At 39.6% G+C, this 67326-nt stretch overlaps 2 protein-coding genes across 2 annotated transcripts in view; both read right to left on the reverse strand.

The window, feature by feature from the left end:
* Positions 1–20650: 20650 nt before the first annotated feature.
* Positions 20651–55883, reverse strand: JTB (jumping translocation breakpoint). The gene is made up of 5 exons (XM_053704431.1): positions 55748–55883; positions 50577–50614; positions 47802–47890; positions 47616–47695; positions 20651–21151 (listed from the first exon to the last, which is right to left on the reverse strand). The coding sequence occupies exons 1-5, from the start codon at positions 55870–55872 to the stop codon at positions 20995–20997; spliced, it is 489 nt and encodes a 162-aa protein (XP_053560406.1). The 5' UTR covers positions 55873–55883; the 3' UTR covers positions 20651–20994.
* A 9666-nt stretch (positions 55884–65549) lies between these two features.
* The window catches only part of RAB13 (RAB13, member RAS oncogene family), a 59365-nt gene continuing 57588 nt past the window's right edge, over positions 65550–67326 (reverse strand). The window contains exon 8 of the mRNA XM_053704432.1: positions 65550–67136. Coding sequence (XP_053560407.1) covers positions 67062–67136 — 75 coding nt within the window. The 3' untranslated portion in view covers positions 65550–67061. The remainder of the gene's footprint in view (positions 67137–67326) is intronic.

Consider the following 67326-nt stretch of genomic DNA (forward strand, 5'->3'; position numbering starts at 1 on the left):
ACAACTAGTCATTGGTGGCCTTTAGCTCAATAAAGGGGACAGTTATTTGATATAGCTGATTTTGCTTGCGTAAACTGCCCCCTTTACAGCAGTATTTGCTATAGAAAACTTATGGAATCAATAGGAAGTGGCAGTGGGGGTAGAAGAAAGCGCCCAAGCTCATTTTAAAAAGTGTCCCTGCAGTTAGTTTGAATACAAAAACAATTATCAGCTGATTGCGTTATCCCTTTAAATTGTATTTTTTTAGAAAAAAAAATAACTGTTCTATGTGTACAACATATAGTATTCCTTTAAATTAATGTTTTAAGTATATTACCCCACCTGACGGATATCCGAAAGCAAAAATCTTTGAAAGCCCTCAAAATCTCTTAAAGGGACAGTCAACACCAGAATTTTTGTTGTTTAAAAAGATAGATAACCCCTTTAATCCCCAGTTTTGCATAACCAACACAGTTATAATAATACACGTTTTACCTCTGTAATTACCTTGTATCTAAGCCTCTACAAACTGCCCCCTTATTTCAGTTCTTTTGACAGACTTGCATTTTAGCCAATCAGTACTGACTCCTAGGTAACTTCCCGTGTGTAAGCTCAATGTTATCTATATGACACAAACTAACGCCCTCTAGTGGTGAAAAAACGGTCAAAATGCATTTAGAGTAGAGGTCTAAGAAATTAGCATATGAGCCTACCTAGGTTTAGCTTTCAACGAAGAATACCAAGAGAACAAAGCAAAATTGGTGATAAAAGTAAATTGGAAAGTTGTTTAAAATTACATGCCCTATTTGAATCAAGACATTTTATTTTGGACTTGACTGTCCCCTTAAGCTACCTTTGTGGCTCACATTTTTATGTATGCAGCACCACAACCTTCCCACTTCAAATTCAGAAATACTACTTAACTCCTTAACCTAAAATTACATATATACAGTGGGTATTGAAAATTATCATCCCCCTTGAAAATAATCACATTTTGTTGCTTTGCAGTCTGAAATAAAGACAGACACAGTTTTTGTTTATCCAGTTGTAATTACTCAGTGCAACTTATAACATCCAAGTGAAACATATAACACCAACATGTCAGGCAAAAATAAAGACAATTCAAAAACAGAATCAATGAGTTGGAAAAAGGATCACTCCCTCCTAAAATTACTTGTAAACTCAATCAGGTGTAGCCATACACCTTTTCAACGGCACACACAAAGCCATTTGACCTTCAACTGTGATCAGCTGTGGACATATTGATTAGCTAAGCATGAAAAGAGCTTTCCTGGAGCATCTCAGTCCCCGGTAGTGCAACTGAAGCAAACAATCAACTATGGGTGGCAAGGCACTGTCAAAAGATCTCCAGGATAATGTTGTGGACAGGCACTAGTCAGGAGATACAAGAACATATCAAAGGCTTTATCAATGCCTAGAAGCACAGTGAAGTATATTATGAAGAAGTGGAAGGTATTTGATACAGCACAGACGCTCTCTGGGTCAGGACGTTGCTCCAAACTGGTTGAAAGAGCCAGGAGGGAACTGGTCAGAGAGGTTACCAAGAGGCCCACAGCAACTCTGTAGCAGTTGCAGGAATTTATGACAAAGAGTGGTCATTGTGTGCATGTGACAACAATATCACAAATTCTCCACAAATGTGGCTTGTATGGGAGGGTTGCAAGAAAAAAGCCACTTCTCAAGAAAGGCCACAGGCAGTCACGACTGAGCTTTGCTATAACAAACCTAGGAGATTCTGAGGCCACATGGAAACAGGTGTTATGGTCAGATGAGCCTAAAATTGAATTATTTGGCCTCAACACCAAACGATATGTCTGGAGGAAATCCAATACAGCTCACCATCCAAATAACACCATGCCTACAGTAAAGCATGGAGGTGGTAATGTCCTGTTATGGGGGTGTTTCTCTGAAGCAGGGACTGGAGCACTTGTCAGGATAGAAGGAATAATGGATGGGGCAAAATACCGTCAGATTCTTGAGGAAAATCTGCTGCCCTCTGCCAGGAATATGTCAATGGGAAGAAGGTTTACCTTTCAACATGACAATAACCCAAAGCACACAGCAAAAATGACCACACAGTGGTTGAAGGAGAAAACGGTTAATGCCCTTGCATGGCCTAGTCAGAGCCCAGACTTAAACCCCATTGAATATCTGTAGCATGAGTTGAAGACTGCAGTCCACAAATGGTCACCATCAAATGTAACAGAACTGGAGCAGTTCTGCAAAGAAGAGTGGGCAAATATTGCACAGTCTAAATGTGCAAAATTAGTAGAGACATATCCCAACAGACTAAAGGCTATAATAAAAGCAAAAGGTTGTTCAACAAAATACTGACACAAGGGGATGATCCTTTTTGCAACTCAGTGATTCTGTTTTTGAATCGTCTTTAATTTTGTCTGACATGTTAGTGTTATATCTTTCACTTGGATATTATAAGTTGCACTGAGTAATTACAACTGGATAAACAAAAACTGTGTGTCTGTATTTCAGGCTGCAAAGCAACAAAATGTTATTATTTTTAAGGGGCGTGATTCTTTTCAATAACCACTGTATATGTCATGCAGTACTAAGTCCACCACACTGCATAATATATATATATATATATATATATATATAGCAGCGTCAGTAACAAAGAACTGCTTGTGCTGGCAGAGGGTGTGTATGGTAAGGCGGGAGGCGGCGCAGAGGGGCAGGATACCATATGCTACAGAAAAAGTTTGGAAGGGGACACTGCACTACAGAAAAATGGGGAATCAGGGTGGGGGGGCCTACATGGATCGCAGAGAGGTGGGGGGGACTGCTACACTACTAAAGAAAAAATACAAAAAAAATACAAATACCACTGCAAACTGCATAATAGCAGACAGCTGCCAGTACCTAAGATGGCGGACACCATTGGGAGGTGGGAGGGTTATAGAGCCATTAAAGAGGGATCAGGAAGGTGGGAAGGTAAGGGGGGATCATACACTGCATAAAATACATAAAGGAAATGTATTAAAAAACATAAATTATGCTTACCTGATCATTTTCTTTTCTTCTGACGGGAAGAGTCCACAGCTGCATTCATTACTTTTGGGAATTCAGAACCTGGCCACTAGGAGGAGGCAAAGACACCCCATCCAAAGGCTTCAAATACCTCCCACACTTCCCTCATCCACCAGTCATTCTGCTAAGGGAACAAGGAACAATTGGAGAAATATCAGGTTGAAAAAGGTGCCAGAAGAACAAATAATTTACTGCCGCCTCATAGATAAAACGTGGGCGGGAAGAAAAGAAAATTATCAGGTAAGCATAATTTATGTTTTTCTTCTTAAACGGGAAGAGTCCACAGCTATATTAATTACTTTTGGGAAAACAATACCCAAGCTAGAGGACACTGAATGCAAACAATGGGCGGGTACAAAAAGGCAGCCCCTTCGAAAGGCACCACAGCCTGAAATTATCCGACACCCTACAAAAACTCTAAACGACAAGGGAAAAACAGAAAGCCCAGGTAACTGCTCATCAGTTACATAACCTGCAAAGCTGTGCTAGAGACCACTCAGACCCAGAGTCTGCTGAGCACAAAGGTCTCCGAGGAGCCAGCCTATCGGCTCTCGACTCCCACGAAAAGTACCCTTAAAAGTAAAAAAAACCCATCTACCCCCGAGGGGAAGAATAGAGGACCCCATAAGAGATCCAAAGGACCATCCAACATGGGCTCAAATCAAACTTAGAGCAACCCAAGGTTGCCGCAGGACCACTGCCCAGGGAGACGAACTCCCTAGGACAAATACCAGAAAATAAGTCCATACTCAGGAACAAACGTCACTAGGATGACCAGAAGGCCACCCCCATATCCCTGACACAGCACCATACCACATATGGGGGCCCATTTATCAAATGTCTGTCGGACCTGATCCGACAATGCGGATCAGGTCCGACAGACATCATTGAATGCGGAGAGCAATACGCTCTCCGTATTCAGCATTGCACCAGCAGCTCACAAGAGCTGCTGGTGCAACGCCGCCCCCTGCAGACTTGCGGCCAATCAGCCGCCAGCAAGGGGGTGTCAATCAACCCGATCGTACTCGATCGTGTTGATTTCCGGTGATTCCTGTCCGCCTCATCAGAGTAGACGGACAGGGTTATGGAGCAGCGGTCTTTAGACCGCTGCTCCATAACTTGTGTTTCTGGCGAGTCATTTTACACCAATACTTTGGTGTAAAATGAGCCTAGCAGAATCATTCATGATGGATTGCAGTGGGGGCAGACAGTAGCTTGGGAGAACAGATAACACAGAATTGCAATAGTCAAGGCAGGAAATAAGTTAGTGGATAAGAATCTTAGTTGTGTCTTGAGTGAGGAAGTGACAAATTTTATAGTTATTTTTAAGGTGGAAGTGGCAGGAGTTAGCTAAGGACTTAATTTTGGGAGCAAAAGAAAGTTCAAGCGTTACCCCAAAGCACATGCATGGGGGTAGAAGTGATGACAGAGTTGTCGACAGTGAGATGGGGGGGGGGATTGGTAGAGGGAGAAAATATACTGTAAGTAGTTCAGTTTTAGGTAGTGAGAAGCCATCCTGGATGACATATTAGCTGGTGACACAAGCAGGAAAGAGGAAATGTCTAGTGCAGAAAGGTAGATTTGGGTGTCATCAGCATAAAGAGGATACTGTAACCTACAGGACTTTATTAATGAGCCTGGAAATGATGTGTAGACTGAGAAAAGAATGGGACCCAGAACTGAGCCTTGTGGCATCCCAACAGAAAGGGGTACAGGGGAGGAGGAAGAACCAGAGAAGAATACACTGTAGGTACGGTTAGAAAGGTAGGAAGAGAGTCACAGTAGAGCTGTGTCACAAATACTCAAGGATTGAAGGGTCTGTAATAGCATTGGATGGTCAACAATGTCAAAGGCTGCAGAGAGGACTGCAGAGAGGTCTAAAAGGATGAGTATGGAGTATGACCTTTAGACTTGGCAGTAAGAAGGTATTTTGTCACCTTGGTGATGGTAGTTTCGGTAGTGTTGGGGGCAAAAGCCATATTGCAAAGGATCGAGAACATGTGTGATAAGTGTTTATAAACAATCCGCCCAAGAAGTTTAGAGGCGAGGGGATGAAGTGAGACTCTCAATTTTTTCTTTGTTCTCTTGGTGTCTTTATTTGAAAAAGCAGGAATGAAAGCTTTGGACCTGGCCCATTTTTGGTTCAGAACGCTGGACAGCGCTTGCTGATTGGTGAATACATTTAGTCATCCAATCAGCAAGCCAGGTGCTGAACCTAAAGTGGGCCGGCTCCTATAGCTTTTATTCTGGCTTTTTCCAATAAAGATACCAAGAGAACAAAGAAAAAATGATAATAGGAGTAAATTAGAAAGTTGCTTACAATTGCATGCTATATCCGAATCATGAAAGAAAAAAATGTGGTTTAAGTATCCCTTTAAGGGATGATGGAAATGTACCAGAATTAAGGGAGAGGTTGAAGATATGTGTGAGGATGCGTGTAAGAATAGGGGAAAGGGAAGGTAGAAGTTGTGAGAGAATAGGATCAAGGGGACAGGTAGTAAGATGGGAAGATTATGGAGAGCAGGAACCTCATCGTCTGTAACAGGAGTGAATGTGCTGAGTTTTAAGGTAGACTGAGTTTGAAAGTTTGCCATGATTTGTGAGGTGTGGATGTTGTGGTAGGAGGTTATTTCATGTCGGATGGAGTCAATTTTGGTTTTGAAATGTATTGAAAAATCATGTGCCATGAGAGTAATGGTAATGGGAGGAGAGGGTGGGCACAGGAGGTTATTAAAAGTGGAGAAAAGACATTTAGGATTGCAGGACATAGATAGAAATTATATTTGCAAAGAAATTTTGTTTGGAGAGGTTGAGGACCGATGAGTAGGAGCGCAGAATAAATTTGTAATGCAAGAAATCAGCAGAGGAGCGAGATTTTCTTCAGAACCATTCTGCAGTGCGGATGCAGATGTGTGTGCCAAGGTTGGGGGTGCTCCAGTTGGGTGCAAGCTATGGAAGAAGGGCAGAGGTCAAAATGGATTTATACAGAGAGATAGATTACTCAGAACACCAAAAGAACAAAGCAAATTTGATAATATAAATAAACTGGATAGTTGTTTAAAAATGACATGCTGTATCTGATTCATAAAAAAAAAAATAGGTTTGATGTAGTTCCCCTTATCTATCATTCCTACTGAGGGAAGTTAGGTACAGATATAAAACAGGGGATAAAGGAGACTTTCCAAACAAGGCTGCGTGGAACATAGGATTATCTAAAAGGGTTTCCACACAGCCTTGTTTGCACAAAGATAAATAAAAAACTAGTTCAAACATGGCTGTGCCCATTACTTTAGAGAATCTAAACCTTTACACTTATATTTGTAATATAATTGTAAAACATACATCTACAAATTCTAAGGCTGTGTTTATTTTCTTTCAATACATTATTATGTCTAGCATATATTTCCTGTTTCACATCCCTTTAAGTCTGACAGAGGGGAAATTATAAATACCATATATTACTTCATGTATAATACACATTCAATACAGCCTTGGTACCACTAATAATTAAAGGGACATGAAACCTATTTTTTTTTCTTTCATGATTTAGAAAGAGCATACTATTCTAAACAACTTTCTAATTTGGTTCTATTATCCCCTTTGCTTCATTCTCGATATCTTTTTGCTGAAAAGCATATCTAGATAGTCTCAGTAGCTGCTGATTGGTGGTTCCACATAGATTCCTCATGTGATTGGCTCATCTATGTGCATTGCTATTTCTTCAACAAAAAATATCTAAAGAATGAAGCAAATTAGATAATAGAAGTAAATAGGAATGTTGTTTAAAATTGTATTCTCTAGAGGGGGAACTTCCGTGCAGCGGCCATGACAGGTCGCAATGCTGAGAGCTGGCACAGTGTTTCAAGCTAATCTACTGAATAACTTCTGTTTATGGAGGCATCCACAGCTTACTATAAGTGAAACTGCTCCATCTAACTATGTGCATTTGGAATTGCTAACTATTTTCTACCCAGCCCCAGCATTCCGGGCTCTAAAGCGAGAAGGCCTCACATAAATCCCCCTTGGTGGCTACATCCCTGGAACCGTCAAGTGCGCAGTGCTCTCTTGTCTGTCACTGCAAATATCCTCTACCCTCTATCATAATGAAAGACATTGGTACATTTATTCTTAAGACACTAACCGCTAGATTTGGAGTTTTGTCGGTAATGACCCGAAAAACTAACGCCGGCTTTTTTCTGGCCGCACCATAAAAATAACTCTGGTATTGAGAGTCCACATAAAGGCTGCGTTAGGCTCCAAAAAAGGAGCGTAGAGCATTTTTAACGCAGCTTCAACTCTCAATACCAGAGTTGCTTACGGACGCGGCCAGCCTCAAAAACGTGCTCGTGCACGATTCCCCCATAGGAAACAATGGGGCTGTTTGAGCTGAAAAAAAACCTAACACCTGCAAAAAAGCCGCGTTCAGCTCTTAACGCAGCCCCATTGTTTGCTATGGGGAAACACTTCCTACGTCTGCACCTAACACTCTAACATGTACCCCGAGTCTAAACACCCCTAACCTTACACTTATTAACCCCTAATCTGCCGCCCCCGCTATCGCTGACACCTGCATTTTATTTTTAACCCCTAATCTGCCGACCGCAAAGCGCCACCACCTACGTTATCCTTATGTACCCCTAATCTGCTGCCCCTAACACCGCCGACCCCTGTATTATATTTATTAACCCCTAATCTGCCCCCCACAACGTCGCCTCCACCTGCCTACACTTATTAACCCCTAATCTGCCGACCGGAGCTCACCGCTATTCTAATAAATGTATTAACCCCTAAAGCTAAGTCTAACCCTAACACTAACACCCCCCTAAATTAAATATAATTTACATCTAACGAAATTAATTAACTCTTATTAAATAAATTATTCCTATTTAAAGATAAATACTTACCTGTAAAATAAATCCTAATATAGCTACAATATAAATTATAATTATATTATAGCTATTTTAGGATTAATATTTATTTTACAGGTAACTTTGTATTTATTTTAACCAGGTACAATAGCTATTAAATAGTTAAGAACTATTTAATAGCTAAAATAGTTAAAATAATTACAAAATTACCTGTAAAATAAATCCTAACCTAAGTTACAATTAAACCTAACACTACACTATCAATAAATTAATTAAACTACCTACAATTACCTACAATTAACCTAACATTACACTATCAATAAATTAATTAAATACAATTCCTACAAATAAATACAATTAAATAAACTAGCTAAAGTACAAAAAATAAAAAAGAACTAAGTTACAAAAAATAAAAAAATATTTACAAACATAAGAAAAATATTACAACAATTTTAAACTAATTACACCTACTCTAAGCCCCCTAATAAAACAACAAAGCCCCCCAAAATAAAAAATGCCCTGCCCTATTCTAAATTACTAAAGTTAAAAGCTCTTTTACCTTACCAGCCCTGAACAGGGCCCTTATCGGAACAGCCAATAGAATGCGTGCTCAATCTGATTGGCTGATTGGATCAGCCAATCGGATTGAACTTGATTCTGATTGGCTGATTCCATCAGCCAATCAGAATATGCCTACCTTAATTCCGATTGGCTGATAGAATCCTATCAGCCAATCGGAATTCGAGGGACGCCATCTTGGATGACGTCCCTTAAAGGAACCGTCATTCTTCAGTTGGACGTCGCCGGAAGAAGATGGGTCCGCAGTGGAGGTCTTCAGGATGGAGCCGGTCGTCATCGGATGAAGATAGAAGATGCCGCTTGGATCAAGATGGTTGCCGGTCCGGATCGCCTCTTCTTCCCGGATAGGATGAAGACTTTGGACCCTCTTCTGGACTTCTTCAGTGGATGTCTAGCCCCCGCTTGGGTTGGATGAAGATATCGGAGCCAGGACGGATCGGTGATACCCGGTGAGGTGAAGACAAGGTAGGATGATCTTCAGGGGCTTAGTGTTAGGTTTATTTAACGGGGGTTTGGGTTAGATTAGGGGTATGTGGGTGGTGGGTTGTAATGTTGGCGAGGGGTATTGTATGTTTTTTTTTACAGGCAAAAGAGCTGAACTTCTTGGGGCATGCCCCGCAAAGGTAAAAGAGCTTTTAACTTTAATAATTTAGAATAGGGTAGGGCATTTTTTATTTTGGGGGGCTTTGTTGTTTTATTAGGAGGCTTAGAGTAGGTGTAATTAGTTTAAAATTGTTGTAATATTTTTCTTATGTTTGTAAATATTTTTTTATTTTTTGTAACTTAGTTCTTTTTTATTTTTTGTACTTTAGCTAGTTTATTTAATTGTATTTATTTGTAGGAATTGTATTTAATTAATTTATTGATAGTGTAGTGTTAGGTTAATTGTAGGTAATTGTAGGTAGTTTATTTAATTAATTTATTGATAGTGTAGTGTTAGGTTTAATTGTAACTTAGGTTAGTATTTATTTTACAGGTAATTTTGTAATTATTTTAACTATTTTAGCTATTAAATAGCTATTGTACCTGGTTAAAATAAATACAAAGTTACCTGTAAAATAAATATTAATCCTAAAATAGCTATAATATAATTATAATTTATATTGTAGCTATATTAGGATTTATTTTACAGGTAAGTATTTATCTTTAAATAGGAATAATTTATTTAATAAGAGTTAATTAATTTCGTTAGATGTAAATTATATTTAACTTAGGGGGGTGTTAGTGTTAGGGTTAGACTTAGCTTTAGGGGTTAATACATTTATTAGAGTAGCGGTGAGCTCCAGTCGGCAGATTAGGGGTTAATAATTGAAGTTAGGTGTCGGCGATGTTAGGGAGGGCAGATTAGGGGTTAATACTATTTATTATAGGGTTAGTGATGAGGATTAGGGGTTAATAACTTTATAATAGTAGCGCTCAGGTCCGCTCGGCAGATTAGGGGTTAATAAGTGTAGGCAGGTGGAGGCGACGTTGTGGGGGGCAGATTAGGGGTTAATAAATATAATATAGGGGTCGGCGGTGTTAGGGGCAGCAGATTAGGGGTACATAAGGATAACGTAGGTGGCGGCGCTTTGCGGTCGGCAGATTAGGGGTTAATAAGTGTAGGCAGATGGAGGCGACGTTGAGGGGGGCAGATTAGGGGTTAATAAATATAATACAGGGGTCGGCAGTGTTAGGGGGAGCAGATTAGGGGTACATAAGGATAACGTAGGTGGCGGTCGGCAGATTAGGGGTTAAAAAAAATTATTCGAGTGTCGGCGATGTGGGGGGACCTCGGTTTAGGGGTACATAGGTAGTTTATGGGTGTTAGTGTACTTTAGAGTACAGTAGTTAAGAGCTTTATAAACCGGCGTTAGCCCAGAAAGCTCTTAACTACTGACTTTTTTCCTGCGGCTGGAGTTTTGTCGTTAGATGTCTAACGCTCACTTCAGAAACGACTCTAAATACCCCATTGAAAAGATACGCAATTGACGTAAGGGGATCTGCGGTATGGAAAAGTCGCGGCTGAAAAGTGAGCGTTAGACCCTATTTTGAGTGACTCCAAATACCGGCGGTAGCCTAAAACCAGCGTTAGGAGCCTCTAACGCTGGTTTTCACGGCTAACGCCAAACTCCAAATCTAGGCCTATGAGACCTTCTGCCTACATACCTAGACAGGTACGATGGCATTGATCATTTTCCTGTCTGAGCCAAAAATAAGAATGCTCCTAATAGCGATGTGGGAAACTCACACCTACCAAACCAAAGTGGTAATTATCGTGAAGCGTCACCCCCTGGAGATCTAGAACAAGTGGAGAAACTTCATATGGAGGAGAATCTTGCTGACGGAACATCTGGCAGCATGGCCCACTGCTGATCTAACGGCAGAGGTTTTTCCTTGCCCTGTCCCGGCTGCTGAGCAGTCCGTAGGCGAAGCGATACACACATTACTTCTTCCTGCTGATCCGGTTGTTACTATGCCTTCAGCTATCTAACCCCCAGGTGCTTGGGAACAGGGTTCTTCGCTCAGGTGTTGCTCTATTTACAAGCTACTACAGAACAGTGGGGAACAGAAACTCAACTTTCCGGATCGACCATCCTCACAACTGGCACCCCTGGTGACATCACTAATGGCGGGTACAACTGCCCTTTCCATGTGGACTGTTTCTCAGAGGATAGGAGTATAGGAGTAGGCTGAAAACTTAACAATAATTTCCGTAAGGAACCTTATTATGCAGTTAGTTCTAACAGTTGCTCCCTGGTTTAACATAAGCTGTTTATGCCCTATATAGATTTACCCAAAACAAACGTTTTTAACACTTTTCTCACCATACCTTTAAGCTATCGTACAAGTGGGAACTTTATATGAGGACTATTGTTGTTTGTATGTCTGTATCACCCACTGTAATGGCTGCTCAGGACTATATGATCATCTCATTATGTGTGCGTTAACCTACATTATCAATACCTTTAAAAATTCACATAATGCATAGTACTACTAGACGGGCGCATTTTCTTTCTCTGGCAGTCATTAACATTTGGAAAAAGTTATGTATATCCCTAACACAACTCCATTCATTTTATCTATGGGATCCCTCTCATATTTTAGGCAATGATGCCTGTAAAGGGTATTATAAGAGATATCCTAATATGATTCTTCTATACCAGTTACGCCAAACTTGCCTTTTATTGCTAGGACGATTATATGTGCGATATTAATGTTCATATTTAGTAATGTATACAACTTTATCTAGTTCTAATAATATATTAGAAAAGGACCATATCCCCTTCTTATAAGATCTGCGGTGGCGCCGCATACGGCCGGTGCAGCGGGGATTCATTATATTTACAATCTGAGGATCCTTTTTCTGCCCATAGTTATATAAAACTACTCCTAACGCTAAATACCTGCCTGCCTTCACAATGTTTTGCTCTCAGGCATTATGTTCGCCCTGATTCCTAGACCTCTAGTTACCTGCACACAAGGTCTTTATAACCTTCGGGTATAATACTTAGCTGATACAACCAACTTACTAAATAAGCTATGTTAATGTTCTATAGTTGGTATTATTACTATTACAGCTTTCCCTTTTTTCTGCAATCCATTAAGCTTTCTTTTTGAGCTACACCTATTTGATCTTAACAACCTTATCCCCCAAATTTTATTACCACTACCTTGCATCCCTAAAAAACCTAGGCTCTGGCAATTCTGACAGGAACACATACTGCCTTCTACATAACAGTCAATTGTCCTAATATTACTCAATAGTTTTTTCAGCTCTTACTTAGACACTGCAAATGGAGCGTAAATTCATCTGATATTCTGAGTCATTAACACCATCTACATATGTAATATGCTGATTGATAATCAATGCAACATATGTCATTGTTATGTAACACTATACAATATTGCCTGTTATAATTGTGGCAGCATATCTATGTTATTAATATACTATAACTCAAAAGCAGATGTTTGAATTCCCAGCTTCAATATAAAGTTAATGGAGATTGTTATACTTAAATACAATAATATTACAGTTGATATACTATATATTTGTTTACTTAGTTGAACCATTACTTATGCATATTGTTAACGTATGATATACACTCTGTTCTTGACATAATATTCATGTGAACATGTGCGATGAATATCCTTACTTTTTATACAAATCTGTTTTATGTAAATGTTACAGTATATCTATAGTTGTCATATCCCCATATATACCTGCTATAGCTACAACTGATATGTCCTAAGGTCCAAAAGTGGCCTTATAATAATAATATACTCCTCCTACATTTTACCCTAACAACAACAACAACATTGGAGGTCCAAAAGTGGCCTAATTTGTTTTAAGGAGGAGGTAAAATGAGGGTTCGTGTTTGACATGTTCTGTGTTACACTTAAGGTACGAGCTGGACAGCTGAAAACACTATTATATTTTATAGTTCTCCATATTATCTGCAACTATTAATATGTATGCCATCTTAATGTCATGGAGATTATGGATTGTATAATTTATTCTTCTTTTATTTTTATTGAATGTACCTATACGTGTATGCATCTTTTAGCCTCAATAACATTTAAAAAACAAAATTGTATTCTCTATCTGAATCATGAAAGAACAAATTTGGGTTTAGTGTCCCTTTAATTGCAAGATTTGCAGAAGACCATATGAGGTACAGTATAACATCAGAAAGATGGATAGAGGAAGAAACTTAACAAGCCAGTACAAACTGATGTACTAACAGAGGAAGGTAACTTGTATTTCTCCAACATTGGTGTGTCCGGTCCACGGCGTCATCCATTACTTGTGGGAAAATATTCTCCCCCACAGGGAAAGGCAAGGAGAGTACACAGCAAGAGCTGTCCATATAGCTCCCCCTCTGGCTCCGCCCCCCAGTCATTCTCCTTGCCGCTCTGAACAAGTAGCATCTCCACGGGGATGGCGAGGAGTTTGTGGTGTTAGTTGTAGTTTTTTATTTCTTCTATCAAGAGTTTGTTATTTTAAAATAGTAAATTTCTGTTTAAGAGGGCTATGATTTTAGCACAAGTAACTAAAATCCATTGCTGTTACCACGCAGGACTGTTGAAACTAGAGAACTTCAGTTGGGGGTAACAGCTTGCAGACTCATCTGCTTCAGGTATGACTAGTCTCCTTCTAACAACACAGGCTAATGCTAGATGACAGTCATTTTTCCCCTCAGGGAAAACGGTAAGCCATTTTTCTTTCACCTCAGCAAAAAAGATAACAGGCTTCCCCTTTTTGAATTTTATGCTGGTAGACACTGTTAGGGGCCAAATCGATTGGTTTTTATTGCAATATCATGGCATATGAAATGTTTTATGAGCTCATATACACTTGGGGACGTTTTTTATTGATCTGGCTTGTTTTAGACACCTAAATCTAGTCAGGAAGGCCCCTTCATTCTAGTGTACTGAGGGAGGAGGCCTCATTTTGGCGCTTCAGCTGCACAGTTGATTTTCAAGACAGTGCATGCAGTCTCATGTGAGAGGGTCCTGTGGCTCATAAAGTGACTCCAGAAGGCTTATTTCTGTGGATGGTTGACCCCTAAGGAAGGTAAAAGCTACAGCAATGCTGTAGCAGGGATTGTGGTGTATAAAAACGGTTAAATCCTACAATTTGCTCCGGTTTGCTGTGCAATACTTTATAAGCATTAAGACACTGGGGTCCAAATTTCATAAAAATCGGATATTGCCTTCATAGTTTTTTGAACATTCAGAAATAAAGTGCGTCATTTTATTATTTAAAGAGACAGTAACGTTTTTGTTTAAAATCGTTTTTATTGCATTGTTTGCCTGCCTAAATCTGTTTAACATGTCTGGGCCATCAGATAACCTATGTTCTGTGTGTGTAGAGACAAATATGGTTCCCCCTTCGAGTGTTTGTGATGATTCTGCCATAGCGTCCAAACAAAATAAGGACAGCTCTGTTACCTTTCATAATGTTGCCCAAGATGATTTATCTAATCAAGGTAGTGGGGATAGTTCTACATCCTCTCCTTCTGTGTCTACACCAGCTTTGCCCGCGCAGGCGACACCTAGCGCGCCAGTGCTTATTTCTATGCAACAATTGACAGCAGTAGTGGATAATTCTATAGCAAATCTTTTATCCAAACTGCCAGCATTTCAGAGAAAGCGTGATTGTTCAGTTTTAAATACAGATAAAAAGGATGAACAATCAGACGCTGACGATGCCTTATCTATTTTACCCTCACATCAATCAGAATTGACTGTGAGAGAAGGGCTGTCTGAGGGTGAAATTTCAGACTCAGGAAAAATTTCTCAACAGGCAGAACCTGATATAGTAGCATTTAAGTTTAAGCTAGAACATCTCCGCGCTTTGCTTAAGGAGGTATTAGCTACTCTGGATGACTGTGATTCTATGGTAGTACCAGAGAAGTTGTGCAAATTGGACAAATTTTTAGAGGTCCCAGTGCATGACGATGCTTTTCCTATACCCAAGAGGGTAGCGAGCATAGTGGATAAGGAGTGAGAGAAACCAGGTGTACCCTTTGCCTCACCTCCTATATTTAAGAAAATGTTTCCCATAATAGACCCTAGAAGGGACGCATGGCAGACGGTCTCGAAGGTTGAGGGAGCTGTTTCAACACTAGCGAAGCGCACAACTATTCCTATAGAGGACAGCTGCGCTTTCAAAGATCCTATGGATAAAAAGTTGGAAGGATTGCTTAAAAAGATTTTTGTTCAGCAAGGATTCATCCTTCAACCAGCTATGTGTGTTATTACTGTCACTTCAGGGGCGTCCTTTTGGTTCGAGGAACTAGATAGGTCGCTCCAGAAAGAGACTTCCTATGAAGAAGTCATGGACAGAATTCACGCATTAAAGTTAGCTAATTTCTTTATATTGGATGCCGCTTTTCAAATAACGAAATTGGCGGCGAAAAACTCAGGTTTTGCTATAGTAGCGCGGAGGGCGCTTTGGCTAAAATCCTGGTCGGCAGATGTGTCGTCCAAGACTAAGTTACTTAATATTCCTTTCAAGGGTAAGACCCTTTTTGGGCCGGAATTGAAGGAAATTATTTCAGACATCACTGGGAGTAAGGGCCATGCCCTCCCACAGGATAGGCCTTTTAAGACTAAGAACAAGTCTAATTTTTGTTCCTTTCGCAATTTCAGGAACGGACCGGCTAATAACTCCACTGCCGCTAGACAAGAAGAACGCGGCCCAGCCCAAACCCGCTTGGAAGCCCATGCAAGGCTGGAATAAGGGTAAACAGACCAAGAAACCTGCTGCTGCTACCAAGACAGCATGAAGGGGTAGCCCCCGATCCGGGACCGGATCTGGTAGGGGGCAGACTATCTCTCTTCGTTCAGGCTTGGGCAAGAGATGTTCCGGATCCCTGGGCACTAGAGATAGTCTCCAAGGGACTTCCTCCAAAGGGAAGATTCCACCTGTCTCGCTTATCTTCAGACCAGATAAAGAAACAGGAATTCTTACATTGTGTAAGAGACCTATCAAAGATGGGAGTGATAAACCCAGTCCCCTCCGGGGAACAAGGTCTAGGTTTTTACTCAAACCTGTTTGTGGTTCCCAAAAAAGAGGGAACTTTCAGGCCAATTCTGGATTTAAAGATATTAAAAAAGTTCCTCAGAGTTCCATCCTTCAAAATGGAAACCATTCGGACAATCTTGCCGACAATCCAGCATGGTCAATATTTGACTACCGTGGATCTAAAGGATGCATATCTGCATATCCCAATCCACAAAACTCATCATCAGTTCCTGAGGTTCGCTTTTCTGGACAAACATTACCAGTTCATGGCTCTTCCATTCGGTTTAGCCACCGCTCCCAGAATTTTCACAAAGGTGCTAGGGTCCCTTTTAGCGGTCCTAAGGCCGAGGGGCATCGCTGTAGCACCTTATCTAGACGACATCCTAATCCAAGCGTCGTCTCTTTCCAAAGCAAAGGCCCACACGGACATTGTGTTGGCTTTTCTCAGATCTCACGGGTGGAAGGTGAACATAGAAAAGAGTTCACTGTCACCGTCCACAAGGGTTCCTTTTCTGGGAACAATAATAGATTCTGTGGAAATGAAGATCTTCCTGACAGAAGTCAGAAAGTTAAAGCTTCTAAACGCTTGTCAAGTTCTTCATTCTATTCCTCAACCCTCCATAGCTCAGTGCATGGAAGTAATAGGACTAATGGTCGCAGCAATGGACGTGGTTCCTTTTGCTCGGATTCATCTAAGACCATTACAGCTGTGCATGCTCAATCAGTGGAATGGGGACTATACAGACTTGTCTCCCCAAATTCAAGTAGACCAGGTAACCAGGGACTCACTTCTCTGGTGGTTGACCCAGGGTCACCTGTCTCAGGGAATGAGTTTCCACAGACCGGAGTGGGTCATTGTCACGACCGATGCCAGCCTCTTGGGTTGGGGCGCGGTCTGGGACTCTCTGAAAGCTCAGGGTCTATGGTCTCGAGAAGAGTCTCTTCTCCCGATAAACATTTTGGAACTAAGAGCAATATTCAATGCGCTCCTGGCTTGGCCTCAACTAGCGGAAGCCAGGTTCATAAGGTTTCAGTCGGACAACATAACGACTGTTGCGTACATCAATCATCAGGGGGGGAACAAAGAGTTCCTTGGCGATGAGCGAGGTGTCCAAGATCATCAAATGGGCGGAGGATCACTCCTGCCATCTATCTGCAATTCACATCCCAGGAGTAGACAACTGGGAGGCGGACTATTTGAGTCGTCAGACTTTCCATCCGGGGGAGTGGGAACTCCACCCAGAGGTCTTTGCCCAGTTAACCCAATTATGGGGCATTCCAGACATGAATCTGATGGCGTCCCGTCAGAACTTCAAGATTCCTTGTTACGGGTCCAGATCCAGGGATCCCAAGGCGACTCTAGTGGATGCATTAGTGGCGCCTTGGTCGTTCAACCTAGCGTATGTGTTTCCACCGTTTCCTCTCCTTCCCAGACTCATAGCCAGGATCAAACAGGAGAAGGCCTCGGTGATTCTGATAGCTCCTGCGTGGCCACGCAGGACTTGGTATGCAGACCTGGTGAATATGTCATCGGCTCCACCATGGAAGCTACCTTTGAGACAGGATCTTCTAGTACAAGGTCCATTCGAACATCCAAATCTAGTTTCTCTGCAGCTGACTGCTTGGAAATTGAACGCTTGATTTTATCCAAGCGTGGGTTTTCAAATTCTGTGATAGATACTCTGGTCCAAGCCAGAAAACCTGTGACTAGAAAGATTTTCCATAAAATATGGAAAAAATATATCTGTTGGTGTGAATCCAAGGGATTCTCCTGGAGTAAGATTAAAATTCCAAAGATTCTCTCCTTTCTCCAAGAAGGTTTGGATAAAGGGTTGCCAGCGAGTTCTCTAAAGGGACAGATTTCTGCTTTATCTGTCTTGTTACACAAACGACTGGCAGCTGTGCCAGATGTACAAGCTTTTGTTCAGGCTTTGGTCAGAATCAAGCCTGTTTACAGACCCATGACTCCTCCTTGGAGTCTAAATTTAGTTCTTTCAGTTCTTCAAGGGGTTCCGTTTGAACCTTTACATTCCATAGATATTAAGTTACTATCTTGGAAAGTTCTGTTTTTGGTTGCTATTTCTTCTGCTAGAAGAGTTTCTGAATTATCTGCTTTGCAGTGTAATCCACCCTATCTGGTTTTCCATTCAGATAAGGTTGTTTTGCGTACTAAGCCTGGTTTTCTTCCAAAGTTGTTTCCAACAAGAATATTAACCAGGAAATAGTTGTTCCTTCTCTGTGTCCGAATCCAGTTTCAAAGAAGGAACGTTTGTTACACAATTTAGATGTAGTTTGTGCTTTAAAGTTCTATTTAGAAGCAACAAAAGATTTTAGACAAACCTCATCTTTGTTTGTCGTTCACTCTGGTAAGAGGAGAGGTCAAAAAGCTACTGCTACCTCTCTTTCTTTCTGGCTGAAAAGCATTATCCGATTGGCTTATGAGACTGCCGGATGGCAGCCTCCTGAACAAATCACAGCTCACTCTACTAGGGCTGTGGCTTCCACATGGGCCTACAAGAACGAGGCTTCTGTTGATCAGATATGTAAGGCAGCGACTTGGTCTTCTCTGCACACTTTTGCCAAATTCTACAAATTTGATACTTATGCTTCTTCGGAGGCTATTTTTGGGAGAAAGGTTTTGCAAGCCGTGGTGCCTTCCATTTAGGTAACCTGATTTGCTCCCTCCCTTCATCCGTGTCCTAAAGCTTTAGTATTGGTTCCCACAAGTAATGGATGACGCCGTGGACCGGACACACCAATGTTGGAGAAAACAGAATTTATGCTTACCTGATAAATTACTTTCTCCAACGGTGTGTCCGGTCCACGGCCCGCCCTGGTTTTCCTAATCAGGTTGAAAAAATGTTTCTTTATACACTACAGTCACAACGGCCCCCTATAGTTTCTCCTTTTTCTCCTAACCGTCGGTCGAATGACTGGGGGGCGGAGCCAGAGGGGGAGCTATATGGACAGCTCTTGCTGTGTGCTCTCCTTGCCTTTCCCTGTGGGGGAGAATATTTTCCCACAAGTAATGGATGACGCCGTGGACCAGACACACCGTTGGAGAAAGTAATTTATCAGGTAAGCATAAATTCTGTTTTTTGGGCAATGAAGAAAAACCTTTGGAGATGGACATAAGGTGAAAACATGAGTAAAAAGAACAAAGCTGTAAGTCAGAACATAGACTAGATATTACAATTCTCTGTAGGCACTGCAAGCTGTACTGTAAGGTGAGCTGCAGCTGTATACAGCACCAGTAGTAATATCCATCCAATGAACATGAGCCTTAATTCCTGGGCCTTTTAAAAATAATCTATTTACTACTGGGACTTGTGATACCTCCTACTAGAGTAACCCAAGATTTTATATGTAAATAAATGCTTTAGGATGTATGCAATTGTTTGCTCAAAATGCCATTATCTCTTTTCATAGTGCATTATCAGAGACGTCTGTGCAGATTTGGAAGCTCTGTGATTGCCCCAGAAGAACATCCTGCAATTACATATTCCTAAAATGCTTGTAACCTCATTGCTGCTTTCTATGGGATCCAATGAAACATTACTAGGCAATATTAAATTGGCCATTTCTGCATGAAAGGGACAATTCTTTTACACATTCAACAGACTATTCATCAGAGTTTTGCATAGCAAGTTGTAACTTCAGCGATTGTCACCCTGTAAACAAACTGGTAGAAAACTGTGACATCAGAGAAATATATATTTACAGAGTTACAGCACATGGCCTGCTGCTTATCATAACATACCATCAGGGGCTTAGACGGCACTAGTGACGTATGTGCAACAGATAATCATGACCAAAAAGCCCTGAAGCAAATGACTGCTGCTGAAAGGGATTAATACTTTGAAAGCACCCACCGTTTCTTATTTCCTGCCTGAATCCACCCGAGCTGAGAGGAGATGTTGTCTTGCCTTCCCCCTTCCTTATCAGTCTTGAGTTAATATCAGTCTAATCCTATTGGTGCAAACAGCAGGCGCGTTTGAGCAGGTTTGTGATGGAAACGTGTCAAAAGTTTACTAATAAAATATCATAAAGTGTCTTTTGTTTTGCATCAGTCTTAAAAAATTCTACAACAAATCAGCAGAATTATTCTATAAAATTGATACACACTTGAATCAAGTGTAATTATATAAAATACTCAAAATCCTACCATAAAGCATTTTGTTTCAGATTTAAACCATAAAGTACTTTTTTTTAATCTTACTTTGCACTTAAAATGCTGAATGTTCTCATTACATTTGCAATTCCATTATGGGGGGAAAATACAATAAAAAGTAGCACTGCATTGGTATGAGGGAGACTATTTAAAAAGGACATTGTGTGAGCCAATGTTTTACCCAGAATTCCCTGCTCCAGTGAAACACTGATAGCCAAGAAGGTGTCCTGTGGAGGGACTGTGTACAATGATCTATTGTGTATTACTTTACTCTCAGTGGAGGATTTTTCATCATCCCTTTAAATAACCATAACTTATTCTGGACTGGCTTGTGCCCTCTAGCTTACAGCAAGTACAACTGCCATTTTGGAGCAGATTTGCATATCCTCACCCAGAATCCCCTGCTCTAGTGGAAACACTGATAGCTAAGGTTGTTTTTTGCAGGGGTTGCGGGTGAGCTGTAAAAATGATCTATTGTTTATGATTTCTTAACATAAATAGTTTATTTTCTAAAACAAAAAATAAAACATAAAATACATGAGCACATTAGAAGTGCAGTGTTCATATAATCTGTGTGGTCCGAGAGGCATTAGGATGACAATGGACATCTCTTCCTGATGCAGGCTAATCCAGGACCTGTCAGAATTGGGCCCTTATTCTAAGGTTTTCAGTAATATGAAAGATAATAAGAATTGTAGGTAACTACATCAATTTCTCATCATCCACCATCTGTTCTCTCGTCCCACTCTCCATATATGTCACAGGACGATTTGTCTTGTCCATGTCACAGTGTGCCAGCATGTGGGTCTGTCCATTTTTTAAATAGATTCGATTTGTTTGCGCACCTTCTCTAACGCCCGTCTGTCCAGTGTCCTTTGCCTGAATATCACAATGAGAGATACCACCACAGATGCTATAATCATGCTGCCAACAAACTCCCAGAAGATTTCCTTCTCTCTCACAACGGACCGGCAGCTGTAGACAAACAGCAAAGTATTAACACAAGCGATTGATAAATCTCAATAATAAAAAATATAATCTGGTTTGTAATCACTAGTGCAAAATAAAGTAGGTGAGAGACTCCTAATATCATCTAAACATCATAAAACGCAATGAGAAACTGAGGTTATATTGATCACATGATTTTTTGCATTGAACAAAGTATTTCAACCTGAGTTATGCGAGTGTGAATAAATGGACATAATATATATTTTAATAAGCATAGTATACTGTATATCAGCATTTATACACTTCATTTTAAAAGATCTGCATACACAATAAAATGTTTTAGAAGTATGTAAAATCTGTCATTTTGTTAGTAATAAGTCCATCGCTATTCAGTCCCATGACATACCCCCCAAGTTTCTTATCTTTTGCGCAGACAACAATCAGACACATATTTAAAAAGGACCAGTCAACACATCAGAATTGCATAATCAACATATGCAAGATAACAAGACAATGCATAAGCACTTAGAGGCCCATTTATCAAGCTGCGAATAGAGCTTGAGGGCCCGTGTCTCTGGTGAGTCTTCAGACTTGCCAGAAAACGCAAGTTATGGAGCAGCGGTCTAAAGACCACTGCTCCATAACCTGTCCACCTGCTCTGATGAGGCGGACAGAGATTGCCACAATTCAACCCGATCAAGTACGATCGGGTTGATTGACACCCTCCTGCTGGCGGCCGATTGGCCACGATTCTGCAGGGGGCGGCTTTGCACCAGCAGCTCACAAGAGCTGCTGGTGCAATGCTGAATACGGAGAGCGTATTGCTCTCCACATTCAGCAATGTCTGTCGGACCTGATCCGCACTGTTGGATCAGGTCTGACAACCTTTGATAAATAGGCCTCATAGTCTGAACTTCAAATGAGTATATTTTTCTGACAGTTTTAAAAGTTATGTCTATTTCCACTCCCCCTGTACCATGTGACAACCATCAGCAAGTAACAAATGCATACATGTACCATGTGACAGCCATAAACCAATCACAAATGCATACATGTTTATTCAGTAGGAGCTGGTGACTCAAAAAGTTTAAATATAAAAAGACTGTGCACATTTTGTTAATGGAAGTAAATTTGAAAGTTGTTAAAAATTGCATGCTCTATCTGAAAAATGAAAGTTTAATTTTGACTTGAGTGTCCCTTTAAGTGAGCTACTACTCGGGTGAAGCACCTACTATTAATTCTCATAGAACTTGTAAAACCCACAATTTTTAAGTTTAATTACAGTAAAGAGGGCAGAATGTTTACAATTCATTATTAAAAATTTTGGGCTAGATTACAAGTAGTATTAGAGTAGTATTTTAAGTTTTTCACTATAGTGAAAACTCCGCTATGATCTTCATTTTTGTGTTAGTATTACAAGTTAAAACGTAACATGTTTTTTCTCCAGAAGTAACCCAAAACGCACAAAAAGTCAAAAATCACGATTGCGTGTTTGCATTCTCCCATATGAGATGCTTAACTCATAATTTTCTTTTCTTCCGATGGAAAGAGTCCACAGCTGCATTCATTACTTTTGGGAAATAAGAACCTGGCCACCAGGAGGAGGCAAAGACACCCCAGCCAAAGGCTTAAATACTCCTCCCACTTCCCTCATCCCCTAGTCATTCTGCCGAGGAACAAGGAACAGTAGAAGAAACATCTGGGTGAAAAGATGCCAGAAGAATAAAAAACAAGACGCCCCACATAAAAAAAATACAGGTGGGGAGCTGTGGACTCTTTCCATCGGAAGAATAGAAAATGATCAGGTAAGCATAATTTATGTTTTTCTTCCTAAATGGAAAGAGTCCACAGCTGCATTCATTACTTTTGGGAAAACAATACCCAAGCTATAGAGGAAACTGAGTGCCAAACTGGGAGGGTACAATAGGCGGCCCATTCTGAGGGCACCAGGCCTAAACCCAATACCCAACAAAAAAACCTGCTTCGTCCGAAGCCGAGAAAACAAAGAAAGAAAAGGCCCCAAGGAAACTGACCAGCAGATAGCCGGGAAGCCTAGACAGAGACCGCAACATCAGACACAACTGAGCCAACAGTCCTCAGGGAGACACCATCGCCCAACAGACGGGTCCCCCACCACACACCCTTTGCTAGCGAAGGGAACCCCCGCCGAAACCCCCAAAAAGGTATAAGGCAAGGAAGAACCAAATAGGAACCGAAAGGTCACCACAAACTCCATAAAAGGAAAAAACCCCAATCAAACCAAGCTCCCAAGACCTAAATGGGTCCTGACAACAAGGGGAGGCCACGCCCAATCCAAATAGAAACCACAAGGATTGGAACAGCTAGCTAGCACTCGATCAAGGCGCAAACAGCTGTAGCTGATTGCAAAGAGCAACCCTTCAATTGCCAGGCAGCAAGACAACCGGCGCCTAGGAACAAATGAAAACGGAGACCAAACATCATCCGAACTTAGAACCCTGAGGAATTCAGGCAAAATTACAAGTAGCAGACCCAGACAAAGGTAAACACCTGAGTCAAGAAAACGCAGCCATCCTCAGGATGACACAGAAGAAATACATGCTAGAAGCGGCTATCAAAATGTAGCGTGCCAAACCACTACAGACGGCCCACTCTAGGCAATCGAACCGCCAGACCCACACATAGGTCTCGAAAAGACAAGGAGGTTTAAAAACACTTAAACGTGTTTTTAAACATGTATGATTGAATAGTTAAACCAATAACGATAAAGTATAAATGGTTAGAAATCGTTCCTGTATTATTAAGTGAGAATTTTTTCAAAATAATTGCAGGAGTAAAGCACTCTTTTTGTTACAGATTTTGTAATTCATTTATCTATGAGTCTCCTTAAGTGCTATATTGCCCCACTAACAGGCGCTTGTTGATTTCAAAAATATTTGGCACCTATAGGTACTTAACATTAGTACTACTTTACCTACTACTATCTTGTTACTGATTCTAGATAGAGAATGAACAAAAGACTACACATCAGGAAGCTCAGCGAGCCTCCTGTGCAATAACGCAGATAGAGCTGAAATCTGTCTCTTTAGGGAACTTGCAGAAAGGCCCTTCTCCATACCATCCTGGAGAAAGGAAAGAATCCTGGAAACCTTGACCTTATGCCAGGGGAATCCACGCTCTTTACACCAGAATAAGTAGGTCCTCCAAACCTTATAATAGATGTGATGAGTGACCGGCTTTTGAGCTTGAATGAGAGTATCAATCACTCTCTCAGAGAAACCTCTCTTGGCTAGGACTAGGCGTTCAATCCCCACGCAGTCAGCCTCAGAGAATCTAGATTTTGATAAACAAAAGGACCCTGTTCCAGCAGATCCCTGCGACAAGGCAACCTCCATGGAGGAGATGAGGACATCCCCACCAGAATTGAGTCGGGACGCCATGACATCTATGTCCGGCATCCCCCATCTGTTGCAAATCTCTGCAAACACCTCGGGATAGAGTGACCATTCCCCCGGATGAAAGGATTGTCTGCTGAGAAAATCCGCTTCCCAGTTTTCCACACCCGGAATTTGGATCGCTGACAGCGAGGAGTTGTGGGCCTCCGCCCATTCCAGAAGCCGAGATACTTCCCTCGGTGCTAGGGAGCTCCTCGTTCCCCCTCATGGTTGATAAAAGCCACAAGGTTATGTTGTCTGATTGGAATCTGATAAACTGGGACGAACCCAGAAGAGGCCGAGCATTGAAGATAGCTCAAAGTTCTAAAATGCTGATTGGGAGGAGAGATTCCTCTCGAGTCCAAAGACCCTGTAACTTTCTGGCACCACAAACAGTTCCCCATCCTGAGAGACTCGCATCTGTAGTCCCAATCTCCCAGGATGGTCTCAAGAAGGATGTCCCTTGGGACAGGTGATCTGGACACAGCCACCAAGAGAGTGATTCTCTCGACCGGCTGTCCAGAGAAATCTGTTGTGACAGATTCGAGTGGTCGCCATTCCAATGTCTCAGCATGCACAGCTGAAGAGGCCTGAGATGGAACCTGGCAAATGGGATGATGTCTATGCTGGACACCATAAGTCCAATTACCTCCATACACCGGGCCACAGAGGGCCTTAAGGAGGTCTGAAGGGCAAGACAATTGGAAGTTAGCTTGTAACGTCTCTGGTCTGTAAGAAATATCCTCATGGATATGGAATCTATCATCGTACCCAGGAATTCCACCCTGATACTGGGAACAAGAGAACTCTTTTCTAAGTTTATCTTCCATCCATGAGATAGAAGAAATAGAAGAGCTTTTGAATGGTCCTCTGCCAACCGACAGGATGGAGCCTGAACCAGGATGTCGTCTAAATATGGTGCTACAACCATCCCTCTGGTTCTAGCCACTGCGAGCAGAACCCCAGAACCTTCGTAAAGACTCTCAGGGCAGTAGCTAGACAAAATGGAAGTGCAACAAACTGGAAGTGCTGGTCCAGGAACGCAAATCTCAGGAACCTGAAGTGTTCCTTGTGAATTGGAACATGAAGATAAGCATCCTTCAAGTCTATCGTAGTCATGAACTGTCCTTCCTGAACTAAGGGCAGAATGGACCCTATCGTCTTCATCTTGAACGATGGGACCGACAGGAACTTGTTTAAGCACTTTAGGTCCAGAATTGGGTGAAAAGTTCCCTCCTTCTTTGGGACCACAAAAAGGTTTGAGCAGTATCCCAGACAACTTTCTGCTAGAGGTACAGGTACAATTACTCCCAGGGAGGAGAGATCCCTCACGCACCCTAGAAAGGCCTATGGTTTTTCTGGCCTTGAAGACACGTTTGACAAGAGGAATCTGCCTTGGGGTGGGTGAGATCTGAAACCTATCCTGTACACCTGAGCGATGACCTCCAGAACCCAAGGGTCTTGCACGTCCCCCAGCCAAGTCTCCAGAAAGAGAGATAGTTTGCCCCCCAGACAGTACAAAACAGATCAGGGGCCATCCCAACATGCCGAGTTTGATGGCGGGCTTCTTGTTCTGCTTCTGCTGATCAGGCTTTGCAGAGGGTTGCTGCCGTTGGGGTTTATCCAAACAAAAGGGACGAAAATTAGGACCTTGTCCCTTAGGCTTGTTCTTTTTATCCTGCGGTAAAAAGGCACCCTTGCCTCCAGTGACCGTGGATTTGATTGTGTTATATGCTTGTATAATGTAGCTATTCCCAGAGAACCTTAAGTAGAACAGGCTTATACAAAAGGTAATTACCAAGGGAGATAGCTGGTTTACTTAGTACAAGTTCTTTTTATAACACTTTACAAAATCAAAATAAAGTGAATAAAACAGATGAAATGAAGCCTTTGTATATTTTACACACTTGAAAAGAGTTGTGTTCTTTAAAGATAGACTGCAGCAAACAAGCAGCTTATTGGTACTTGTCTGAGAAAAGCAGAATTTTATAGCAAAGTCTCTTTTTAGTTAAGCTAAGAAATGAGAAACTGATTTGCAGTCTGCAATGTCCATATATCAAGAGGTATCAGGTTACAGCAGGCAGAGTGTGTGATACAGAGAGAAGGAGAGAGCCAGATTTAACCAGTTGTGTGCACTTTAACAGTTTGTATGCCAGCAGATCTTTGGATAAGAAAATATACAGCTAGAGACAATTGTATATAAAATTAATGATACTTGCGAGTGAGTTTAGAACTGCAGAGAGCGAAGTTGGCACTGAGTCAAAATGGATCACCGCAGGGAAGCTGTTCTTATTTCCTGGTAGAGGTAAACACTCAGTAACGGAGCTGGCTGGAAAATCAGACTGCAGAGTTAATACAGACTTGCAAGAGTTGCTGCCAAAGTCTGTTTCCTGAAATGTAAAGCGGCAGGAAATACTTCTTAGGTTTAGAAGCTGGAGAAATGACAACAAGGATTTCCTTTAACAGGTACAAAAGCAGGATCTGTAGATTTTAGCTTTAGAGCTTGAAGCAGAGTGGGAACTACAAACTTCAATTATCAAGCAAAGCACAGGTGTACTGATCACACCTTTAAAGGGAGGTGAAGGAGTGGGTTGGTCTTAGTTCTTAAAGCTACAGGAATATGACAGATCCCCCCTTTCAGGGGCGCCCCCTTCCTGGATCCAAACCTGGTTTGTCAGGATGTAGACGATGGAAGGATGTGAGCAATTGGGGAGCATGTAAGTCCCTAAGGGGTATCCAAGAATCCTCCTCATGACCATACCCTTTCCAATGTACCAGATACTCAATTGTTCTACCCCGGCGGCGCGAATCCAGAATTGATTCCACTTCGAATTCCGTTTGATCTTCTATCAGCTGAGGAGAGTCCTTGATGACTGGAGGAATAAAAACATCAGATCCTTGATAGGGTTTAAATAGAGAAACATGGAAGGATGGGTGTATCCTGTAAGATACAGGTAGATCAAGAATCGCTGCATTAGGGTTGATCATTCTTTTTATCTTGAACGGACCTATGAACTGGTTAGCCAGTTTTTTGCTTGGTACCTTTAATTTGAGGTTTTTTGTTGAGAGCCAAACTCTATCGCCAACTGAGTATTGAGGTGGAGTAAGATGTTATTTATCAAAATAACTCTTTTGGGTACATTTAGATTTCTCTAAGTGAATCTTTAGGGAAGTCATAGTTTGTTTCAAATTAGAGACATAATCCAGAGCATAAGGTGATTTTGAGGTGGAGATGGAGTTGGGTACAGTGGTTGGATGGTAACCATAAGTGGCAAAGAAGGGTGAAACTTTAGTAGAAGAGTTGATGGAATTGTTGTATGCGAACTCTGCAAGCGGTAACCATTCAACCCAGTCATCCTGGTTCTGTGAGATATAACACCTTAAGTATTGCTCCAAAGTCTGATTCAGTCTTTCAGTAAGGCCATTAGATTGGGGATGAAATGCTGTTGTCATTCTTGAGGAGATTCTTAACAATTTACATAGTGCCTTCCAAAACCTGGATGTAAACTGAGTCCCTCGATCAGTGACTATAGAGGTCGGTAAACCATGGAGTTTCACGATGTGATCAAAGAATGTTTTAGCTGTTGTGAGAGCGTTTGGAATACTCTTAAGAGGTATGAAATGAGAGAGTTTAGTTAGATGATCTATAACCACTAATATGGTTGTGAATGAATTAGATGGTGGTAATTCGACTATGAAGTCCATTCCAATCATGGTCCAAGGGACTTCAGGTATAGGTAATGGTTTTAGTAAACCAAAAGGTCTGTGGTGTTCTTTTTTGCAAGCTGCACATACATGACAATCTGACACAAAGGTAACTACATCTTGTCTTAAACCAGGCCACCAGTAATTCCTTGTTAATAAATCCTGGGTTTTAGTGATTCCAGGATGACCGGACATAGGGTTTGTATGATGTAGATGTAGGATCTCCTTTCTTACAGAAGGAGGAACGTATAACAAATTGTTGTAGAAGTATAAACCTGAAGTGGTGTCCTTTACGCAGTATGATGGAATGGTAGAATCTTTTAGTAAAGCTAATAAAATGTCTTTTTGTAGGCTAGAAGTTACAGCTATAAACTTGGTCGACGGTATAACTGTTTGTTGTTCTTCCTTTTCATTATGTTTAATGAAAGAACGGGAAAGAGCATCAGCTTGGATGTTCCTTGAACCTGGTCTATATGTGATCTGAAAGTTAAATCGGTCCAGGAATAAAGACCATCGGACTTGTCTTGATGACAAGGTCTTGTTTTTTCTAAGATATTGTAAATTCTTATGATCTGTAAGAACTGTAAAAGGTTTGAGTGTCCCTTCCAGTAGGTGTCTCCAGTGTTCCAGGGCACATTTGATAGCTAGAAGTTCCAGGTCCCCCACGGAGTAATTCCTTTCAGCTATAGACAGGAGTCGAGAGTAAAAAGCTACAGGATGTAGGACTGAAGTATCGGTTTGTTGTTGGGAGAGAATAGCACCAATACCAACAGTAGAAGCATCAACCTCTAACACAAATTGAAATTCTGGATTAGGAAGCTGTAGGATAGGAGCTGAAGTAAAACATTCTTTTAAATGCTCAAAAGCTTGTTGGGCTTCTACAGTCCAAACGAGTCGATTCTTACCGGTTAACTTAGTTAGAGGTTGGACATTGGATGAAAATCCTTTGATGAATCTCCTATAAAAATTAGAGAAGCCTAGAAACCTCTGAAGTGATTTCACAGAGGTAGGTACAGGCCATTTGAGTATGGATGTAACCTTCTCTGGATCCATGTTTACACCGTTAGGGGAAATTATGTAACCCAAAAATTTTATTGTCTTTACATGGAATACACATTTCTCAGCCTTGGCGTATAGCTGATGTTCTCTTAATCTAGACAAAACCCATCTTACATGTTTTACATGATCAGTTAGATTTTTGGAGTATATCAAAATATCGTCTAGATATATTACAACACACACATCCATTAAGTCTTTGAAAATATCGTTTATGAAAAATTGAAATGTGGCCGGAGCATTAGTTAAGCCGAATGGCATAACATTATATTGAAAGAGACCATAACGGGTTCTAAATGCTGTTTTCCATTCGTCACCGCTTTTTATCCTGATTAAATTGTATGCTCCCTTCAAATCTAGTTTGGTAAAAATGGTTGCATCTGTTAACCGTTCAAGTAATTCAGGTATTAAAGGAAGTGGATACCTATTTTTAATCGTAATAGAGTTTAATGCTCTGTAGTCAATGATTGGGCGTAAGGTCCCATCTTTATTTGTGACAAAGAATATGCCCGCTGCTGCAGGAGAGGTTGAGGTAGAAATAAAACCTTTCCTTAGATTATCGTCTAGGTACTCTCTGGGAAATTTTAATTATTTTTGAGAGAGTGGAAAAATTCGGCCGAACGGTATGATAGACCCAGGTTTAGTATCAATGGGGCAATCATAAGGTCTGTGTGGAGGTAGATTTTCGGCTTCCTTAAGGTCAAATACATCTGAAAAGTCTGAATACTGCAATGGTATATGAGGGTGTAGAGTTTTGATTTCCACACAGGGAAAACAGGTAGCAGAACAGTATGGGGAAGAGAAAGTTACTGTGTTACTGCTCCAGTCTATTTGAGGGTTGTGTTTTCTTAACCAAGGATAACCCAATATTAAGGGGTGTAGTGAGCTAGGAATGATATCAAACGTAATGTATTCTGTATGACCCATGTTACAAGAGACAAGTAAAGGAACAGTATGGTGTGTGATTGGGCCTTTTAAATAAGTAGAGCCATCAATAACCTTCACATAGATAGGGGTTTGCTTTTGCACACAAGGTATTTTATTAGTATCTACAAGGGTTTTGTCAATGAAGCTTCCATAAGCTCCAAAATCAATCAGCGCCTCAGTCTTGAGAAGATGCTGGTCCCACTGTAAAGACAATGTGAAAGTTAATTGTGATTCATGAATGTTATCAGTATTTGGGTTAACTATAAGAATCTTACCCCTTTTTTGCCGGTTCAGAATAGGGCAGGAAGAGACACTGTGTTCTTTATTCCCACAGTACATACAGAGGTTTGATATCCTCCTTCTCTGTTTCTCTTCTTGGGATAATGGTCCACGGATGGCCCCAATTTCCATGGGCACAGGGGCTGTGGAGGTCTTTTCAGAATGAGAGGGTGTAAACCTTTTGAGGTAAGTCTCAGGGTGTTGTTTTTCAGCTCTCCTCTCTCTGTATCGTCTGTCCATGGCTATGCATATCTTTATGAGGGATTCCATGGTGTCTGGAGGTTCAATGCGAGAGATCTCATCCTTAAGATGTTCAGAGAGACCTAAACGAAATTGCTTTTTTAGACTTACAGTATTCCACTGTGAATCTGTAGCCCAGAGCTGAAAATCTGCCACATAGTCCTCAACTGGACGTTTGCCTTGCTTCAGGGTGCGCAAATTTGTTTCTGCGGTTAACTGGGTGTTGCAATCCTCATATAAGACAGCCATCTCCTTAAAAAATTCACTGATAGAATTCAAAATAGGATCATCAGTTTCATAAAACTTATCAGCCCACGAACGGGGATCTCCAGTTAGATAAGAGATGGTAGTACAAACCTTGATCTTGTCAGTATAATATGTCCTGGGCTTCATGGAAAACATCAGCATGCATGCATTTCTGAATTCACGAAAGCGTGTTCTTTCACCAGAAAAAATACGTGGAGGCTTAACCTGTGGTTCAGGGTGATCAGCCTCTTTCCTTGAAAAGAAATCATTCATTAACCTCTTCAGGGTGTGGTTTTCATTTCTAACTTCAGTCAAACCTTGTGCTAAAATTTCAACTTTCTGGTTTAAGGAAGCTATTTCAATTGCCATTGAGGCAGGATCCATGATTTTTTTTATTTTTTTATACAAGCTTTAAACTATAATGTATATATGTTAGTAAATTTCTTTATGGCTTGATAATTCTGTTATAAGCTTGTATAATGTAGCTATTCCCAGAGAACCTTAAGTAAAACAGGCTTATACAAAAGGTAATTACCAAGGGAGATAGCTGGTTTACTTAGTACAAGTTCTTTTTATAACACTTTACAAAATCAAAATAAAGTGAATAAAACAGATGAAATGAAGCCTTTGTATATTTTACACACTTGAAAAGAGTTGTGTTCTTTAAAGATAGACTGCAGCAAACAAGCAGCTTATTGATACTTGTCTGAGAAAAGCAGAATTTTATAGCAAAGTCTCTTTTTAGTTAAGCTAAGAAATGAGAAACTGATTTGCAGTCTGCAATGTCCATATATCAAGAGGTATCAGGTTACAGCAGGCAGAGTGTGTGATACAGAGAGAAGGAGAGAGCCAGATTTAACCAGTTGTGTGCACTTTAATAGTTTGTATGCCAGCAGATCTTTGGATAAGAAAATATACAGCTAGAGACAATTGTATATAAAATTAATGATACTTGCGAGTGAGTTTAGAACTGCAGAGAGCGAAGTTGGCACTGAGTCAAAATGGATCACCGCAGGGAAGCTGTTCTTATTTCCTGGTAGAGGTAAACACTCAGTAACGGAGCTGGCTGGAAAATCAGACTGCAGAGTTAATACAGACTTGCAAGATTTGCTGCCAAAGTCTGTTTCCTGAAATGTAAAGCGGCAGGAAATACTTCTTAGGTTTAGAAGCTGGAGAAATGACAACAAGGATTTCCTTTAACAGGTACAAAAGCAGGATCTGTAGATTTTAGCTTTAGAGCTTGAAGCAGAGTGGGAACTACAAACTTCAATTATCAAGCAAAGCACAGGTGTACTGATCACACCTTTAAAGGGAGGTGAAGGAGTGGGTTGGTCTTAGTTCTTAAAGCTACAGGAATATGACAGATTGAGTCCAGGCCTGGACCAAAGAGAATCATCCCCTTAAATGGCAGGGAAAGAAGTCTAGATTTTGAAGTCATGTCCGCAGACCACGACTTTAGCCAGAGTGCCCTACGTGCTAGTTATGAAAAACCTGACGCCTTGGCATTCAGGCGAATAATCTGCATATCTGCATCACAAATAAAAGAATTCGCCACTCTCAAGGCTAATTCTTTCCTGGTAACAGATATCTACAACAAAGCAATATCACTTTAAAAAGCGCACTGACACTCCATATATCTAATCCAAAAATGCCACAGAGTCAGCTCACAACTATTCATAGACCTGCCGGTATAAAAGACTTACTAGTCACTCCTCGGCATCCAGGTCACAACTTGATAGCCGCTGGTCTCCTGCTTGATAGGCACTTCTGAGCTCCAAACTGCTGCACACTATTCAGTCAGTGTCTCACACTGAAATTTGCTCCGCCCGCTCTCCTACTAGTATCAAAGAAAACACTGTGCTGCAAACCGCAGGGGGATTCCCAATCCACTTGTCAGGTATAAAGAAAAAACTTGTAAGCGAGTCAGCCAGTGTAAAAGTTAAAATATAAAAAACTTTTATTGGAAAATAATAAAAATAATAAAATAATCAAGGTGTAAGAACCCCTTGACACGATCCAGGAAAGAATTAAAAAAATGTAAAGTGTAAAAGTTAAAATATAACTTTTATTGGAAAATAATAAAAATAAACATCTAAGTGTCCTGAGGCTAGTGCAACACCAGTCTGGGGCACTCACAACTCCTATGACCCAGGCCCCCACAGAGAAACCACTTTGTCTCCGGTAAACCGCACGGTCAGGAAAAGAGGAAATCAGTGTGAACACACCTGGTCACGTGGAGCGCCATGCAGGACAACCCCTAATACAGGAAAAAGTGTGCCATCCTAACAGGCTGCGCAGCTAACCAAAAACGAAAGTGAAGACCTGTACATTCCAACATCTGCCTGAGCCTCATCTCACACATGTCGCAGCATAAAACATATTAAAGTAAATTATGCATATTTCAATAATCCCCTTCCAGAGATATTAACCCTTGATTCCATACAGATAAAAATGAGTCACACTGTGACCCTGTCTTCTTGCGCTATCATATTTGTATAAAAAAGAAACGATCTTACCAGAATCTCTGCCGTGGAACAGGCACACAGCCTCTCAAGTTTGACAGTCTTGTAGCATCGCTCCTGACATGGACTTGAGTGAAAGAAGCAGGCAGTGAAACTCGTCAACACTGATTGCTTAGGAGCTGTTAATACGAGTCTGGATGGGTTCACAGAAAGACTCTCCCTGCATCTCCAGACCCTAACATTCGTCAATGCTCTCACTGAGAGGCTGACAAGACTACTTAAAACTCCAGTCCCATTGCAAAGGGTACTACTCTCCATGAGGAACTACTCTGTATCTTCTGACACTTCTCTGCCATCCTCCTGTGACGGTAGGCAAAGAATGACTGGGGGATGAGGGAAGTGGGGGAGGTATTCGAGCCTTTGGCTGTGGTGTTTTTGCCTCCTCCTGGTGGCCATGTTCTATATTCCCACAACTAATGAATGAAGTAGTGGACTCTCCTCATATTAAGAAATATATATATATATATATATATATATATATATATATTCCCATTGTCTGTACATTATATTTGCTGCTTTGAAGAGCACCCCAGATGTTGGTTGTTAAAGTGTGTGCTGGCTCCCCTCTGCATGAAAAAAAATTATATATATATATATATATATATATATATATATATATATATATATATATATATATATACACACACACACACACACACACACACACATATATATATATATACACTTATGTGTTTACATTATCATCATCATGTTTTTGTAGAGCGCAACAGATTCTGCAGTGCTATAAACATAGGCGGTATACAAGATCAGTATATATGATAACATTTATAGGGATCAAATGGGTAGAGGGCCCTGCCGAGAGTTGCACTGTTGTAGTCGGCTCTTATGAAGGTGATCTAAAAACAGCTGGGCTCATAGGCTTACATACATATATACACATATAAATACATTAATACATATATATATACACATAGACACACATATATATATTTTTCTAATACCCGCTATCTCATATCTTTGAGCCCTTATAATTTGTGTTCAATTTTTTTGTGAATCATTTTTTAAAGACAGTGTTAATATGAGAATAACTGTACTTTGTAATTTTTTTTTTTTTTTTTTTTAGTGTTTTGTGCATCTTTTTAATTTTGCTAAACAGTTAACCAAAGCTCTGAGATTGCGGCAAGGATTCTAGCGTAAATTGAGAACGCAATTGAAAGGGGGCGCAAACGATTGCGAAAACGCTAGCACAATCGTTTGCGCGCCACTTGTAACCTAGCCCTTTGTATGGCAGTCTCAAAGTGTTTCATGTACCTTTAGACAGGATTTTATGAACACAACTGTTACTTCAGCTTCCTTCTAAAAATTATAAAGAAAAAAACGAATGGTTGTTTGCATTAACTGAAGGGCGTCACGGCGTGTGATAGATATTTGAAAGACAAGATAAATTATGAGGCTAGGTGTATTTTATCACTTTGCTTTTACACTGACAAACCCCATAGAGGCCAAAAAGCAAACTTTGTAACCACCTATATTTTCTTCAAAATGCTGCAAATCAAATGCTGGATTGGGTAACTTGCAGAATAAATTTAGAGTACAGAATATACAAAATTGGTCTCGCTATCAAGTACAGAAGAAACAATTTTTACATAAATGTAAGAGGTGTTCAATGTCAGATTCTGTATTCACCTTCAAACTGCAGAAATCACCCAATTCCACAATATCTCACATTAACACTACAGATTCTTCTATTTAGGCCTGAAGTAAAAATAAAAGCCAACCAAAACATCAAACAATCTCATTTTTAAACTACTAGTGGGTGCTGTGGTTCATGCATATAGTTCTTGGCCTCCCTTAGAAAGGAGGGAAAAATGGCAGTAAATTATTTACTCATATGCAGTCAGAAACACTTGCACAAGACTAGAAATAGCGTCACAACTGTGGTTTATAAAACAGTAAAATATTAAAGGACCATAAAATACAGTAGAATTGTATAAACAGGTGCATAATAAAAAACATAATTTATGCTTACCTGATAAATTCCTTTCTCCTGCAGTGTAGTCAATCCACGGGTCATCCATTACTTATGGAATATTTCTCTTCCTAACAGGAAACTGCAAGAGAATTACCCAGCAGAGCTTGCTATATAGCTCCTCCCCTCACCTGTCATACTCAGTCATTCGACCAAGCATACGAGAAAGGAGGAACCATAGGGTACAGTGGTGACTGGAGTTTAATTAAAATTTAGACCTGCCGTAAAAACAGGGCGGGCCGTGGACTGACTACACTACAGGAGAAAGGAATTTATCAGGTAAGCATAAATTATGTTTTCTCCTGTTAAGTGTAGTCAGTCCACGGGTCATCCATTACTTATGGAATACCAACACCAAAGCTAAAGTACACGGATGAAGGGAGGGACAAGGCAGGAACATTAAACAGAAGGAACCACTGCCTGAAGTACCTTTCTCCCAAACACAGCCTCCGAGGAAGCAAAAGTGTCAAATTTGTAAAATCTTGAAAAAGTGTGAAGCGAAGACCAAGTCGCAGCCTTGCAAATCTGTTCAACAGAGGCCTAATTTTTAAAGGCCCAGGTGGAAGCCACAGCTCTAGTAGAATGAGCTGTAATCCTTTCAGGAGGCTGCTGTCCAACAGTCTCATAGGCTAATCGTATTATGCTACGAAGCCAAAAAGAGAGAGAGGTAGCCGAAGCCTTTTGACCTCTCCTCTGTCCAGAGTAAATGACAAACAGGGAAGAAGTTTGACGAAAATCCTTAGTTGCCTGCAAATAGAATTTCAGGGCACGGACTACGTCCAGATTATGCAAAAGTCGTTCCTTCTTTGAAGAAGGGTTAGGACACAGAGATGGAACAACAATCTCTTGATTGATATTCTTGTTAGTAACTACCTTAGGTAAGAACCCAGGTTTAGTACGCAGAACTACCTTGTCTGAATGGAAAATCAGATAAGGAGAATCACAATGTAAGGCAGATAACTCAGAGACTCTCCGAGCCGAGGAAATAGCCATCAAAAACAGAACTTTCCAAGATAACAACTTGATATCAATGGAATGAAGGGGTTCAAATGGAACGCCTTGAAGAACATTAAGAACTAAGTTTAAGCTCCACGGCGGAGCAACAGACTTAAACACAGGCTTAATCCTAGTTAAAGCCTGACAGAAAGCCTGAACGTCTGGAACTTCAGCCAGACGTTTGTGTAGAAGAATAGACAGAGCAGAAATCTGTCCCTTTAACGAACTAGTAGATAAGCCCTTTTCTAAACCCTCTTGTAGAAAGGACAATATCCTAGGAATCCTAACCTTACTCCATGAGTAACTCTTGGATTCGCACCAATGTAAATATTTACGCCATATTTTATGGTAAATTTTTCTGGTAACAGGCTTCCTAGCCTGTATTAAGGTATCAATAACCGACTCCGAGAAACCACGCTTTGATAGAATCAAGCGTTCAATCTCCATGCAGTCAGCCTCAGAGAAATTAGATTTGGATGTTTGAAAGGACCCTGAATTAGAAGGTCCTGTCTCAGAGGCAGAGACCACGGTGGACAGGACGACATGTCCACTAGGTCTGCATACCAGGTCCTGCGTGGCCACGCAGGCGCTATCAGAATCACAGAAGCTCTCTCCTGTTTGATCTTGGCAATCAAACGAGGAAGCATTGGGAATGGTGGAAACACATAAGCCATGTTGAAGACCCAAGGGGCTGTCAGAGCATCTATCAGCACCGCTCCCGGGTCCCTGGACCTGGATCCGTAACAAGGAAGCTTGGCGTTCTGACGAGACGCCATGAGATCCAGATCTGGTTTGCCCCAACGACGAACCAGTTGAGCAAAGACCTCCGGATGAAGTTCCCACTCTCCCGGATGAAAAGTCTGGCGACTTAGAAAATCCGCCTCCCAGTTCTCCACGCCTGGGATGTAGATCGCTGACAGGTGGCAAGAGTGAGACTCTGCCCAGCGAATTATCTTCAAGACTTCCAACATCGCTAGGGAACTTCTGGTTCCCCCTTGATGGTTGATATAAGCCACAGTCGTGATGTTGTCCGACTGAAATCTGATGAACCTCAGAGTTGCTAACTGAGGCCAAGCTAGGAGAGCATTGAATATTGCTCTTAACTCCAGAATATTTATTGGGAGGAGTTTCTCCTCCTGAGTCCATAATCCCTGAGCTTTCAGGGAATTCCAGACTGCTCCCCAGCCTAGAAGGCTGGCGTCTGTTGTTACAATCGTCCAATCTGGCCTGCGAAAGGTCATCCCCTTGGACAGATGTGGCCGAGAGAGCCACCATAGAAGAGAATCTCTGGTCTCTTGATCCAGATTTAGTAGGGGGGACAAATCTGAGTAATCCCCGTTCCACTGACTTAGCATGCACAATTGCAGCGGTCTGAAATGCAGGCGTGCAAATGGTACTATGTCCATTGCCGCTACCATTAAGCCGATTACTTCCATGCACTGAGCTACTGACGGGTGTGGAATGGAGTGAAGGACACGGCAAGCATTTAGAAGTTTTAATAACCTGGCCTCTGTCAGGTAAATTTTCATCTCTACAGAATCTATAAGAGTCCCTAGAAAGGGAACTCTTGTAAGTGGTAATAGAGAACTCTTTTCCACGTTCACCTTCCGCCCATGCGACCTCAGAAATGCCAGAACTATCTCTGTATGAGACTTGGCAGTTTGAAAACTTGACGCTTGTATCAGAATGTCATCTAGGTACGGAGTCACCGCTATGCCTCGAGGTCTTAGTACCGCCAGAAGTGATCCTAGAATTTTTGTAAAGATTCTTGGAGCCGTAGCTAATCCGAAGGGAAGAGCTACAAACTGGTAATGCCTGTCTAGGAAGGCAAATCTCAAATACCGGTAATGGTCCTTGTGAATCGGTATGTGAAGGTAGGCATCCTTTAAGTCCACCGTGGTCATGTACTGACCCTCTTGGATCATGGGAAGGATGGTTCGAATAGTCTCCATTTTGAATGATGGAACTCTTAGAAATTTGTTTAGGATTTTTAAGTCCAAGATTGGTCTGAAGGTTCCCTCTTTTTTGGGAACCACAAATAGATTTGAATAGAATCCCTGCCCGTGTTCCATCCGCGGAACTGGGTGGACTACCCCCATTAGTAAGAGGTCTTGTACACAGCGTAGAAACGCCTCTTTCTTTGTTTGGTTTGCTGATAACCTTGAAAGATGAAATCTCCCCCATGGAGGAGAAGTCTTGAAGTCCAGGAGATATCCCTGGGATATGATCTCCAACGCCCAGGGATCCTGGACATCTCTTGCCCAAGCCTGGGCGAAGAGAGAAAGTCTGCCCCCCACTAGATCAGTTTCCGGATAGGGGGCCCTCTCTTCATGCTGTCTTGGGGGCAGCAGCAGGTTTCTTGGCCTGCTTGCCCCTGTTCCAGGACTGGTTAACTTTCCAGCCCTGCCTGTAACGAGCAACAGCTCCTTCCTGTTTTGGAGCGGAGGAAGTTGATGCTGCTCCTGCCTTGAAGTTACGAAAGGCACGAAAATTAGACTGTTTGGCCTTTGATTTGGCCCTGTCCTGAGGTAGAGCATGGCCCTTACCTCCCGTAATGTCAGCAATAATTTCTTTCAAGCCGGGCCCGAATAAGGTCTGCCCTTAGAAAGGAATATTAAGCAATTTAGATTTAGAAGTCACGTCAGCTGACCAGGATTTAAGCCATAGCGCTCTGCGCGCTTGGATGTCGAATCCGGAGTTCTTAGCCGTAAGTTTGGTTAAATGCACAACGGCATCAGAAACAAATGCGTTAGCTAGCTTAAGTGTTTTAAGCTTGTTCATTACTTCATCCAATGGAGCTGAGCGAATGGCCTCTTCCAGAGACTCAAACCAGAATGCTGCCACAGCAGTGACAGGCGCAATGCATGCAAGGGGCTGTAAAATAAAACCTTGCTGAACAAACATTTTCTTAAGGTAACCCTCTAATTTTTTATCCATTGGATCTGAAAAGGCACAACTATCCTCCACCGGGATAGTGGTACGCTTAGCTAAAGTAGAAACTGCTCCCTCCACCTTAGGGACCGTCTGCCATAAGTCTTGTGTCGTGGCGTCAATAGGAAACATTTTCCTAAATATGGGAGGAGGGGTAAAAGGCACACCAGGTCTATCCCACTCCTTGCTAATAATCTCTGTAAGCCTTTTTGGTATAGGAAATACGTCAGTATACACCGGTACCGCATAGTATTTATCCAACCTACATAATTTCTCTGGAATTGCAACCATGTTACAATCATTCAGAGCCGCTAATACCTCCCCTAGCAATGTGCGGAGGTTCTCTAGCTTAAATTTAAAATTGGAAATCTCTGAATCCAGTCTCCCTGGATCAGATCCGTCACCCACAGAATGAAGCTCTCCGTCCTCACGTTCTGCAAACTGTGACGCAGTATCTGACATGGCTCTCATCTCATCCGCGCGCTCTATCCTTAACCCAGAGCTATCGCGCTTGCCTCTTAAATCTGGCAACTTAGATAATACTTCTATTGTAATCAAAAAAATACTTTGCTCAGGTCTTTTTAAACTTTAGGACTTTGGATATATGGTAATATCGGTGCTGAGATATAATAATGCTAATACTCTATGAAAAAAGAAAAATAAAGATATCTCACACCAGCACTCTTAGTCCAATATGTTTTACTTAGTAACAGATAGTTTACAAATGCTTAAAACTATCTACTGTGCACAGTTAACATAACTAATATTTAGGCAGAGCATATGTAACAGGTTTGTACACCCTATTATCATACAAAAGAATATTGAAATAAATAAGAAAAAGGAAATATAAATAAAACATAAAATACTGAGGTAAATGCTCGCAATCAAAACAACAGATTATGATGAATAATAAAGTTCATGAGATAAAGTTCAGCTTAAATATACTTATCGTTGGCCAACGTTAATGCTGTGTAGTAGCTGTCCTGAAAATGACAAATTATCCCTTGAACCGATCATCAAAGATAAATCCACATGATTTGTAATCCGCCTGTGGCTTTTCTTTCCGTAAGAAGCAGATTCTTCTCTATAGCAAGGTGATCCTGGAGGGGGCTAAGTTCCACAGCCGAAGGCCGGTTGATCCCGGCACACACAAGCCGTGGCGTGTAATGTAAACGTAGCAATACTTCCTCCCTCTACACTCTGTTACTTGCTAATTCGCTGCTTGTCAGAAAGTCCTTCCATAGGAGCTGAACACTGTTTAAGATCTTCACAGATGTACAGGCTATTGCGGGCGTTCTCCTCACTCTCGCTCAGATCAAAACTGAGCCGTTAGAGCCGACGTACGTTTCACCAATTCTTTGGCTTCATCCGGGCAATTTGTATATTTGTATTTGGTGCCGTCCTCATTTAAAGGGATATTGAGTGCCGTTACCTCCGGAAACTTGGCTGGTGAATATTGGTTCCTATTCATTAAGTTTCATTAATGCTCATTTCTTTATAATAAAAGAAACGCTTATGTTTCAATATAATATTTGTAACCTTTTGCTACAGGCAACATAATAATTGCTAAGTGAACATTATAATATATATAAAGATATTATTTTTCACTAATATAGTAAACATCTCAGTGCAGAGGCATACTCACTCACAGGGACAGCGACTAAAATCCAGATACCACCTCAATTTTTAAATTTAACCTCAAGGCTATAGCTTATTGTTCAGATTGATTGAATTCAACTCTAAACAATATTGAGTAAATAAATATTGTTTCTACACCATTATAGAAAATGACCTAGATTATTTTATTATAGATAATACTTCTGTCATAACAGTAGCCATGTCTTGCAAAGTGATTTGTAAGGGCCTCCCTGATGTACTTGGCGCCACAAAATCACGCACCTCCTGAGCGGGAGGCGCAGGTACTGACACGTGAGGAGAGTTAGTCGGCATAACTTCCCCCTCGTCGTCTGGTGATAATTTCTTTACATGTAAAGATTGACTTTTATTCAAAGTAGCATCAATGCAATTGGTACACAAATTTCTATTGGGCTCCACATTGGCCTTTAAACATAGTGAACAAAGAGATTCATCTAAGTCAGACATGTTTAAACAAACTAGCAATGAGACTAGCAAACTTGGAAATACTTTTCAAAATTAATTTACAAGCAATATAAAAAACGTTACTGTGCCTTTAAGAAGCACAGAAAAACTGACACAGTTGAAATAACAATGAACAAAAATAGTTATAGCAACCAAATTTTCACAGTAAATGTATTAAGTTAGCAAAGGATTGCACCCACCAGCAAATGGATGATTAACCCCTTAGTACCCAAAAACGGATAACAATTATATAATTAACGTTTTTCTCACAGTCAAATACACTGTCACAGGACTACTGTGACTGATTACCTCCCTCAAAATAGATTTTGAAGACCCCTGAGCTCTCTAGAGACGATCTGGATCATGGAGGATGAAGTAGACAGATTGTGACTGAATTTTTACTGTGCAAAAAAGCGCTAAAATAGGCCCCTCCCACTCATATTACAACAGTGGGGAAGCTCAGAAATTGTTTCTATGCAGAAAACAAAAATGGCCATGTGGTAAAAATCAAGCCCCAATAAGTTTTATCACCAAGTACCTCACAAAAAACGATTAACATGCCAGTAAACGTTTTAAACATACATTTGAAAGTTATGTATTATTATTAATAAGCCTGCTACCAGTCGCTTTTACTGCAGTTAAGGCTCATACATAATTTCAGTATTTACAGTATTTTCAGAGTCAATTCCATTCCTTAGAAAATACATTCAGTGCACACACACACACATCAGCCTGATACCAGTCGCTATCGCTGCATTTAAGGCTGAACTTACTTTACAATGGCATCAGCAGTATTTTCTCAGTCAATTCCATTGCTCAGAAAATAATTTACTGCACATACCTATTTGTTGCAGGGGGACCCTGCATGCTATTCCCCTTCTCTGAAGTTACCTCACTCCTCAGATGAGAACAGCCAGTGGGTCTTAGTTACGTCTGCTAAGACCATAGAAAAAAAAAAAAAAACCCCAGGCAGATTCTTCTTCTAAAGCTGCCTGAGAATAAACAGCACACTCCGGTGCCATTTAAAAATAACAAACTTTTGATTGTAGAAATAAACTAAGTTAAAAAACACCACAGATCTCTCACAGCTTCCTATCTAGTTAGGCTGCAAGAGAATGACTGAGTATGACAGGTGAGGGGAGGAGCTATATAGCAAGCTCTGCTGGGTAATTCTCTTGCAGTTTCCTGTTAGGAAGAGAAATATTCCATAAGTAATGGATGACCCGTGGACTGACTACACTTAACAGGAGAAAGATTTTTTTTTCCAGACATTTCAAATTTAGTTACATTTTCCTTCACCTTGCATCATGTGACAACCATCAGCGAATCAAAAAATGTGAATTATAAGAGAATCTTTTAACAAACTAACATCTTAAAGGGCCATTATAGTTGAAAAATTACAAGTTCTGATCCAGTGCTCGATAAATATGTTAGAAATCTAGATGTGTGTCAAAAGAAGGGTTAAATTAGATCCTTTTAGTCGTATTTCATGTAGTTCTACTCAATTTTCCTAGTTACAAATTTATTATTTAGATTCTCCTGTGGAAGACAAAGTTCTCCTGCAAGTTCCTGCATTAAAGTTCTCCATAGCTAAAGTGGAGAACAGCATTAGAAATCTATTCTCTACCAGTTGTAGAAGCAGTTACAAAAAAAGGGCTCTACAACGTGCAAAAATGATCTATAACAAAGCGCAATAATAATTTATATTGGCGTGAAATATATATATATATATATATAATTGAGCGCCAAAATAATATATAACCGTACAAAAATGATATATATTGGGGCATACAAATAAGATATAAAAAGCACTAAAATTGAAGCACAAAAACAATGAAAATGTAGATTTTCTTACATGACAGTTTGTTGAAGAGGGGCGTTAAAGCTACTAGGAAGGCTGTATAAAGATTTCTATTGGCTTACATGACTTACATGAAGAATAGTTGCTTATTTTCAGTGATAAATAAGGAGAAGATACTAATCCGACTATTACATTTATAATTAGTTCTCCTCAGCTGTCCTATGGAGAAAAAACAACTTTTTATGATAAATAAGGGCACACAGGAGAGCTGCGGAGAACCGATAGTAGAACAGAAAGGAGAATTCCTCAAATGATTGATAAATCAAGCCCATAGAGGAAGTTGTCTTAAACTTGACTAGTAATATTGTAAAAATGTGCCTTAAAGTGAGGGTCAATTTTGATGAATTAGTGCCCGGTATTTAATAAACCTATTAAAAACAACGGCACTTTAATTCATCAAAATTGACATTTCACTGTTTTCTTCAAAAACGTACCTTTTAACCCTGGCAGCCACTCCAGCACTTCCTCCGCCCATCGCAAGCCGTCTTCGCCGGTCCAAAATTACAAATTCCGGCTTCCTCCAATCATGGCGTTGCATCAGGCCAAGATTCCCCCGGGGGGAAGCCGTGATTGGAGGAAGCCGGATTCATCATTTCTGACGTCTGCAGAGGCTTCCGATGGCCGGGGGAATCGCTGGAGGTGCTGCCAGGATTAAAAGGTAAGTTTTTGAAGAAAACTAGTAAAATGTCAATTTTGATGAATTAAAGTGCCCTTGTTTTTAATAGGATTATTAAAAACTGGGCACTAATTCATAAAAATAGACCTTCACTTTAACAATGAATCCTGTATCGTATACTTTCCATGGTTTTGCTATATTACTTGCTACCAGCAGGTGGTGGTGCATAAAATTCAACAATTACACTTGTGGAGATTTCTAATCGGATTGGAAACGTTTTTATTTGTTATTTATGTTATGTACACACAATTTTTTCTTCTTCAAATTTTGTATTGTTCTATTTTATGATCATCTACTAAGACAGATATTCAGCTGGGGTCCATTAATCTTTTCAAAAGAATAATCAAAAGATTAAATGGCTTGGTGCAGTAGCTCTGACTTGAGAGATGGATAAAGGCTGGACTGTAATGAAGTAGATTTTGTACAAATCGCTCGTCATCCTTCAGCAGATCTACTGCCTCAGCTTAGTGCAGGTTTTAAGATGGGTTAAGAAGCATATAACTGGTTAGCGGTGTATCTGGTGGTCTTACTTTATCCACATGCACAGTCTGCAGCCCCCCCCCTTCCCAGACCAAATCTCTTTTTTGGCGCTAGTTCCCAGGTGCGTGATGTAGAAAGGATCCAGCCACACCAAGCTAAATGTTAGGGGCGGAAGTTGGGGGCAACCATGGGTGTCTTGGGGCTCCAAACTAGGGTGCATTTTTAAAGTGCAAGTGCCACCCTGGTTTGTCAAGCCCTGCTATAATCCATTAGAGCATGTAATTTGACTATCGACCCTGCTCTACTGTGTATTTAACCCCGAACAGTAATATAAGCGAAGTACAATGCAAAAAAAAAAATCATTTTTGACCATACCATCCCTTTAAATTCTATTCCGATAATTGTATTCCGTTCACTCTCCTCTGCCAATCCACTGGAAATTACTATTTATTTTTTTAGTAGTGAAATTTTCACCCCCTTGGCCAGGATTTACCATCACTAAAAATAAACTGTAGTTTCATTCATCAGTTACATAGCGCTCTTTACGAATGAGGTGACGTTTCCATCTCTAAATCAAAATCCATTATAGGTTGTCAGAGGACACGAACAGCTATTGTTTAGAGGTGGAAACATCACCTCACTGAAGAAGAGTGCTGTGCGTTTTAGAAACGCCAGGATTTACCATCATTTAATACTTTCCACTTTGTATAAACAGATCCGGAATGTAAGCGGATATTCTATATGGAGTTTAATTCATCAGTTGTAATGAAGATGCGCTATAAGTTACTTTTTATTGTAGCTCTGAAATTCAAACACCCTGGGCTCTGGCCGCCCACTTCAAAAAATGTTTTTTTTTCCGGTAAGCTTATGGTTTGATCTGTTCTCCAACAGCGCTACAAAAAAAAAAGTGCCTACGGCAAGAGCGCCGATTGGAGAACATTTCAAACCGTTTGCTCACAAAAAAAAAGAAAAAAAAGATTAGTTTTGAAGTGCATGGCAGGAGCACGGGTATTAGAATTTCAGAGCTATATTAAGAAGCAAATTGTGGCACATCTTGAATACAACTGATTAATTAAACTCCATCTAAAATATCGTTAACATTCCGGATCTGTTTATACAAAGGGGAAAGTTTCACTTAATGTGAGCCACATGGCATACTCACAGATTGGCCAAGCAGTGGATACATCACCGCTAAAAAAAAAAGAAATAAAAAAAAAATTCCAATAGGCAGGCAGAGCGAATTTAACAACCGCTAAAAGGAAGAAAAAATAAGAAAGAAAAGTACACACCAGGATTACAAATGTTGAATTACCTCACCTAAAGTTTACAATAACTTTAATTCTCATTTATAATTAATTTACCTTTATGCATTTTTTGCATAATTTTTATTGTCATTTCTGTTGGACACCGTACCAATAGTTGGAAAATTATTAAAGGAACATGAAATTCAAAACTTATTATGCAGATAAAGCATACAATTTTAAAAGATGTTTCAATTGACTTCTATTATCAAATTGACTTCAGTCTCCTGGTATCCTTTGTTGAAAAGCATATATAGGTAGGCTTATGAGCAGCAATGCACTACATGGAGCTAGCAAGAGATTGGTGACTACACAAATATGCCTCCTGTAGCCTCTAGTAATGCACTATTGCTCTGGAACTGACCTTGTATGTTTAACCCTTTTGCAGATGTTAAACACATAGTTATATGCAAGCAACAGTACAATAGTAAAAGGCTATGTGCATTTTTTTTTCTACATCACTTTAATTTCATACTCTGCAACTTTCCATCTTCTTTTCTTTTGGCATCAACAGTCTCCCAATTAAGTGGTTATCTTAGAGAGGAGAAGGGGACAGTAAAGTCAGAATTCATAAATGGATTGGATAGAACATGACATTTTTATTTTACTTCTACTATCAATTTTGCTTAGTTTTCTTGCTATCCTTTGTTAAAGAGTAATATTAGTTGAGCTTAGGAGTGTGCATGTGTATTTAGCCATAGCCATATGAAAGAAGTGTTGGCAACGTTGTAGCACATTTTACTGCCATAGAGAACTAAAGATACGTGCCCACTGATAAACTCCTTTCAGCCTGACTAGATTTACTCATTAACAAAAGATACCAAAAGAACAAAGCAAAGTTAATAATTGAAGTAAATTATAAAGTTGTTAAATATTGCATGCTCTGAATCATGAAGTTTAATTTTGACTTTACTGTCCCTTTAAAAAGACAGTCTACACCAGAATTTTTATTGTTTACAAACGATAGATAATCCCTTTATTACATTTCCCCGATTTTGCATAACCAACAGTTATATTAATACACTTTTTACCTCAGTGATTTACAGACTGCCCCCTTATTTCAGTTATTTTGGCAGACTTGAATTTTAGCCAATCAGTGCTGTCTCCTAGGTAACTCCACGTGCATGAGCACAATGTTATCTATATGTCACACATGAACTAACACCCTCTAGTTGTAAAAAAAAAGTCAAAATGCATTCAGATAAGAGACGGCCTTCAAGGGCTAAGAAATTAGCATATGAGCCTACCTAGGTTTAGCTTTCAATTAAGAATACCAAGAGAACAAAGCAAAAGTAATGATAAAAGTAAAGTGGAAAGTTGTTTAAAATTACATGCCCTATCTGAATCTTAAAAAGTTTATTTTTGACTACACTGTCCCTTTAAGTACTGTGCAACAGTCATCTTCCTTTTTTTACTTCCATGTCCCTTGAAAGAAACATTATACCCAAATAATGAAGCACTTGAAAGTGATGCAGCATAGCTGTAATAAGCTGACTAGAAAATAACACCTGAACATCTCTATGTAAAAGAAGAAGATATTTACCTCAACATTTCCTAAGTATTCACACCCCACTATAAAAAAGGCTGCAAGTAGCCAATCAGAATGCTAGTCCCAGGACTTGCAAGTGAAGGGGCATCTGGCATATGCATGCATGGGCACACAATTTTCCTATTCAGTTTAAGAAAGTTTACTATGAAATCTCATGGAATCTCAGCACTGCTGATGCTGGTTGGCTATTTTTCTCTTCTTCAATTTTTACCCACTTACCTCTTATACTCCTCTTTATTTGATGTAGCGCACTTAACTTGCTCTACAAAACCAGTGACACTACATTCTGTTGTAGTTTTCTGTGGGAGGGGAAAAAAAATAAAATACAGTTTGCAAACTTGTCTACCACAAATTACATTGCAATTTTTTTATTACCAGAGTACTTGTAGTAATGAGAATACTTACATACTGGAAGTTAGGACAGGCATAGCACTCCTTTAACATCAGATACTCCTCAGCAGCCCAACATGGGGTGGTAAGTGCATGATGGTGGTCTACAAATAAATACACAGTGAGGAAACTACAGTATTAATATAATTATATTCTTATTCACCTGTATTATTTTCATTCCATTCTAAAATATTAAAACTGTCAGTCAGCTAATAAAAGACCCATAAATAACCCCCCACCAACCAGCTGTGTATGCTTTTGTTTCCCCCAAAACTTAACATGTTACTGTATGTTAATCAAGATGTATGGCCAGATTACAATATAGTACAATGCCCCTTTAATTCATAGGATAGCTCAGCGTTGGCCTTTACCACTTCTAATGGAAGTTTTTTGTATGAATCAACCACCCTTTGTTTTTGCAAATTACTCCTGTACTTATTACCCTTCAACATGAGATCATAATGTCCTGGAGTTGATCTAGTGAAAAATACTTTCAGCTGTATTAACCCCTTAAGGACCAGCGACGTACCCTGTATGTCGCTGGCCTTTTTTCGGGACTTGATTGTTTTATAGCGCGGTCTTGCCACCAGCGTTGAGACTGCTCTATTCCACAAAGCCTGCTGGAGGGAGGGAATTAATAGCGTGTTCTTGCTAGAAATGTGCTATTATGTCCTGAAAAAACCCTTAACGACAAGTGACATACAGAGTACATTGTGGTCAAGGGGTTAAGATCCTTAATATACTTGAAAGTTCCTATTATATCACCTTTCCCCTTCTCTCCACTAAGCTTTTCATATTTAGGCCATTAAAATGAAAGTAAATCCTAGCGTTTGTGAAACGCTAGGATTGACCATTGAAACAAATAAAGGGGACTTTCATTCATGAAGTATACAATACTTCATGCTGAAAGCTCCTTTATTTATTTCTAGCGTTCGCCGTTCTGAGCTGCTCAGGCAGCCCTCGGCAGATCGCTGTTTTGCCAAGAGTTGACGCTTGTACCTCTTAGCAAATAGCGTTGATTCTAACAGGTTCTCCTTCGGTATCAAGCTAGGTGCCTGCACAATTGTTTACACACATTTTATACAAATGTGAATAAAAGTGAAGTTTTACAGCTATCTACCCGTAGTGAAGTTGCATTCTTATGAGCCTATTACCTCCCCAAGCACCCTGACAAGATTCTTGTCTCCCCCTCCTTTTCCTCACCTTGTTGGCGATTCCGTAAAAGGTTACTATTGTCCTGTTGGAACCGGTCATTGCTACGCACCGCAGGGATACTCATACCCATTGGCACTCTATATATGCAGGGTTGAGGTATAACATATCAATATTATATGGACAGTAGGCTATATATTCAAAGATTTTAAGTCCCGACAAGTGCACAAGCAACAATGTGTTAATTAATAATTGCTCATGGGTGGTAATGCATTGTCACTAGGCATAGGCAGAATTTCATTAGTCTAATATGGCCACAGGCAGCGGCATTCGGCTAGTTTCAGCACCAGATTTATTTGTGTAATAGTGCAACACACAAATGTGTTGTTTTTTTTGTTTGTTTTTTAAGATATTCATGTGTTCAACTATTACACAATTAAATCCTGCGCCAAAAATAGCTGAATGCTGCTACCTGTGACTATATTCGGCATTAATTTAGTAAATGAATGACACCATGCCTAATTGTTACTGCTAGGCAGGGAAAAAATATGGTATGCAACTAGAATTAGAACATATTATTTGGTTAGTATGACCCTTTTTCACACAGACTGTGGAGCCTTATTAAATATGCTCTTTTACAAAATAAGAATGTGGTTTTTTTTATTCTAACATATTACTGCACATCTAAAGTTCAATGTTTAATAGTTGACAACATGGCATAACACCTATGTACATATAAAGACTTTGGGGGCCTATTTAAAGGGCCATAATATCCAAATATACTTGAAAGTGATGCAGTATAGCTGTAAAAAGCGGACTAGAAAATATCACCTGAATATCTCTATGTAAAAAAGAAAGATATTTTACCTCAAAAGTTTCTCAGTAGCCACATCCCATTGTAAAGGACTTCTAAGCAACAAATAGTATGTCTGTCCCGGGACAGCGGAAGGCGCGAGCTTACATGCACACTCATCTTATTTCCCTATTCAGCTTAAGGAAGTTTACAATGAAATCTCATGAGAGTTAAGACAAATCTCATGAGATCACGGTAAAAGAGTTCATGACCTCAGCACTGTTGATGCAGATTGGCTGCTGTTCATTTCTTCATTATTTTTTCCTTTTACCTGCAGCTGGGCAGCAGCTTAGTATAACTTTTTACACAGAACTTACTCTGTTGAGCTGAGGAAATTGTGAGGTAAAATATCTTCCTTTTTTACATAGAGATGCTCAGGTGATATTTTCCTGTCAGCTTTTTACAGTTATACTGCATCAGTTTCAAGTGATTTAGCATATGAGTATTATGTTCCTTTAAGAACGTGTGAGCGGACATGATCCGATATTGCGGATCATGTCCGCTGCACATCGATAAATGCCGACAGCATACGCTCTCTACATTTATCATTGCACCAGCAGTTCTTGTGAACTGCTGGTGCAATGCCGCCCCCTGCAGATTTGCGGCCAATCGGTCGCTAGCAGGGGGTGTCAATCAACCCAATCATATTCGATCGGATTCATTTCCGGCGATGTTTGTACGCCGCCTCAGAGCAGACGGACAGGTTATGGCTCGCCAGAAACACGGGGCATCAAGCTCGATATGGAGCTTGATAAATAGGCCCCTTATCAGAAAGTAATACACACCTGGAATAGTTTTCTCCTGGAGTGAGGATTCAGCCGGTCTGGAAGGAATAAAACAGAATGAAGTGAGGAGCATTGCAGCAAAGCCAAACTGTTATTACTATCACAATCCAAAAGCATTATATGTAGCTGAATAAAAAGTAAAGTCAAAATAAAACGTGCATGATTCAGATAGAGTGTGTAATTTTAAGACACTTTTAAATTCACTTCTATTTTCAAATGTGCTTCGTTCTCTTGGTATCTCTTGTTGAAAAAGAATACTCACATATCCTACGCTAGTAAGAGCTAGCTGCTGATTGGTGCCTGCACACAATTGTCTCTTGTAATTGGCTGACTATATGTGTTCGTCTAGCTGCCAGTAGTGCAATGCTGTTCCTTCAGCAAAGGATAACAAGATAATGAAGCAAATTTGATAGTAGAAGTAAATTTAACCCTTTTAAGGACACGGCCATTTTTAAATTTCTTTCCCTTAAGGACCAGGGCTATTTTTACATTTCTGCGGTGTTTGTGTTTAGCTGTAATTTTCCTCTTACTCGTTTACTGTACCCACACATATTATATACCGTTTTTCTCGCCACTAAATGGACTTTCTAAAGATACCATTATTTTCATCATATCTTATAATTTACTATTAAAAATATTATAAAATATGAGGAAAAAATGGAAAAAAACACACTTTTTCTAACTTTGACCCCCAAAATCTGTTACACATCTACAACCACCAAAAAACAACCATGCTAAATAGTTTCTAAAATTTGTCCTGAGTTTAGAAATACCCAATGTTTACATATTCTTTGCTTTTTTTGCAAGTTATAGGGCCATAAATACAAGTAGCACTTTGCTATTTCAAAACCACTTTTTTTCAAAATGAGCGCTAGTTACATTGGAACCCTGATATCTGTCAGGAATACCTAAATATCCCTTGACATGTATATATTTTTTTTTAGAAGACATCCCAAAGTATTGATCTAGGCCCATTTTGGTATATTTCATGCCACCATTTCACCGCCAAATGCGATCAAATAAAAAAAAATGTTCACTTTTTCACAAACTTTAGGTTTCTCACAGAAATTATTTACAAACAACTTGTGCAATTATGGCATAAATGGTTGTAAGTGCTTCTCTGGGATCCCCTTTGTTCAGAAATAGCAGACTTATATGGCTTTGGCGTTGCTTTTTGGTAATTAGAAGGCTGCTAAATGCCACTGCGCGCCACACGTGTTTTATGCCCAGCAGTGAAGGGGTTAATTAGGGAGCATGTAGGGAGCTTGTAGAGTTAATTTTAGCTTTAGTGTAGTGTAGTAGACAACCCAAAGTATTGATCTAGGCCCATTTTGGTAAATTTAATGCCACCATTTCACCGCCAAATGCGATCAAATTAAAAAAAAACGTAATTTTTTTCGCAATTTTAGGTTTCTCACTGAAATTATTTACAAACAGCTTGTGCAATTATAGCACAAATGGTTGTAAATGCTTCTCTGGTATCCCCTTTGTTCAGAAATAGCAGACATATATGGCTTTGGCAATGCTTTTTGGTAATTAGAAGGCTGCTAAATGCCGCTGCACATCACACGTGTATTATGGCTAGCAGTGAAGGGGTTAATTAGGGATCTTGTAGGGAGCTTGCAGGGTTAATTTTAGCTTTAGTGTAGAGATCAGCCTCCCACCTGACACATCAGACCCACTGATCCCTCCCAAACAGCTCTCTTCCCTCCCCCACCCCACAATTGTCCCCGCCATCTTAAGTACTGGCAGAAAGTCTGCCAGTACTAAAATAAAAGGTATCTTTTTTTTTTTTTCTTTTTTTTTTTGGGAGCATATTTACATATGCTGCTGTGTAGGATCCCTCTTAGCCCCAAACCTCCCTGATCCCCCCCCAAACAGCTCTCTAACCCTCCCCCTCTACATTATTGGGAGCCATCTTGGGTACTGGCAGCTGTCTGCCAGTACCCAGTTTACAAAAAAAATATATTTTTTTTTAAAGTATATTTTTTAATTTTTCCCCACTTTTCTGTAGTGTAGCTTCCCCCCCCCAAGACTAAACCCCCACCCCCTCCCAGATCCCTTCGATTAACATATTTATCCCCCCTCTCTCCCTCTAAATATAAACCACTGTTCCATAGTGTAACGGTTCCCACCCGCTCCCTCCCCGTGCACGCGCCCGCCCGCCTCCCCTGTGCACGCGCGCGTCCGTGCGCGCCCCCCAGCAATCCCGCCCACGATCCCGCCCACGATCCCGCCCACCGGTCATCATCGATCGCCGCCCACCCGCCTCCCACGTCTGCTCCCACCCACCAACGATCGCGGCATCGATGTCCGGTGCAGAGAGGGCCACAGAGTGGCTCTCTCTGCATCGGATGGGGAAAAATGTTATTGCAGTGATGCCTCGATATCGAGGCATCACTACAATAACCGGAAAGCGGCTGGAAGCGATCAGGATCGCTTCCAGCCGCTTTCAACCCCAACGTCGTACAGGGTACGTCGCTGGTCTTTAAAGACCAGTTTGTGCAAGACGTACCCTGTACGACGCGTGTCGTTAAGGGGTTAAAAGTTGTTTAAAATTGCATGTTCTATCCAAATCATGAAAGACAATTTAGGGGTTTTCTGCCCCTTTAACACCTTGGTGACCGAGGACGTGTCAGACACATCCTACAAAAGGTGTCAGTTAATGACCAAGGACGTGGTGCCGATCGTTGGTGGCGTGAGGGGGATGCGAGGGAGGTGGCACATCGCTGGAGAGGAGTTCCAGATCCGGGACTGCCAGCAGAGGGTGCACACGCGTGAGGGACAGGAGCGTGCTACTGTGATGAAGGGAGAGGGAAGGAGGCAAAGGGGGGAAATAAGTGTTGGGGAAAGGGATCTGGGAGGAGGAGTTGGGGAGTGTATTGAGGGGGCAGCTACACTACAGAAAAATAGGGGAATTTATTTTATTTTGTTTATAAAAAAAAGGCACATTTTGTAGAAAACTGTGTACTGGCAGACAGCTGCCAGTACCCAAGAAGGTGACAAATAGGTAGAGGGTAGGGTTAGAGAGCTGTTTGGGGGGTTTCAAGAAGGTTTGGCGCTTAGGGGGGATCCTACACTTCAGAATACATATGGGGGGAAAAAAAAAAAACTTATTTTAGTACTGGCAGACTTTCTGCCAGTACTTAAGATGGCAGTGAACATTGTGGGGGGAGGGAACTGTTTAATAGGGGTCAGGGAGGGATCAGGGGGTGGGATGTGTCAGGTGGGAGGCTGATCTCTACACTACAACTAAAATTAATCCTACAAGCTACCTAATTAACCCCTTCACTGCTGGGCATAATACAAGTGCGGTGCGCAGCAGCATTTAGAGTCCTAATTACAAAAAAGCAATGCCAAAGCCATATATGTTTGCTATTTCTAAACAAGGGGAATCCCAGAGAAGCAATTACAACCATTTGCACCATAATTGCACTATTTATCAATAATTTCAGTGAGAAACCTGTGAAAAAGTTTACGATATTTTTTTATTTGAACGCATTTGGCGGTGAAATTGTGGCATGAAATACGGTATATACCAAAAGGGCCTAAATCAATATTTTGGGTTGTCTAATAAAAAATATATACATTCACGGATTCCTGACAGATATCAGTGTTACAATGTAACTATCGCTAATTTAAAAAAAAAAAAAAAAAAAAAAATGGTTTGGAAATAGCAAAGTGCTACTTGTACTTATTGCCTTTGTTCTGTTATATTTGCCTACTGTCTCACGTTTTCTTACCTATGTAGCACGTATGGCCAGATAGAGCACTTTCATATCCGCCATTTTTGTTTGAAACGAAGGCTGATATCAAAATATTAAATCGGATGGTGAATATTTGGCTGTTTTGAGTGCAGCTCTCGCTCAAACATAAAACATTAAAACATAATTAAAAAAAATATGTATGTCATTAGCTTGTGATGATAGCATTAATTTTATAAATTTATTTTTTCAGGGTACAGGTATATGTTTCCATTATTTTTTGTTACATGGCCTGAAAAAAACATTTATAAAATGAACGCTATCATCACAAGCTAATACCATACATAATATTTTAGGTTTTAATTATTTATGTTTGAGTGAGCTCTGCACTCAAAACAGCCAAATATAATGTGGTCAGAAAATTATACAGAATCCGATCACTATTTTAACATCAGCCTCCTTTAGAAACAAATATGTCGGATATGAAAGTTCTCTATTTAGATGTAGGCTTGACCGTACGAGTTACGTAGGTAGGACAACGTAGTTAGAAAAAGTGTGTTTTTTTCATCATATTTTATATATTTTTTTATATTAAATTATAAGATATGATGAAAATAATGGTATCTTTAGAAAGTCCATTTAATGGCGAGAAAGACGGTATATAATATGTGTGGGTATAGTAAATGAGTAAGAGGAAAATTACCACTAAACACAAACACAGCAGAAATGTAAAAATAGCCCTAGTCCCAAACGGTAAGAAAATTGAAAAGTGCTGTGGTCACTATGCGGTTAAATAGACAATGAACCCAAATTGTTTTCTTTCATGATTCATATAGAGCATTTAACTTTAAGCAACTTTCTAATTTACTCCTATTATCAATTTTTTTTGTTCTCTTGGTATCTTTATTTGAAAGAGGAATGTAAGCTTAAAAGCCGGCCCATATTTGGTTCAGCACCTGGGTAGAGCATGCGGATTGGTGACTAAATGCAGGCACCAATCAAGCGCTATCCAGTGTCCTAAACCAAAACGCTTTCTTAGTTTAATTGGACAGTAGCTACTTTGTAAATTGCACGACTATCTCCTATTTACAGGTGACAATCCTTCACAAATAGATTTTCTATGGAATGATGATGTAAAGGGGGAGTAAACCAAGGATTGAGGACGCCACCCACACACCGCAATCCTCTAATAATATGTGGGGTGCCTGTATTTGATTATGAACGATGTATGTCGATACCAGATATCTGCTAATGAAATTTTAATGCATGACGGGTGAATAAAATAATAATGTAATGCTTACTTATCTTTTCTAATTTAAAGCTTCTAAACTCCTCTCGTAGACACAACATAAATCTAGTAAGTAATACAACAGATTTGTAATTAGAGCAAGTTCTCTCTTCATATACAGATAATGCACACGCAAAGACTGTGCCTTATACGTTTATTAACATAGAATCAATACTGACCGCTCCATTAGCAGCGCAAGCAACGCTCCCAGAACCCAAGCTTCCAACCTCATCACAGTACAGTACCAAATAATCCCGATTACTGTATAGTACAGTGAGTGCTCCGATACTTCCGCAATGCACATACAACTCTCGCTTAGAGTGTCAGCTTTAGTTTCCGGTTATCGTGATGTTTAGAGCGCCCCAATGCGGTAGGGGGGCTGTACCGCACTATAAGCACTTGTTAATGTTATTTGTTATACTGAATGCGTTCTGGGTGCTCCTATAAAGGTAAAATATTACAAAACTTGTGTCCAGTATTTATGTTTACATGCACTTTCTTAAGGAGTACTTTTTTTTAATAAAATTCAACTTATGTATGTGTATATATATATATATATATATATATATATATATATATATATATATAAAAATTCATCTTCAAACATTTTGTTTTAAATAAGACTGTTTATAACATACACAATACCAAAATCAGTGTTAAAATAATATTCAAATATGCAGAATGTAAGTTTAACATTATACTTTATAGTGGTAAACTAATATAATTATATTTTATAAGGACTTTGATCACTTCTAATAAGGATGCGCTGTAACTTACTTTTTAATTTAGCCATTGCATTATTATAATAGTACCCAGCGCTCCAGTCGCCCACTTCAAAATTTTTTTTTTGTTAACTACTACTTTGAACTGTTCTCCAATCGGTGCTCTAGCCGTACGGCACTTTTTTTTTGTAGTTAGAGTGCCAATTGGAGAACAGTTCAAACAGCTCACAAAAGATATGCGTTTTGAAGTGGGTGGCCGGAGCACGGGGGATTAGAATGTCACGGCTAGATTAAAAAGTAAGGCCCCAATTCTAAAAAGGTCTCTGGGCTGGTGAGATTCTATAAAAATGCTTGGCAGACCTATTTTCCTGGTGGAATTATATAAAGCCACTTTTTACCCCGAAAACAGGGTGTCTTGCTAATAGGCGTATACTGCATTTTCATATGGCAAGGAGATAGAGCATACATTACAAAACGGCGCAATTAAATTTGTGATTTAAACAATCATGCAAAACGAATAATTGAACTATTCACACATAAATATTAAAAGGGACACTAAACTCAATTTGTTTCTTTCATGATTCAGATAGAGCATGCAATTTTAAGCAACTTTCTAATGCACTCCTATTCTCAATTTTCTTCGTTCTCTTGCTATCTTTATTTAAAAAGCAGGAATGGAAAGTTTAAGAGCCGGCCCATTTTTGGTTGAGAACCTGGGTTTATGCTTGTTTATTGGTTTGCTAAATGTAGCCACCAATAAACAATCACTATCCAGGGTTCTGAACCTAAATTGGGCTGGCTCCGAAGCTTTAAATCCCTGTTTTTTAAATAAAGATAGCAAGAGAACAAAGAAAAATTGATAGTAGGAGTAAATTAGAAAGTTGCTTAAAACTGCATGCTCTATCTGAATCAAGAAAGAAAACATTTCAGTTTAGTATCCCTTAAAGTAAAAAATTGTATTGTTAAGGTGCATTAAAAATCATAACAAAATTGGTTATCAAAAATCATATTTCATCAAAACAAAAACTTAAAAGTTGTATGTAAATTACACAGGAATAAATTTTATTACATATGCAAATCGTAAATTGTAATTTAAAGTGAATGCCAATTTTGATGCTAAACTGCCCGTTTTTTAAAAATTCGATTAAAAGCAGGGGCACTTTAATTCATCAAAATTTACATTTCACTTCTGTTGTGAAAAAAAACTTACCTTTTAAACTTGACAGCAGCTCCAGCTTCCTCCACCCATCGCAAAGCCTCTTCCTGGGTCTAAAATGAGGAATCCGGCTTCCTCCAATCACGGCGTTTAATTAGACAATGATTCCCCCGGGGTGAAGCCGTGATTGGAGGATGACCTATCCATCATTTCTGGCGTCAGAAATGGCTTGCAACGATCGGAGGAAGCTGAAGCTGCTGTCAAGTTTAAAAGGTAAGTTTTTTTTTTTTCACAACAGGAGTGAAATGTAAATTTTGATGAATTAAAGTGCCCCTGTTTTTAATCAAATTTTCTCCTAAATCCCAGTGTAAATATTTCCACCCTACAGATCTCACAGGTGGCGAGCTTTTACCAAAAATACTGAAAACATTCATTACTCTGAAAGGAAAACCTATGCATACAAAAATAACAGTGAATTTATGGTAAAAGTATTTTATTGTATTCCAAAAGGCACATATAGATAAAACTTTCAATAGTCCCAAGTTTTCATATACATTAGACAGATCTTTTAATTCAGTAATATGGTAAGTCACAGGTATAGCAATACAGAATTATCAAATCAAATTTTCTTAACTCTTTTCTAATAGTCATGATAGAGAATTTCAGCATATTATTTCTTATTTAACAGAAAAGTCACTCTAACACTGCGACCTCCATATGTATTTATCTATCACTGTCAATTAACCCAGAAGTGTTGAATCTGACTAAATAACCTTTTGTAAATTCCAACTGCTGCCTTAGGATTATTTTCTATCTTTTGTGTAACTGCATTTAACTTAATAAACTTATTTAAAGGGACATTCAACACTGCCCACAACATTAATCTATGTTGAAAAACTAAAAATAAAGATCAAGCTGCAACGTGCCCCCTTTCTCTTACTTCCTGCCTTCACTGTTGAATCCTCTACAATCACTTCCAAATTGTTGTCCTAATAGGGCTGCTTAACTCCCCCCACCGTGACGTATAGAGCTTCTTCTTCAAACTTGCTGCCAGGGATATCCCATCTCTCCTACTTCAATGCAAATAGCATTCACGGCCGTTAGCGCATGCGCTATACACTAGGAACATTAAAAGTGGAACCATAATAAGCCAATTTGTTTCAGAGTACTATGCCTAATATAAGCGGAACGGAAAATTGGCTTATTATGGTTCCGCTTTTAGTGTTCCTAGTGTATCGTGCATGCGCTAACGGCCGTGAACGCGCTTGGATTGCAGTCCGAGGAATGGGCTATCATTGGCTGCTGGTTTGAAAAAGAAGGTGAATACGTCACGGTGGGGGGAGTTAGGAAGCCATGTTAGGACACCAATTTGGAAGTGATCGTAGAGGATTCAACAGTGAAGGCAGGAATTAAGAGAAAGGGGGCACAGTGCAGCTTGATCTTTATTTTTAGTTTTTCAACATAGATTAATGTTGTGGGCAGTGTTGAATGATTTTCCATCTACAGTATCTAATAATTTACATCCGTCGGGTCTCTTGGATAGCAACAGTATGTTTCTAGCATTCTATCCAAAGCGTCAGCCCGTTTATTCTATATTAGAGTACCATGCTACTTCTTTTTATCATCCTTTGTTGTCATTCTGGTCTTGAATTGCTTTTTAGGATCCAATAATACCAGATTTTCTGAAGCTGGTCAGAATTACCCTGTATCCGGGCTGTCCCCTCTGACATTATATAAATGTCTTGAATCTTATCTATTACCTCTCTCCATGCAGGAGCCCCAACCTTCCAATACCTCGCTATACAGGTCCTGGTTGCAGTGCATAATATTTTAATGAGTTTGTTAATTACCGGGTTAAATTGAGTGAACCCCCTGTTCAAAAGTGCCTGAGACATTGTTAATGAAATGTGTTCATCAAGTAAGTTACTTAATAAATCAATTAATTGGTTCCATGTGTTTTTTATTATAGGACAGCTCCACCACATGTGGATATATGAGCCCTGTTCTCCACAACCCCTATAACAAAGCCTGGATTTGCCGGATGAAAAGTAAGATGTTCTTGTCGGGGTCAAGTGCCACCTAAATGAAGTTTTAATGGTGTTTTCTCTGAGGTCAGCTCTAATTAAACCCCTACATGAGTCATGCAAAATTTGATTCCAGTCCTCTCTCGGGAGAGTAAACCCCAAATCTGTTTCCCATTTTATCATTAAATTGAATTTAATTTTAAATTTGCTTTCTTGGATATCTATATATAGTTTAGAAATTGTGTGTTTTTTCCCTGTCAGGTGACCAGCACATTCTCTCTAGGTTAGTTCTTGGTTGTTTTTTATGGTGTGCAATCTACTTAGGGCTGATGAAATTTGTAAGTAAATGTACCAATGTAATTTATATGGTTGAAGATTTTCCTGTAGTTGATTGAACAGTATTAAGTGTCCTTTCGGCATTAAGTCTGCTACCCTGTAAAATCCCTTGTTTGTCCATTTCCCCAATGGTCCCTGAGTCTCTTTCGATAAAAGGAGCCTTAGTGGTTTAACCCATGTGTTTGTTAGCATGAGATTCTGGGTTTTAGTAGCTATTTTCCATATAGAGATTGTGTCTAGGATGCTGTGTTGGGCAAGAATCTGTGAGGCTATTCTTGCTTTCCTATCTCCTCTTAGGAAGGAGTGGAGGTCAGATTGTAGTTTCTGCGACTCTAGAGGGGATATTTTAATCGGTAAGGCTCGAAATAGATATAATATCCTGGGAAATATATTCATTTTAATAATTGACAGACGGCCATACCAGGAGAAGCCGCCTCCTCTCCATTTCCTGATATCTTTTCTTATAGTCTTATATAATGGGATATAATTTAATTTATATAGCTTATCATATGAATCTGATATTTTGGTTCCCAGATATGAAATAGAATTTTTCACCCATGTAATATTAAAATTAATCTCTATGAGTTTTTTTGTATGGGGGGGAGTGATAGTGATAAAGCTTCGCATTTATCCAAATTGACCTTATACCCTGATATTTTTGAAAACTCTTGCAGGATCTGGTATAGATGTGTTAAAGAGTCTAGAGGTTTGGTCAGTGTCAGTAATATATCATCCGCGAAAAGCGATAACTTATATTCAGATTTTCCTATTCTGACTCCTCTAATATCTTCTGAACGTCTAATACGGGAGGCTAGCGGCTCGATGCACAATGCAAACAGGAGTGGGGATAAGGGGCAGCCCTGTCTGGTTCCGTTCAAAATTTTTATAGATCTCGATTGATAACCCGCTGCGCTAATCATGGCCATAGGTGTAGAATATATTCCCTTAACCGCCTGCATAAAGGCTCCCTCAAAGCCCATTTTAGAGAGGACCTCAAACATGTATGACCAGTCTACTTGATCAAACGCCTTCTCCGCATCCAACGATAGGAGCAGAGAAGGCGTTTCAGTGGTCGTCAAGAATTCAGGTTTATTGTCCTACATATGTTATCCGGGGCTTCCCTCTCCTGTATGAAACCCACCTGGTCTGGGTGTATTATGTCTGGAAGTATCTTCTTAAGTCTATTGGCTAGTATTTTTGTGAGAATTTTTATGTCTTGATTAATAAGGGAAATCAGTCTATAACTCTGACACAGTGTTGGATCTTTCCCTGGTTTGGGGATAACTACTATTTTAGCTCTGAGTATGTCTACTGGTAACTCTACCCCTTGCATTACATTGTTGCAACTTTCTGAGATGTGGGATTAATGTATTTTTGAAAAGTTTGTAATATTCGCTAGGCAGTCCATCTGGACCCGCTGCTTTACCCATTTTAAGTTCTTTTATAGCATTAACTATTTCCTGAGTGGTAATTTCTTCATTTAAAGTGTCCCTATCTGAGGGACTAATGACCCTAAGCTTGGCTTGCTGTAGAAATTATGTCAATAAGTCGTGTTTGAGTAGAGCATTGAACTTTCTGAACGTCATATATTGTTTCATAGTAGGTTGCAAAGATATCCGAAATCTCCTGTGGGTTTGATGTCTTTGACCCTTCAGGTTGTTGTATGGCGGGAATGGAGTGTGTTTTTGTTCGCTCTTTTCATTTGTTGGCTAAATATTTATCTGGCTTATTTGAGTACATAAAGTAATTGGTCTTTAGTCTTTGGATGGCTCTTATAACCGAGTCATTTAAAATTTTCGCTTGGACTTTTCTCTTTGTCTGAAGTAGTTTAAATGTGGTAGCGGATTGGGTTTGCTTGTGTTCTGTTTCTAGCAATTGAATCTCAGTCTGAAGCTAATCTATAGTTTTATTGGCTAGTTTAGTGAGCTTTGATTTTTCTTTAATTAGAATCCCCCTAATGGAAGGTTTAATAACAGTGAATTTAAAGGGACACTGAACCCAAATTTTTTCTTTTGTGATTCAGATACGGCATGAAATTTTAAGCAACTTTCTAATTTACTCCTATTATAATTTTTTCTTCGTTCTCTTGCTATCTTTATTTAAAAAAGAAGGCTTCTAAACTTTTTTTTTTAGTTCAGACCTCTGGACAGCACTTTTTTATTGGTGGATGAATTTATCCACCAATCAGCAAGAACAACCCAGGTTGTTCTCCAAAAATGGGCTGGCATCTAAACTTGCATTTCAAATAAAGATACCAAGAGAATGAAGAAAAATTGATAATAGGAGTAAATTAGAAAGTTGCTTAAAATGTCATGCTCTATCTGAATCACAAAAGAAAACATTTGGGTTCAGTGTCCCTTTAAGGCACAGTGCACTGAAAACAGCATATTTTGATTTGTATTAGGCGGAATATTAAAGTTTAAATATAAGCTGGGGTCTGTACTTTGTTTCAATTGCAAACTTTTACCTAACAAAGAGCTCATATTATTTCTATGGGAGACATCTTGCCACTTGCAGGGACAGACCCTTTTTTTAATAGAATTCTATGAGGGCTGCCCCTGCGAGTGTCCTGAAAAACCACGTCTAGACTGGCAAATGTTATACAATCAGCCCTGAGTTACAGGGCATCTTCATTAGGAGCGATCAATTAAAGTCTGTCTAAAATATTGCTTACATTCTGGACCTGATTTGAAAACATGTAAAGTTTACCATCAATTTGAGGCTATGGAGAAACTTATTGGTATCAAGTTGAAACTACAATGGATGCACCTGGACTGACATAAAAATAAAATTGATGCTTACTTACCTGATTATTTAATTTCTTTCAGATTGGAGCCCACAAGACCCGCCCTTGTTTTTCCATAACAGTTAGCGGCCGTACCAGTTTGCACTTTGTTAATCCTTTTTACCCTTATTTTATCCTTTTCCTAGGCCATATGTAGGACTAAGGAATCATGAAAAAGTGTGAGGGATTTTTGTAGCGCCATTATGTTTCCTATATACAAACAAAACAATTATGCTTAAAGCAACAGGCATTGGGGGAGATTTAATAAACAGCGGATGCTGCTTTCTCCGCCAGAAGTTTCCAGCTTGCCGGAAACATAAGTTAACTTGTGTAGCGGATTGCAATCATCCCGATCTGATCAGGATGATAGACACCCCCTGCTAGTGGCTGATTGGCCGCGAATGTGCAGGGGACGGCATTGCACAAGCATTTCACAAGAAATGCTTGTGCAATGTTAAATGCAGACAGCGTATGCTGTCGACATTTAGCGATGTCGGGTGGACATGATTCGCTACAGCGAAACATGTCAGCTCGACATTTAATAAAATGACCCCATTGTATTTTATGTATCGTTTAACATTACTTTAAAAGCTAGATTACGAGTGCCACGCTAACTGTTCAGCGCAAGCAAAAAAGGGGTTTATTGCAGCTCCTTGCACACGTCAGAGGTAGCATGTGTTTTGAAAGTAAACTCGTTCGCTTGAGTACAATTGAATTTAATGCGTGTCAGGGCAGCGTGACTTTAGAGCTCTGGTTAACTGTTACACGAAACAAAAATGTTGCGCAGAACACATAAAAAATACATTTACCAATACAGTTAAACTCATAAAACACTCTGATAAAAAAAAATAATAAAAATATTGCATAAAAAAAAGTTATAAAGGGCTCAAAGATATGACATCTCTGGTGCAAATAAATGTGTAATCGATTACACATTTTTTTGCACTTGATGTCCCAGTGAACAAGGTGCCAGCAGGTACCAAAACGTTTGGGTTTAAAATGTTGTACTTGAATAAAGGTGACGTTTTAACCTTGCTAAATCCGGTGAGTGCAGTGGTCTGTTCTGTTGGAATGGAATAACTTTTACTTTTGTTTGTGTCATAGGAGCCGATTTATCAAGACCGCTGCTCCAAAACTTGTCCGCCTGCTCTGAGGCCGCGGACAGAAATCAACCCGATCAAATACGATCGGGTTGATTGACACCTCCTGCTAGCGGCCGATTGGCTGCAGATCTGCAGGGGACGGCAAGTCATCTTAATCACGTCTAGAATGCATTGAGTTGCTGCCATGTGATTGGATGATTAGCAATTTGTGTTACCAAGCAATTGAACAGGTGTACCTAATAAAGTGGCCAGTGAGTGTATATATATATATATATATAAGTGTGTGTGTGTTTGTGTGTACATAGGGGGACAAACATTTTTAGGAGCCAGGCAGTGGTATATGGAGACTAACCCAAATAGTTAGGAGCCAGGGGTAAAACTCTAGGAGACATTGGCTCCCTGGCTCCTGGGTATGTCGAACCCTGGTGTACATCTGTATTTACAGACATATGTATATGCATGTAAACACATACATACATATTTGTACTCATGTAGACATATATATATATATATATATATATATATATATATATATATATGCATTGGAGCCCTTTGCAGTCAAGTAGCTGAAAACATGTAAAATCATATTTAGGCAATATTCCTATTTAATAAAGTGTAATACTGTGTATTTACTGTAAATATTTCACATTACAATGTTCTTCACATAAGGGAACATGTTCTAAGTATTTATAAATAGATATTCCTATAAATATATATATGTGTGAGTATATATATATATATATATATATATATATTTATATTTATATTTATTCTGTATATATTCAGTGTTCTCCGCAAAACGTTTTTAGCGTTTGCACCACCCACCTGATTTTACTGAACACCCGGCTAAAATTTTTAGCTAATATTAAAGTGAATGTCAATTTTGATGCTAAAGTGCCGGGTTTTAAAAAATTTGATTAAAAACAGGGGCACTTTAATTCAGCAAAATTTACATTTCACTCCTGTTGAGAAAAAAAAAAAAACTTACCTTTTAAACTTGACAGCCGCTCCAGCTTCCTCCACCAGTCACAAAGCCTGTTCCTGGGTCTAAAATGAGGAATCCGGCTTCCTCCAATCATGGCATTGAATCAGACACTGATTCCCCTGGGGGGGGGGAGCCGTGATTGGAGGATGACCTATCCATAATTTCTGACGTCAGAAATGGCTTGCAACGACCGGAGGAAGCTGGAGCTGCTGTCAAGATTAAAAGGTAAGTTTTTTTTCACAACAGGAGTGAAATGTAAATTTTGATGAATTAAAGTGCCCCTGTTTTTAATCGAATTTTTAAAAACTGGGCACTTTAGCATCAAAATTGACATTCACTAATATTAAAAATGTTCAATTTTCTTGCACAGATTATCATTAAATACATTTATGTTGAATTGTGAAATTAATTTGTACTTTGGATAGCAGGAAATTATTTAATATTAGAAAATATTACACTGCCCCCACCCAGCTACTTCATAATGCCACCTCGCTGGCAACATTTTCTGTTAAGATTACTGATATGTATACCTATATATATATATTATCATAAATCCTTATTGGTTGAAGTAGCCTATGATCTGTCATTTGGAGATGTTAATTAAAAAGTGAAGGTTGTAATATTTTGAATGACTAAATGAATGTATTGAGTGTTCGATATAGATTGCTTCACTAAAATTCAAGTTAATACAATAGAATTCCATAATTAAAAAATGAATAGTAAATTTTTTTCTGACCAATTACAAAAACTAGTTAGATTTTTCTTCCCCCCTGCCTCATGTGACAGCCATCAGCCAATCACAAAGTAAATATACATATATACTCCGAACTCTTGAACATGAAAGAAAATAAATCACAAAGAAGACGAGAATTAAAAAAAAAAAAAAAAAGTTAGAAAATTTTATTTTATAGAACAAAATTGGGGAAATCTCCATGGGAATTTGGCTCTTAAAATGTTAACAAATTGTTTTATCCACACAAGCAGTGATCCAATAGAAACGGAGTTTGTGTACCACCTAGTAGAACTCTGCATTGTACAAAGTGTGCTACTAGTTTTAGTAGCAGCAGCCCATTTAAATTGGCTCAGATACTACCCCTCCTTTGTTTTGTACACAGTTATATTCATTCTTAAAGTGAATGTAAACTTGAGCGTACTCGCTCAAGTCATAGGATAGAATTTAAAAAAATTAGTGATACTTTCATCAAATTGGTAATATATCCAGATTTTCTGAGATTTTTAGCTTTTAATGCTAGAACGGTAAGCACTGTTCCTCCGCCCGCCATAGTCCTCAATTGATTGACAGATGACGAATCTGCAATCCACTAATCGTAGAAGATCCGGATATATTACCAATTTGATGAATGAAAGTCTTACTAATTTTTAAAATTCTATCCTATGACTTGAGCGAGTACGCTCAAAGTTTACTTTCACTTTAACAAACTTTATTCGTTTGCGCAACATCATATTGTCATGGTAGTTTTTAACATGTAAAAATAGAAATATTTATTATACTACAGTAAACAACTGTTATAAGCATTAGTGTATCTGTCTATAAAACGAAAACCCTCCTCCTTTACTCATTAAAGTGCCTTCACAGTAATTTTACCATCTTACACATATCATAAGGCAAACTGATTTATGCATTTACACATTCTTTTTATCTTCTTATACCTGACTTAGGACAAATAGGATCACTGTCTTAGTCAAACAATCTGATCTCCCTATAAACTAACAATTAGTTACACAACCAGCAGCCAGTCAGACCATATTCTGCCCACTTTGGAATGTGGTCAGTTGTCTGCATCAGTTCTAAAAAGCACAATTAACCTCTTTACAATATCACACATAACTGAATTAATACTGATATTAGGTTATGGCTTTATATATGTAACACCATCAGCTGCATTTAGCAGATTCTATACTATCTTAGTGTCTTCATGCCAGCTTATTATATTACTTTCTCCTTATACTATCAAACATATTGCTGCTCCATAACATTTTTAGACTTGTCACCTACTTTTACATTCCCCTACAACTTTACATCTCTGTTCAAGTCTGCCCTCTTCCTAATAAGTCTCCATATACTTCAACCCTGCAGCCCTTTTATTCTGAGTTGCATTCTAACAGAGGTTCATATAACTATGAGGGTTTACAATTTTGAGCAGGGATCAAGTTTTCTTTCTAAGAAAATCCTGGGAAGGGGAATGAGAGCAGGGAATGACATATAGGTTGGACTCCATTCTCTGTTACACCTTGCAGGGATGGTCCGTTGTCTCTTTAATGGAAATTGTCCAATTGGTGCCACCCTGATTCACTGGGCTAGCAATGCTCTAGCGCTCCTCTGTGGCAAGAGGGGGCTCTGCATCCATATCAGTGACAACCTTAAACCAAAGAACACTTGTTGCTTTCTTTTTTTTTAGGGCTTTTCAGATTCACAGGGTCCTTTATTCCTGGAGCCTGCAAATACAAAAGAGAAAATGAACAAAGACGTGCATAAAATATCCAATTCAGTAACTATATATATATATATATATATATATATATATATATATTAAATTTTTAAATTTATAACAGCTACAGAAACCTAACAGCACGCTTTGCTTTCACATGGTGACTTAAAGGGGCAGTTTATTTGTTCCATGAATCA

This window comes from Bombina bombina, chromosome 1 (assembly GCF_027579735.1).
Source record: "Bombina bombina isolate aBomBom1 chromosome 1, aBomBom1.pri, whole genome shotgun sequence".
NCBI lineage: Eukaryota > Metazoa > Chordata > Amphibia > Anura > Bombinatoridae > Bombina > Bombina bombina.

Coding starts and splice junctions, on each gene's coding strand:
- JTB (XM_053704431.1), bottom strand. CDS start 55,872: ATGTGCATTGCGGAAGTATCGGAGCACTCACTGTACTATACAGTAATC. Junction 50,615..55,747: donor CTTGCGCTGCTAATGGAGCG/GTCAGTATTGAT, acceptor TATTCCTTCCAG/ACCGGCTGAATCCTCACTCC. Junction 47,696..47,801: donor CCTGTCCTAACTTCCAGTAT/GTAAGTATTCTC, acceptor CCCCTCCCACAG/AAAACTACAACAGAATGTAG.